Consider the following 69,648-nt stretch of genomic DNA (forward strand, 5'->3'; position numbering starts at 1 on the left):
ATAAATAATTGGATAAATTACCTAAATAAATACTTAACTTTCACATTGTTTTCAAATTTAAATTCAGCTTTTTATTTTTTTAAAATTGATGCATCTAACATTTTATTTCATTTTAAATATAAACATCGTTCAATTCTTTAAGAGCAAAAGGTAAAATCCCTCATTCGGGATTCATGCACCTCAGTCCTAAGATTTCTGTAAAAAAATTAAATTATGGAACCCAGAATCAATGTTCGAACACGAAACCTATAATTGACTATATAGCAGTCTACAATTTAATACTTTTTTTAGAGTAACTCGTGCTTGTTTTTTAATTACGAACCATGCTCGTGGGGCAACCATTGTCCAAGTAATAAAGTAGTGGCCATATTAGCCTACAACGTGGTTGTCAGGTAAGCACGTTTTTCTCAATTTTTTTACATTTTTTTATTTTTATCTCTTTCCTGTTTCTAACTATAGAAATGTTAAATTATGTGGTTGAATATTGTTTGTAATCATTGGAGTCAAATAAATAAAGTTCATCTCTAGCCCTTGATACTACCAATGTACTATATATTAAGACTCTGTAAGGCATTTATGTCGTTGATTAAGAATTAGTCGAAAATCTCTCCATTACTATCACTTCTTAATACTGAAAAAACATAAGCTCAAAATTTGGTTAATCTGGCTATTTTTATTAAAATAGCAAAAAATAGTCCCTTCTATATTTTGATTAATGATAAACTATTTTTTTTCATAAATTTCAATTTAAATAAAAAATAACAATGAAATAATTATGCTAACTTAATTTGATTAAGTAGGGAATGGAAGAAAATAGGACAACTCAATAATGGACTATTTTATTATTTTATTATATGTTAAGGGAAGTGTTTGTTAATCAAGATAAGGGGGATAAAATGTCAGATATTATAAGCATTCTGGATGTTTGGTCTTTTCAATGTGTTTATTAAGCTCATCTGACCATTTCCATAAAAGCCCTTCACGTGACCTCTTATCTCTCCATTTCAAGATAAATTTATTCGATTTTTCCCATCGGATAAATTTATCTGACTCTTTCAAAATAAGACTCAATTACTTATATGTCCCTTGTAAAATAGTTAAAGCCATTAAATGTAATTTTAAATATTTAAATTTATTTAAAAAGCTTATTAATGTAAGTCTTATAATTAATATTATTTAATACATTTTTAAATTATTACTTGATAATTTTTAAAATTTAAATGACATTATTCATTTCATTAATTTTTAAAATTTAAATTTCTCTCCCTATATATATTTTATTAATGAATATAATTCATTTCACGAATTTTTAAATTATTTTATTTAATTTTATATTTTATTATCTATTATAAAAATATGTTTTGGCCATTCTTAATTATTTAGGTAGAATTATTGTAATTCTAATAATAATTATTTTTACTTTTCAACTATTTTTTAATTTATTCTTGAACATGAATTTATAAAATAAAATATTATTTTAAATTTTAATTTTAATTTTGCTGACAATTCATATTAATTCTAAAATACTATTTTAATCATAAATTTAGTAATAGGGATATTTTGGTAAAAAATACTTTTGTCTTGATGCTTATCATATGCATTAACAAACATATAAAAAAAATACAATTATCAGTGGATTCTAATAAATTTAACAAATATTCTGATAGAAATATTGGAATGCTTTTCAGTCTTATCTTGATCATTATATATATTGATCTGAAATGCATTCTAACCTTATCTCGATACCTATTTTCTTGCCCATTTTAACAAACGCCCCATAAGTGTAATAACATATCTCCAGGGCATAAGTTGAGCGGTCAGGCAAGTAATATATCGATGTTAGTCTTATGGATCGTGAGTTCGATCATTGCTCTACATAGTGAGACAAAACGTCACATCTGTGATTTACCTTCTCTAGTGTAATTGATGGCACGAACATCAAGAATTACACAAGAGCAATCGTTCCAAGTGTAATAATATATTAAAAAATCAACGATCAGCATTCATTCAATCATATGTAAGTTTATTATATATATAATATTGGATATTATATACATGCGATAAATAATTTAATTTTAAATTAAAAATTTTACAATTAATTGTAGATATATGCACATATAATATTTATTATTATAACGATGATATAAAGAAACGTTTAATTTTAAATTATTTGCATAGGTATAATTTGGAATACTCAAATTTCAAATTCATTTATCCAAACAATTTAATTTTAATTGTAAAAAATTCAATTATCCAAATATAAGGTTGTGTTCTATTTACTTTTTAATTTTTAGTTTTAAATTTATTTTTAGTTTTTTATTTTGATAGTCTATTTTTAAAAAAATAAAAATGCGTTCTTTTTATCATTTTAAAAAATTATTTGTCAAAATAGAAAATTAGAAAATGCGTTATTTTTTAAATTTTAAAATTATTTTTTAATGTTAGTTTATTTAATAAATCTGATTATTCAGTAAATTAAAAATATTTAATATTAATATATTATTAAAAAATATATACATTTTAAAGTTAATGAATTTTATAATATTTTTTCATTACAATAATAAAATATGAATAAATAAATCTGTTTTGAGTTTAGAGTTTGGTTTGGATGAAAACATTTAAAATATTTTTTTTTTGTTTTGAATTTTTTTATTTTCAAAAATACATTTTAAAAATAATAAAAAGAATGCGTTTTTATTTTAAAAAATTAAAAATTAAAAATAATTTGAAAATAGTAAAGAGAACGTAGCCTAAATGATTTTAAATTTAAGTACTTCAAATGAATCATGTTTAATCTGAAATATTTTTATTTTGATCATATTTGAAATATTTAAATTTTAAACTCATTTACCATTCAGTTTTAAATTAAACATTTTCAAATGAAAAAAAAAATGTCACAAGATGTATTTCCATATGTTGGTTTGAAATGAAAAAAATAATTTCAAAAAATAATATTATTGTAATATAATAATAAATCTTTTATAAACTTACAGATCAGTGATGGTTACACTTTAATTGGATCCGGACGTCCACCTGTATTTATCTACCCCAAAGGAGTCTTTATTTCTTTGCATATTTCTCATTGACGACGCCTCTCTCGCACTCTCCGCCACCGCTGCTGTCGCCATGCAAGCACTCCAATCGTCGATGCTGCGGCCATCGTCTCTTGACCCACTTCGCAAGCCCTCCCCGCACCTCCCTGGAAATGCGAGGCCGCCCGCTGCCAAGAAGCTCTCGCTCATCTCGGCCGCCTCTGCCCAACCCGCCGCCGCCTCGGCCCCCAAACGCGAGAAGGACCCTAAGAAGCGGGTGGTGATTACCGGGATGGGGCTCGTCTCCGTCTTCGGCAACGATGCGGACGCCTACTACGACAAGCTGTTGGCCGGCGAGAGCGGCATCTCCCTCATCGACCGGTTTGACGCGTCCAAGTTCCCCACCCGATTTGCCGGCCAGATCCGAGGGTTCTCCGCGGAAGGCTACATTGACGGGAAGAACGATAGGCGTCTCGACGATTGCCTTCGCTACTGCATTGTTGCCGGGAAGAAGGCGCTCGAAGATGCTGATCTCGGCGGCGATAAGCTTGGGAAGGTCTGTAGAAGTCCCGGTTTTAATGTTCAATTGGTTGTTTAAGTGCTTCAGTATTCGATTTGTTTTTTTTACTCAGTAGGTAAGGTACTTGTGAAATTCGATGAGTTTGTAGTTTCATATGCTGATTTGAATCGGGGATCTATAGTGAATATGGACGGGCAAACGAACATTTGAGCATTTTCTTACTTACCTACTGGATAAGGGATTTTTACCTAGCAAAAAGAGAAAGGAAAAGGGGTTCTGGGTATTTGCTGTTTCATTTTCCTCCTGTATTTTTGCTTTCCAAAGCTAAAGAAATTTGTATTCTCTAATTGGATTTCACTCAGAGGGTCTTCTTTCAGACACACATTTGATTTAACTTACGGTTTTATGTTTTTCATAGGGGATATGATCATTTCACTGTTCAATTGCACCTGCATCCAGAAATGTTTTGTCTATCTCTCAATTACAGACACAAACATATATTATATGAATGGCGTTCCTAGTGCTCGAGACTCCCCATTTTGTGGTGGCAAGGAGAATTTTTTTATCAATCACAATTAAATAACTCCGAAACTATATGAGATCTGGACAGATTGCTTCTAATTGTTTTGAATCATTCTTCTATAGCAGTCTCCTGCATGCATATTCCATGTATGACAGAAGTTGTAGACCAATATATATCATATGAAAGGTTTTCCTAGTGCACGAGACTCCCCACTTTGCGAGGGTGAGGAGAACTTTTTCATCAATTGCAATTGCATAACTCAAACTATATAAGATCTGGACAAATTACATCTAATTGCCTTGAATCTTTGTTCTATAGCGGTCTCTCACATGCACATTCAGTATATGACAGAAGTTAAAGACAAATTTTTGGTTTAAATATATCCTGTTTGGTACGTGAGTTGTATGACCTGTTTTTGCATTCTCTTTGATTAGTAAAACTTGTGAATTTATTGAAATACCTTGAAGGTTGTGTTAAGTGTTAACGATGCAGTGACAGAAGATAATAGAGTAAATTGACTGTGCGTTATTTTAGTTTCTGGTTTTGGATACAGTAAACTTCTAGTTCCACATTGCTTATTCGGTATAGGATTCACTCCTCCATGGCATTTCATCATTTATGTATATATTTATTGAAAATGAAAAAAATAATTTGACTGGGATTTGTCCTGCCATTATGATTGCTAATGTTTGATTACCGCATATCTGAGTAGAAAAGATTAGCTGGATTCAAGCTTAATTACGAAACAGACAATACCTGCATATGAATAATTTTGTCACATTTGAACTCAATTGTGAAAGAGACAGTAGATTTACGGAATGTGGAAGGCAGCTTGCTGTAATAAAAATACCATGCCACCATCCTAACTTGTTTTATGCTTTTTTTTTCACTTTTATGTTCACACACTGTACACACTGCGCTAGAGAAACTTCGGCACGATCTCATTTAGGGTGATATTGAGTTAGTGTTTGAGCTTGAGACTTCTGGTCCAGTAGGTCCGTAAAACTCACTAGGATAAGTGGTATTATTGAACCAGACAAAACAACAAGCAGTGAAACCACAAATAGATAAAGCACCTAAACTATAAGACAAGTAATTGGGGAGCTGAGAATTTTTAAAGAAGCTCCATGAGTAATTGGGTCTTGGAGATGGCCTGGGAATGTGATAAATTTTGAAGTAACGTGGAAATAGAAAAATATGTGACCACAGGTATATAGCTATGGGGATATTTGAGTTCATGAGAAGTGAGCATCTCATGGTAAAGGGTTTTGGGAAAGTATTCTGATATGTAGAGCTGATTTCATAACCTCTTCCAGTCAAAGGTGGGAGAGTTGATAGAGTGGTATTTTGGATGCATAGTTGCTGGCACTGTTGTCTTTAAATCTTCCTTCCTGGGGAAGACAGGGATGCTTATTTAGTATATTATGCTCCTACTGGGGTCAATATGCTGTTCTATGATATATAATAGCAAACGGACGAGCTGCAGTGACAGTACATCAACTGATGGAGCTTATTGTTATGACCCTGGGGGTTATTCTGTAATTTCTACCTCTAATAGACTGTTAGAGCAGTTAGGAGGTTAGAGAGCGGGAGAGGCTGTTTTAACAGCCGAAGGAGATAGTTAGGAGGTTAGAAGAAGCATTGTATAGCTAGAGGTCTTATTAATAAGAAGACCTACGGCACCTAGGGATTTTACCGATTGATTGATGAATAAATCCCTCTCTCTCTTGATCTTTCCAATCTCACTCTTCTATTTCACCTTTTCCCTCCCTTTTCTTCAATCGGAATTACTGAATTGCCAAGTCCCAATTCAAGGACTTGACACTTATTAATTTACTTTCTGAGTTTTTAAGGATCTGGAGATTAGTAGGATGCATTTCTTGGGGTATCTCACAAAAAGAAAGATTTGCTAACGAATCATACACAAAGGCATATACACTAGACAAAGGAGTTTGGACCGTGTGGACAGCCTTTGGAGTGGAAAAATTTGTTTGTTGTGTGCTTTCTGATGTTGACAATTAATAATCTAACACACAGAATGCATATCATTGTGAACTTTTGTTGTCTTTGTAAGTGTAATTTGTCTTATTTATTTTTGTGGGTTGTGATGTGGCAAGATTGGTTTGTTTGGAAAGAACTAGACTTTCACCAAGGATGTGGTGAACTTTATTTATGGTTGGTTTGGGGAAGGGGTTAGCGTGGGGAAGAGGAGAAGAAAAGGTGGATGTTAGTGCCCTTTGATTTTTGTGGATCATTTGGAAAGAAAGTAATAGAAGGAGCTTTGAAGGGATGAGGGAACCTTTATATATATATATATATTAAAGAACTCAATTTTCTCCGTTATGGTTGTTCATCCCGTCACCTTTTGCCTTTTTCTTCATAGGTTAGATAATTTAGTGTATGTGGATTTAACTTCATTCTTTTGCGGTTTTGATCTCTAATTCCTATTTTAGTGCGGAAAATGTAAAACATGTTAGGATTTAAGAGGTAGGTTCTTTAGTTTCACAGGTACCTTATAGGCGAAGGTTTGTGTGCCAAAGTTTGCTTTCCCTTTCTAGGTATCACTGGAACCTTCAAGTGAGCTTTTGAGATACTTTCCCAATATCTAGTCCATTCTTTTTGATTGGTATCTGAACATTGGAATATAGGTCTTTCCCTTGGATAAGCATTACAACTTTCTGGTGGATCATGAGTAGGACATGGTGCAAAGGAATTTTACAGTCTCTTATCATAATATCATGTTAACTTCATTTAGGGCAATATTGGTCACATGGCTTTGTTCCAAACTCGCATGTTGATCAAAATGGGGGAAAAAAAGGTTATGCCCTTTGTTCCAGTGGGAGACATGAATTTACATGTGGAACATGCAAGGGAGAAGTGCTTACTTCATCAGCTGGGTGAGAACTCATGTTGCATACACATCACTCTTTTTTTTTTTCTCATCTTTTTTGTTAGATAAATTAAATGAAATTAAAATGTGACAAAGGGGGTGAATGGGGTTTGGAAGAAAGAAGAAACAGTGCCGATACTAATGAATGAAAAAAAAAGGGGCATATGTACATGCTTTTCTATCTTCCTATTTTTTACCACGCAGTGTTTTTCCAATTGACCCTAGACCTGTGTATACACATCCCTACTTATCATCAAATGACCTTTGATGATTTTCCTCAGCATGATTTATTTCCTGTAGACTTATTTGTTAGCATATACAATAAGTGATTGAAAAATATTTCTCTTTTTTTGGTAAGTAATTGAGGAATATATCAAAGAAAACAAATGAGGAAATATTTGAGAAAAAGTTTGGTTTAATAGGCTGTTTTCCTTGATGCTTTTTTCCTTTTCTGATAAATAAACAAGTATATTGAAAGAGAAAATGATCTTAAAAGAATATGCACAAAATTTCCTAGATACAGTAAAATTAAGGCATCCAAAAATGCACAACAGATGACAAACAAAAATGATAATCCATCCTTGACCAAAAAAATAAATAATATTACACAAAGTTGAACTCTCTCCATTCTCAAATGCTCTCTTCTATCCTTCATACCAAATGTACCACGGAATTCATGAAGGAAAAGTTGACCTCCTGATATCTGGCAGCTAGGTAAGTTCTGCCTCTGAATGTAAAAAGCCTACTAGAGAGGCAAGCATATCCTACTGAATACCTGGAAACTTTGACTCTTCCGCCACCAGACAATAAAGAAGAGGATGATCTATTGACTCTCCTCTATCTTGCACATATAATATCAATGGAAGATCACCTACCACACGCCCTCAAGTTATTGTAGTAAGAATGACATTGAAGGCAGTTACTCTGCATAGAAGGTGACTATGAGAGGAGTGGTTGATCCAGACTGCTTTGCAAGGAAAACTAGATATCCCTTTAGGTGCCATTGAAAGAACAAACAACAAAAGTTCCCATTATGCAGTAGGTGCATGTCCATGTGTCCACCTCATCTAGTCAAAATAAAATGATTCAGCTAGCTGTAAAATATTGATAAGGAGCCCATTTTTCAGTCCTAAAACTTGCTTATAAAGTTTGGAGGTTACCTTATCTAGTAGTGACAAGCATGCAGCCCTCGGTATTATTTGCCAACCTAAAATTTGAACAGAGGCCTGACCAGACCATTTGTCCTACTAGAATCTTGCTTTAGACTCATTCCCTTTTTAAGCTTAACATACTTACTAAAATCCTCGCACCCCCTCATTCTAACCCTTATAAGGAGAAGAGTCTAATCCAAGGACCAAACCTGGCACACTACCATACTGATAAACAATAAATCTTCTCCCAAACCAATCTAGCTTGATATCAAATATCCACAACTAGTTACCAAGTAAAGATTTCTTAAACAGGTCCAATTTATACCTACCTGCCCTCACCCTCTAGGAGGTAAACCTTTCCTGGTGAGGTGATAAACTCACCGGCAATTCCCGTATCCCACTTTGCAAAAAATTAATTTGTAGGCTCTCCAACCTATTAATAATGGATACAAATGCCATAAAAACAAAAAAAGAATATAAGTGGGAAGACTAGAAAGTACACTTTTTAGTGAGAGTTTGGATGCCAAACTTTTCTTAAACTTCTCCACAACCCATATCGAATAGCCTTAGCTTTGAATGAAGTGCCCAAAAAATGAACTTATATATTTAATTGAGAGAGTCCCACTTTATGCCCAAGTCTATAGGCCAAAACATTTTGAGCCCTCCATTGAGGATAATCTCGCTTTTGGGTAAATTGATACATGGTCTTGATACACTTTGAAACATGAAAGAACTCCTAAAATCTCTCAACTCTTAGACATTCTACTAAACAACAGCATGCTATCTTCCAAAAAAAAGTCATGGGGAGATGTGAGACTCACACCAAAATATCCAACCTCTTGCCTACTTCAAAACCTTTCCCCCCTCCAACATTGTTCTAATGTGTAAACCATTTAAGGCTAAGAACTCTATTGCTAAATAAATAAATAGAGGGTCACGTTGCCTCGGGCCTCACAAGCTATGGAAAAAACTTTAAGGAACCCCATTACCAAGTACTGAAAACATCATTCTGAAAATACAGAAACAAATCCAACATCCCCACTTGGGACCAAAGCCCATCTTATCTATAACAATACGTATAAGGAAGGCACTTTGAGGGGTGCACCTTGTACAAAATCATCATAAGGCATACTTCATACAAAAGAATTAGTGGAAACCAGGGTAGCATCGTGAATTCTGGGTAAACAATGCATCTTTCAATGAGCCTCGCATGAAGATTTAATAGAAGAGCACAACTGATTACAATAACTTAGTATTAAAGATAGGTGCATATGTAGGGATGGCAATGGGTACCCTACCTTGATGGGAAGGGTAACAAAAAATACTTCTTTTTTTGGTTGGGTGGGCGGGGAGGTATTTAAAATACCCATTGGGTATGTGTAGGGTGGTGGGGATATCATCCCCTACCCATACCCTACGTTGATATAATTATATATATTATTTATCTAATTATATATTATAATTCATATATTCAAAAAAGCCTAATTCAAATATATTCTCACAAACTTGAAATCTAACCTAATTATGCCTCCTTGTCATTAACAAACCAAGGTGATATTTTTTATTACTTAATTTTATTGGAACAATTTAAAAAATTTCAGTTGTTCCTTTTTTGCTTTTTACTTGCACTAATGTTAGATTCCTTTATTATCAAATTGTTGTGAAATTATTTAAACTATGAATATGAATTTGTTAGAATGATGTACGTCGGGTGTATGGTTACCTATTATCCTATAGGTATGAGATGGAGAATTAAACAAAATACTCTAAGGGTACGGGTAGTGGGTTAGGGGACACGAATAGAGATACTGGTATGGGGACTGGTAGAGGGGCCCCCTATCCATTGCCATCCTGATGCATATGGTGTTAACATGTCAATATACAATTTCAAGGCCACATCATGATCCCCACCAAAACTATAAATTGAAAAAGCCACCTAATATGTAGGTAATAAACATGTAGAATATTGATTGCCTTTTACAAATCAAATAAAGAGGAACCCTTTAGTCCTTGAGGGGGGTGGGGGCAACTTAATTAAGTCAATAAAAAGTGAAATACCTATTATTGTGATTATTTGATTATGTGAAATTTTTTGCTTTTGCTTATGGTGAGTAATGGAGGAGTTTTGCTCTTCAAACTTCTTTTATTTTGTTTTAATTTTCCCCCATCCACCTCTTTTAACTGTTCAAAATTTATTTAGGGTATACCTGATGATAACTACATTCTGGTGCTTATTTAATTCCTTACAGGAAGAAACTCTCTCTCTCAGTTCGTTTCTTTTGTGCTTTTTGCAGATTGACAAGGAAAGGGCTGGTGTGCTTGTTGGAACAGGGATGGGTGGTCTTACAGTATTTTCTGATGGTGTTAAGGCTCTCATAGAGAGAGGTTACAGGAAAATTACCCCATTTTTCATACCTTATGCTATTACAAACATGGGCTCTGCCTTGCTTGCAATTGAACTTGGTTTTATGGGACCAAACTATTCTATATCTACTGCTTGTGCTACCTCCAATTACTGCTTCTATGCTGCTGCCAATCACATCCGTCGAGGTGAGGCTGACATGATGATAGCTGGTGGTACTGAAGCTGCCATTATCCCCATTGGTTTGGGAGGTTTTGTTGCATGTAGAGCTTTGTCTCAGAGAAATGATGACCCAGAAAGTGCTTCTAGGCCATGGGATAAAGATCGAGATGGCTTTGTGATGGGTGAAGGTGCTGGAGTATTGGTAAGTTTGCTTGTCATGTGCTAGGCTTAATTAAAAGAAGAGTCAGTGAGTCATATGATAGATGGTAGACTTTTCCTTTCTCCAGTTTCTGGGATCTAGCAAAAGACACGCACAATGAGCTGTCAGCCAGTCCCATTGTACTGCATGAGAGCATGAATTTCTACATTCTAAAGAGGAAAGGTAAGGAAAAAAAAAAAAAAGCAAATACTGCCAGAACCTGTAATTGGGTTTTGTTTGCATAATGCTGTTGATATTTTCCATCATCTTATTCACATGGGACTAACAATGAGTTTTCCCTTTGAAACCTTTTTTTGTTGACTTCATCAGTTCCTGGATTACTTTTGAATAGTAAGTGCTGTATTCTTGGTTTGGATTTAGCTATTGGAGGCTGCATGGGCAGGGCATATTCTTTCCTTGGTCCATCTCTGCTGTTTTTGACCAAATAAATTATTTCTTGCTCCAGTGGCTTATGTCGTTATGAAGTGAATACTAGGATGTGTATATATGTACATATTTATTTTTAGTAATTGTGACCATGTCCTTGGCAGGTGATGGAGAGCTTGGAACATGCCACAAAACGAGGTGCACCTATTATTGCAGAGTACTTGGGCGGTGCGGTGAATTGTGATGCTTATCACATGACTGATCCAAGAGCTGATGGACTTGGTGTCTCTTCATGCATTGAGAGAAGCCTTGAAGATGCTGGTGTGTCTCCAGAAGAGGTATTCATTTGTTTCCCTCAGGTTAACTTTCTTGTACCCTATTCTGGATTGGCAAGGGCATGGTGATAGGGGGCATTCTGCAAGCATCGTACTTTGCACTAATAATCCAACTTTTATCATAGCATTGTCTTGAAATGGTTTAATGCTTATCCACCATTTATTAGTGACTTTTCTCGTATTATAAAGCTGCTAACCTATGTTTACAAGGGTGGTTGATGTCCATTACACAATCAAACATCAACCTAAGAAATGATGTCGGCAAGAGACAAAAACTAATGAATCAATATTCCCCATCATTTGTTCAGGTCAACTACATAAATGCTCATGCAACTTCTACTCCTGCCGGTGATATAGCTGAGGTAAATGCCATAAAGAAGGTCTTCAAGAACACTTCAGAGATCAAAATGAATTCAACCAAGGTGACTCCTCTCCCCCCCGGCGGGCGCACGCGGGGGTTGTTTTCTTTAGTTGTTACTCGTGAAGCCAAGCTGAAATCACTTGCAGTTTCCTGATGCACATTTCTTTCTTTTTTCTTTCTCATAGTCAATGATAGGTCACTGTCTTGGAGCTGCTGGGGGTCTAGAAGCCATTGCTACAATCAAAGCCATCACCACAGGCTGGGTGCATCCTACCATAAATCAATATGTATGCTCTATTTTCTACTTAATGATTCTCTTTTACTTTCTGCCATCTGTCTGAATTAATTTACATTAGAAATTGATGTTAGCTGCTGTTCTGCCGGTGTTTTAACTTTTTGATACTTTATTTAGCTAGATAACAAGAATATCACAATCTTCAGACTAATTCATAACTGTTTTATGCAAAGTCAGTTAAATGTTACAAGTATGAGTGAACCTTTGGATCGCATGCTTCTTGAATCTCAAATTCTAACGCATGGGAATTGGTTTAAGATGGATCTAAGCATTGGATATGGAAAGATGGACATATCTTGCATGTACAAAGAGGCAATATTTTGTAAATATTTTTAATCCACAAAGTTATTATTTAAGTATGCCATTGAATAGGGCCTAATTACTAGGATGTTGTGGAAAAGGAGTTCCCATCCAGGAAAATAGTAAGCATGGAGCATTTTATAGAGGGAAAAGAAAAATAGAATAATATGACAAAATAGAGTTGACATGGGAAAGGATACTCATAGCCAAGTGGCATTGAATAAGGGGCAATGCGTGAATTTGCCAACATAATAAGCACCTATATGGGTTTTTATAGATTTAGGTGTTTTATTCGAGTACAAGGCTACATATGGACCTTGCACCCTTATCCATGTTTGTAGTGGATTTGGTAAATAAAGGGGAACCAAAGGGTCTATGTAACAGTGCTTCAAGATTATTTATGACTGAGAGCTTCGTGTGGTTATCTGTTCTCTGAGAACTTTACAGGATTGATAGAGTTAGAGCAGGGGAACTTTACAGTGCTTTAAGGTTGTTTTCTCTCCAAAATGTCTTCCCTAAATAGTTTTTGTGTTTCCAAGTAGGCGAGGAAAACAGGAGACATCTTCGGAAATTTATTCCATAGGTGGAGCAACTGCAGCTTTCAAAAAGAAGGAACATATACTTCAATTAATTCTTTGTTTACCAAAATGAAAAACAATAAGAACATGTTTCATGACCCCTTATAAGCTCTGTGGTGTGGAATATAGGCGTCAATTGTTAAGAATAAGTTTCAAACTTATCAAAACAAATTGGGCCTTGGATAATTTCATGCTTAGGCCCCCAAATAATATCTTTCTCAAATTATCAGACATAATGGTGGGGGGATTTTATTCACCATGTGCAGGTCGGGTTTTCATTGGTTGTGCATATTGGTGCAGCCCCTGTTGCTTCTTAAACAGAAAATATTAATAATACCAATCATTCTCAATCTATGTATTCCACAGATGGCCTAGGACTCTGCACTTGTAATGTTAGATGCAGAAGAGTAGGCATCTACTGAAACTCAAACAAGAGTTACTTTTTTCGATGTGCACTAAGTTCTGCTTTGGAATCTTGATCAGGGGGTTGGAAAAAGAAAATAAATTATTGGTACTGAAGGACTAGTTGTTTTTTCCTTAGCTGCATCTTCCTGAAGATGAATGCGTACTTCATTATCTTTTGGCTTTAAGTATTGAGGGGCCACTTATGATTCTTTATTTGTTTGGCCTGATAAATCCAGAACTTAGAGCCTTCTGTCGAGTTTGACACTGTCGCAAGCAGAAAGAAGCAGCATGAAATCAACGTTGGTAAGAGCTGCTGAATTTCTGTCCTGTGTACATTGCAGCACGTTTCATGATTCCTCTAGCTGCATGCATATTGTGGATTTCTAACAACTAACTCTGATCATGATTTTGCAGCCATTTCAAATTCGTTTGGGTTTGGTGGACACAACTCTGTAGTGGCCTTTTCTGCATTCAAACCCTGATCAAGTTTCTGTCTGCATTATTGTGCCCAGAACAGATCCTGCTTCTTCGAGGATTAATACAATTTTTAGAGGCTGTAGTGTCTTATTTATGGAAGTGGAGGCTGCAAATGCTTGCTCTTAAGGATACAATTAGTTGTTTATGTTAATCTTGAGGTGGAACTCTAGCTTTTATTACTCGACTCTTAGTGAATGTGTTTGTATTTGAAGCTGTTGAACCCTCCTATAATGAAATTTTTGCTTTGATTCTTGGAGTTTTTATCATTTCGTTGGCGTGGAAGCCACTGCATCCATTGATGATGGTCCAATGTTGTATTACCTTGCACTCCTGCAATGTCTTCTGCTTACCAAATTGTTATATTTCTCTTTTTGCAATTATTCTTGTAAACATAATTCCTAAGGGTCATCTGTTAGTAAGAGGTTATTTGTATTGCTTGTGAGTTATTATTCATGCAATGAGTTTTATTTGGGGCGTGTTTGTGGCCGGGCAATGAGAATTCAAAAAAGAGTGTGTTTTAATCAAATGCTTCATATAACTTTTTATGATATTTGGCTTAAATTTAAAAACTGTAGCAGTAAATTTTTTTTTTTGCTTGGAGTAGATAACAAATTCAGAATTTCTGAATAGAATTACTCCAATCCATTTTAATTCAAAGATTGCTTTTTAATTATATAAACGTTTTTATCAGCAATATTTTTACTTTTTAGTAATTTTACCTTTTCAATTATTTGCTAAATATATACAATACTAGAAGTGTTCTTTAGATGATTTGCCCAAATGTTAAATTCTTTTTCTTTGAAATTAGTTTTTAGAAAAATAACTTTTAGAGAAATAATCACAAAAAAAAACAAAAATTTTACAATGATATTGATATCAAACAAACTACTCAAAACATTAGTAATTTTGAGTTTTCCCAGGAAAAAAAGTAAATATAATATTGGGACCCACCCAATCAAATTATAATAACTTCTTCAAAGTGGATAAACCCACCGGGCCAATCTCCCGTAGGGAATCGGATTTTGGTTGCCTCTAATTTCAACCCATTCGGGCCACCCGCCCCGTAATTTTCCCGCCAAAATCGGGAGTCCCTCTTTTTCGCCTTCCCGCCACATCCAAACCCTAGATAGACTGAAAAGAAGAAGGCCCATTCTATCCAGTATCTCCTCTCCTCTCTCTCTCTGATCTGTGATTCCATTGCAGAGACGCCGCAAAGAGATGGACATCAGCGAGGAGCTCAGGGCCGCCCACAAGCAAACCTTTCGCAAGTTCTTCGATCAAGATGTAACTTGTTCAAATTCCTCTCTCTCTCTCTCTCTCTCTCTGAGCTTCTTTCTTCGTCTCCTCTCAATGTATATGTCTCTCTCTATACTTATATTTATTTATGGATATATATCATCAGGAATGGAAGGATATTTACACACACGAAATAAAAAATATGATGCACCACAAGCGCCGTCGACTCATCCTCAACATTTCCCATTTCTTCGCCCACGAAGAAGGCCACTTGGCTCGCAGGTCCATTTCTCTTTCTCTTCTCTCACTATATGTATATGCATTATATTTATATAATCAATAATCTGTGAAATCTGATTCTGTGTTTGTGTTGATTTGATCTGATTATCGGTCTATGCATATGGTAGGCTGCTCCAGAATCCAGGTGAGTACATGCAAGCTCTATGCGATGCTGTGACTGAGTTTGCACAGAGCCTTGATCCCAAATACCTGAAGGAAGGAGAGCAGGTACTTGTTGGCTTTGAGGGGCCTTTTGTGTCGCGCCGCGTTACCCCAAGGGATCTTCTCTCCAGCTTCATTGGTTCCATGGTCTGCGTCGAGGGAATTGTCACCAAGTGTACTGTCTCTCCCTTTCCCCTCAGTTTTGACTGTGCTTAAAGCACTTGAAATATTAGGTTTTGTTTGTTAAACTTGATGGTGCTGGCGCTGTTGGATTCATGAAGTGAACTAGATGTTTTTCTATTTTATCTGTTATTATTATGATTATAATTATGGGATTGAAACTTTTTGCTGTGCCATAATGATTAGAAGTTTGAATTATTCACGATCTGTGGCAGCCTTAGTGAATTTATTTTTCCTGTTCCTTCTTTAGTGATGATATGAAAGGGTTCTTTAGCTGGATGCAAAATGAACAAAAGATAATCAGTATACCCAAATTGCAGATATTTGATGCGAATTTGAAAATAATAACTGAACATATAACTATAGCATTTTGAGGTAGTTTCAGACAATCTGCACAATTGATAAAAATTTTTAATAATTGGAAGAGTTTTCTTCACTGGTTAAAAGCATGCAATTTATAGCTAGGGCCTAATTCTAAATTACAACCATCATGGTTATAATTGGGATGCCATTGCTGACTTCTCCTTTTAACTCGTAGGGACTGCTGTCTGTTAGTCTTTAGCTACCTTCTTGTTCAACCTGAAAGGTTGTGACCAGAATATCAACTTTTACAAAAATTGAGGACAGACAGACAAAGACTGAAGACCTTGATTTGAAGTGAAGATTTATATGATGTTCTCTAATAATTTTTACCAGGAAATACATATGGTGGTGAGAATTAGTAACACACCTGAGCGGATCATAGAATTTAAGTACTTTATAAGTACAGAATCAGTAATATATTTTGGAGAAATCAATAATTTAATTCAGCAAAGCAGTTTTGTCTATGTTTCTAGTTAAAATCAAATTTAGTATTCTACGTCAATTCTCATTTAGAACTCAGAGCATATTTAGTGACTTTGAGGTATACCAAGACACTTTTTGCATGCATTCTGATGGCCTAGATCTTTGCATGTGCTATATGATGTACAAGATGTAACCAATTGGCTACATTTCCTCCCTCAGGTTCTCTTGTAAGGCCAAAGGTTGTCAAGAGTGTTCACTTCTGCCCTGAGACAAGCAAATTCACTACTCGTGAATATCGAGATATTACTTCAAACATGGGTTTGCCCACAGGGTCTGTGTATCCAACTCGGGTAATGTATCTTATTTGCTTCGAGTTTCATACATTTTATAGTGAAAATGGTGTTTTTTAGAATAAGTACTTCTCCAGGATGATGAAGGCCACTTGTTGGTGACTGAGTATGGCTTGTGCAAGTACAAAGACCATCAGACTTTATCAATGCAAGAAGTGCCTGAAAATTCTGCTCCTGGCCAGCTTCCACGAACAGTAGATGTCATAGTTGAGGATGACCTGGTGGATTCTTGCAAACCTGGAGATCGTGTGGCAATTGTAGGGATATATAAAGCTATTCCTGGAAAAACCAAGGGCAGCATGAATGGGGTGTTCAGGTTGGTTATCTCACACTTGCTGCAAAATGTTAATTTCTTTTGAGCAGTTATTCATATAACTGAATGGCTTAAAAGTTTGGTGCATTGTTGCATTTTCTAGGACTGTGCTTATAGCTAACAATGTCTCACTGCTCAACAAGGAGGCAAATGCACCAATCTACACTCCTGAAGACATCAACAAGATTAAAAAGGTATCTCTGAGAAATGATACATATGACCTGCTGGCTAACTCACTGGCACCATCGATACACGGGCATTTATGGATAAAGAAAGCAGTGATTTTGTTGTTGCTAGGTGGAACTGAAAAGAACTTAAAGAATGGTACCCATTTACGAGGGTGAGTTATGCTTTTGTCTCTCATCATTGTCCTTGACTTGGTTGGTCTCTCTTTCTGCCATAATTTTCTCAGTTCAGCATCTTGCAATTTTGAGTCCTTATGGTAAATGTCCTGCTTATAGAGACATAAACATGATGATGGTTGGTGATCCTTCAGTCGCAAAGTCTCAACTTTTAAGAGCAATCATGAATATTGCTCCTCTAGCCATATCAACAACTGGTCGGGGTTCATCTGGTGTTGGTTTGACTGCAGCAGTTACTTCTGATCAAGAAACAGGTAATGCTTTTCCATGGGCCTTTTCATGTTGTTGCCACATTCTATTAGTTAGAGTGATTGTAGTTTTCTTGTGATTAGGAGAAAGAAGGTTAGAAGCTGGTGCTATGGTTCTTGCTGATCGAGGTGTCGTTTGTATTGATGAGTTTGATAAGATGAATGATCAAGATCGCGTTGCTATACATGAAGTAATGGAGCAGCAGACAGTAACAATTGCCAAAGCTGGTATCCATGCATCACTGAATGCTCGATGCAGTGTTATAGCAGCTGCAAATCCCATCTATGGAACTGTAAGTTGTTTGTTAGATGCTCACTCGAATTCATAGTTGATTTTTGCTTGCATAGCAGATATACACAAGTAGCTCCACCTAGCTTAACTTGGTTTACTGTTGTGTTGGATGTGTGCACAGTATGACCGGTCATTAACTCCAACCAAGAATATTGGACTCCCAGATTCTTTGCTTTCACGTTTTGATCTATTGTTTATTGTACTGGATCAAATGGATCCTGATATTGACCGCCAAATTTCCGAACACGTTTTGCGTATGCACCGTTTCCGTTCTCCAATAGATGGAGGTAGGTCAACAAAACTTCAGTGGTCGAATGGCCTGTTCCATATCCAATATGTTCTTAAAATGTTCATGAAAGAACTTACCCACAGGTGCTGCTGATGGGAGCTCAAGATATGGAAGAGAAGAAGAAGCTGATGTAGGCTCATCTATTTATGTAAAGTACAACCGGACGCTGCATGGGAGCAGAAATCGAAAGCATGATACCCTTACTATCAAGTTTCTTAAGAAGTATATTCACTATGCAAAACATAGAATTCAGCCAGAGCTGACTGATGAGGTATGTTTTCTCATATCAATTTTCTTTTCCTTTGAATTTCCAATTTGCAGTATTCATTTGAACAAATTTACTGTCAAATTATTTCTTTTGGCACCTAGTCCCTTACCATTCTTGGGCTCTTTTGTGCTTTTTTGTTCATTTTCTAAGAATGGTGATTTACAGGCATCTGATTGCATTGCAACTGCATATGCAGAACTTAGAGATGCCAGTTCAAATGCAAAGGTTAGTGTTCATGATGAGCCAAACATATTATAGATAGAAGTTCCATGGTCCATATCTTAAATATTCCAGCATGACATTTTCTCTTTTTTAGACTGGAGGAGGAACACTTCCAATAACTGCTAGAACCTTAGAAACTATAATACGCTTGTCAACTGCGCATGCCAAACTGAAGTTAAGCAGACAGGTAAGGAATTTTATCACTTCTCAAGTGCTGTTTCATCATTTAATATTATTACTGTACTTGGTAGCCATGTTATTAGTCCTACAAGTTGAATTTGTTATTTCAAGTTCCATCTAAGACCTGATGGGACTTGGGAATGAGATTAAAGACTGCGTTGCCATGGTGTTATTTATATATGTCTTTTCTTTTTTGTGACCTAACTGAGCTCCTGCATTCTATTGGTTCTTGATACCTTTTAATACTTTTTTTTGGTTGCTTAATTTTGCTTGGCAGGTTCTCAAGTCTGATGTTGAGGCAGCTCTTAAAGTTTTAAACTTTGCTATATATCACAAAGAGTTGACTGAAATGGATGAGCGTGAGCAAGAAAGGGAGAGGGAGTTGGAGAGAAAACGCAAAGCTGACCATGATGGTGGCAACAATGATAGAGGAAGGTGAGCATGCAACATTTTTCCTTGGCTAGTGCTAATAATCTACTCTTCTGTTCCCTGTTACTATCTCGTATAGCTTCTGACTGAATATTAATTTTCTTTTTCTTTTCATTCTTTTGCCAATAGGTTGTGTTAAATTAATTCCTATGGATTATAGGCAATGAAAAGTGTTTTGGTCCTTAAGTTTGTTCTGTTATCCTTATGTTGGATAGTGTTCCTATGATGTGAAAACTATAGTATTGGTTGGACGGCTGATGGGGAAGAAAGAAAATATGCCAGTTAGGGCTCTTAGTTTTTATTCTGAAGTCGTTACTAATCTTGGGCAGCTTAACTATGTCCAATGTCATCAGATTTCCCGAATGCCAAGCATACCGGTCATAAGGTGGAAAGTTTTTAAGTGGATCTGATTTGCTAGGCAAGACAGCTTTAGTAGTTCAAACCTGAAATCTTTGATGAAAGTGCCTTTTATCATGATTAGGCAAATTTAGTTGATGTACCACTTTCTGGAATAAGAGGTTTTTTGTAGTTAAAAAAGCTTATGGACATATGAGTTGTGGGTCTTGTAGCTCAAAAGTGAGAATAGTGGTTTTAGTAGTTTGTTAATCCCTTTAGTAGAGAACATTAGGCCTTAGTAGGTTCTTCTCCCAGTCTTGTAGTCACTGTAGCCTTATCCTAGTTGGACAAGATGCCATTTTAACCAGTTTCAAGGTCACTGTAATGTGGGGAAAAATTGTGCAGAGGTCATTGCTACAAGCAATTTATTCAGTTATTATCTTAATGAGGCTTCAAAAAAATTGTGCAGTGCTTGTCGTAGATAAAAACTACTTCCATGATTATATTGCTTTACCATCTTGAGAAATTTACTTCCCCAATTAGTGGATAAACTGAGATTGAAACATTCCAATACTCAGAAATAATAGTGCACAAGCATGAGGTTCTGTGTGCAGACTGCCTGACGCCATATTTTAAGCTTTAGACATTTGGTTCTGCAATGCATGAGTTTGTGTTCTTCTGGATGATAATCATGGTTTCATGATACTGCTGAATGTTTATTTTGCTCCCCTGCAAGTAGGATGGATGCCATGGAAGTGGATGATCCTCCTGCAGCTCAATCCAGTGCCAACATAACCTCAGAAAGGTTTGTGCTATGAAACTTGGGTCTTCAATGTATAATATCCTCAATCTGTTTTCCTTACCAGTAATTTTGGATGCTTGTTACCGTGCAGAATTGAGGCATTTAATACTTTGTTTGGACAACATGTGCGGGAAAACCACTTGGATCGCATATCTATTAATGATATAGAAACTGCTGTAAATAGCCGGTCAGCTGTACCTTACTCGCGGGCAGAGATAATGGCCCTATTAGAGGTAACTTCCTTTTAAAAACTTTCTTGTGCTATTCAATTAGTTGGAAGATATTATCACTCAAAATGCATAATTAGCGTATACTTGGTTACTATTTGATTGTGTTTTTGCATTTGAGGCTAGTTTTCCTTCCATATAGGTTGAGTGAAACTGGTTGCATTGGTTTTCAGGGTCTTCATTCCAACTTGCCTGCTTTATATATAGGTTATCTAATATCAAAGTTGTTCATCTTTGTGCAGAAACTAGGGGACAGTAAAATTATGATACATGAGGATACAGTTTACGTACTCTAAAAAAAAGTATCAAGTGGGAGATCCCCAATCAGTGTTAAACGGTAAGCATCTTTCCCTTCGAGCGTTACATAAAATTTCTTCTGGAGTTGCACTTACTGTGAGTGATATCTTCAACCTGAGAACTACCACTGTAATTTGCTGATAGTATATTGAAGCCGTCAGGGAATGTCATGGGAATGTATTTATTGGAGTATCACAGCAGCAACCTCTAGATGGATTATGGCTGGCTTTCTTTATCTGACTGTAAATTGAGAAGATTGAGGATTGAAATCTTAAGTTGTGTTTTAGTTTAATCAATCTTAACTCCCAAAGCGCTAGGTCTTGGCTCAAAGTAGGCCTTTTTGTGATACCATATATCCATTTAATTACTATTGAAACTTGCCACATCCCAGTTCTCTGTGCGTGTGTGATTGGCAGGGGTGCATTAACCTAATATTCTAATCCAAATTGCTATTTTTACACGTAGTTCGTATATTGTACACTCATCTTCATTGCATTGCATGTTATGAACTTATTCCCTTGCATTCTTGATTCAATGGAGTCTACAATGCAGTGAAGCTGAGCATATATTGATATAATAATGGAATGTACAGATTTCATTTACACAATAATTTTGTATTCTAATGGATGTGGTTGATGAGTGTTATTGGCAGCTGAAATTGGGAGTTAAAGAGCAACCAATTTTTAGTTGGCACCTGAAATTTATGGAGAAATATAGTGCATCCTAGTTGTAGTCATCTCGTGCGAATGAAAGGAGTTTGTTTGGTATTCTTAGATCAAGAAAAGTAGTGTATTTTTTATTTTTTTTTGGATTGATCCTGAGATTAGAACATTTTTTGCTGTTAATTTCTTAAAAAAATACTTATATCATAATCAATTTGTGAAACTGAGATGCAGTTTCAGTATTTGTCTGAAGAATTATCATAAATCTAGATGGTGTTATATTTGTTCTATTATTTACATTTTTGTTTTTGTTTAAAGTTTTGGTCAAAATTTAAAAATATTTTATTTAAATAATTAAAAATTATCATATTTCAAACTCCCAACTTCCCTCATCTAATATAAAAGTGATCTTTTATTATTAAATGTATTTTTTAATTTGCCCATTTATAGCATGGATAAGCATAGCTGAACAAATTCAAATTCAGAATTCGGTTGAGCCCATATGCATGGTTAATTTATTAATTATAACTCATGATGTTTATGCAAATAATGTTCCTGCTTTTCCACCAATAGATTGATTACAGGATAATCCTAAATCCCAATTGGTCTGAGAGGCCAAACTATGTCATATTTGCTCCTTTGTTTATTATTTCATCTTACTCATCTCAAGGAATGATTAGGAGCTGTCGAGATAAATCCACATTTCTTTCCTTTGCTTATATTTAAATATTTCAAAGCAAGATCCCAAGAAAAACCAGAATAAATTGATATTTTTTTTGTTGTTTATTTTTTTTTTGGACATTCAAAAGCAAAATTACGTTAAAAATAAAGATAAATTGTTATTTTTCCTTCCAAGATCAAGAGCCAAATAAGGATGAAATTGAAATTTTTTCTTTTGTTTATTTTACACGTTCCAAAGTAAGATTAAGAGAGTAAGAATGAACTCACATTATTTTTGGTAAGATCAAGAGACAAGCAAGAATGATTTGATATTTTCTTTTTTTGTTTCTCTTTATTCTACATATCTCAAAATAAGATCACGAGATGAGTAAAGATGAATTAATATTTTTTCATTTATTTCTTAACTGGATAGGTTGGTTGTGTATGTATATGTATAAATAAAAAATTAAACAAAGGTTCATTAGGTGAAATTTGATAATTGTAAATTACTTTTTACTTTTTTAGATAAAATTTTGAACAAAATAAGTTTTGATATAATGATAAAATTGTTTGTAAATTAATTGCTATTTAGATATTATAAGTTCAAATTTTATTAACAAAAAAAATATTTAAAAAAATTATTAGTCAAGTTTCATAACACAAAAATAAGGTGTTTGCATGTACAAAAATATAAATATATTTTTCTCATATTTTAGTAAAATCATAAAATAAAATAAGATAAATTGACATTTATTGTCACGGCAAGACAAGAAAAGATAAATTAACATTTTTTTCAAAATTTATTTTTTATTCTACATATCTCAAAACAATATCACAAGGCAAGTAGAGATGAATTGGGTTTGAGGGTAATTTGATAGTTTAATACATGAATTGGTTCACCAGAAGTGTTGGTGCATTAATAATTATAATATCAATGGCTAGAATCCAAGTTAAGCTTACTTGGGCTCAAGCTAAGCTCAAAGTTAAGGACCTTCTAAAACCCTATCATGGGCTCTATAAATATCTACCCCTTAACTCTAATATTTTTACTTTTATATATTACATCCCCTTTCTACGACTTTTTGTTTTTACATTTTCACGGCTACCCCTTGGCCTTTATATGTTTTTTTTTTTAATTTGAGTGTTATAAAGTCTTTTTAAAAATGATCATTAGTAGTTTTCTTTTTTTTTTTTTTCAAATTTGACACAAATTTATCTATTTTGGTATTCATAGTATTTTCTATAAATTTGAAAACAAAAATATAATGTCTTTAACATTATTAATGACATTATATATGGAATGACTTATAAATAAAGTTTGGGATAATGAAAGACAAATGATGATAAACACATTGATTTGAGTGCGATTTTGTTCACTCCCTTTAACGAGGTGACCATCACTCTCACTGTTTTTGTGAGGGTGAAAAGTAACGAAACGGTATTGAGGTAATTTTTAAATGTCGTTCCGTTACTTTTCACCCTCATAAAAATAGTGAGGGTGATGGTCATCCCCGTTAAAGAGAGTGAACAAAATCGCACTCCATTGATTTGCATTAAAACCACACATTCACAAGATTGTCCAATCTATCGTCAACCAATCCATCATTCTCAATGAGTTTCAACCTATGTTTCGATATGATCTTTTCCACGAAGACATTCACTCTAACAACAAGCTCTCTACATTACTTTCTCAAGTCTTGCAAATCTAATCAATCGAGAAGAAATATGATCTTTTCCACGAAGACATTCACTCTAACAACAAGCTCTCTACATTACTTTCTCAAGTCTTGCAAATCTAATCAATCGAGAAGAAAAAATGGTTGCTCTAGTTGAATCTCGAGCAAATAATATTCCTTATCATTGCTAATACTCTCTTTTGTTGCGGCAACTATAGCATTTCACTCAAAGGGGAGTCAAGGGCATGATTTGCTCAAGATTTAATAAGAGCGACGATTTTCTACTTTTCAATCGATTGGATTTGTAAGGTGCGATAAAGCAATATAAAGAACTTGTGAATTCAATGTCTTTGACAAAAAAATTACATCAAATTATAAGTTAAAAGTTTGTCAAGAATGATAACCGAGTCATGAAGAATCTAATAATTTTGTGAATGTTTGAAGACAACACAGATCAATAAATTATCATTACATTCTCTATTTGATCTAAATAATGATGACAGTGCAATTTCTAGCATCATCGGTACCATTTGACAGATACGTTTAAATATTTATATTCACTTAAATAAATGTGTATAATGCTGCCATCGAAAATTAAAGGAAAATAAAGAAGAGCTATCCTTGGCCTTGCCATGATTTGTCGTTCCCCACATATACTTTGTGGCGGGTAATCAACCATGAAAATCGTATAATTCCAAGGCAGGAACAAGCCATGGCCACTTCTCTGTTCCTCAGAACCTCTCTCTTTCACTCGCTCTCTTTCTCCACCAAACCCTCTTCGCCTCCCTTTCCCATCAAATCCCACTCTTCCTACCTCAAAGCAGCCATGGCACGTATCCAACGACTCTCTCATTTTTCTGTTTTTACTTGAAAACATATTTCACTGTTAGAAACCCAGATGGCAGGTTTCAAGAACTAACCTTTTTGGCAGGGTTCTTGTATTTACTGCCTTTTTTTTGTTTGTTTGTTTTTAGACAGAGAGAAGCGAGATTACGGAGAAAGACGAAGTGGGTGTCACTGAAAAGAAGAAAATCTTTGTTGCTGGCGCCACTGGAAACACTGGGAAGAGGATTGTGCAGCAGCTGCTGGCCAAGGGTTTTGCTGTCAAAGCTGGTGTTAGGGACGTTGATAAGGCCAAATCGAGCTTTTCAGATGGCAGCCCTGATCTTCAGATTGTGAGTTTCCGAGGAAATTGGCATCTGATTCTTGTGTTTTTGATTTCCCAATTGGATTTCTGTTTATCTCTCATTCTGTTTTGGTACCATAATTGTATAGTTTTCATAAAATATACGAAAATCATTAAGTATCCTCAAGGTTTGGCCTCAGGTAAGAGGCTGTTGTAGTTACCTCCTCTCCGGCCTAAGCTTCAAACCTTTTTTTTGGGGGGGGGAGGGGGGGGGGGGGAAGAACACATAGATTTCTGTGTGCTTACCTGGTGTACAGGGTTTGTGGGCTATTGCGGCTGAGTTTTCGCCAAGCATATATTTATTTCTTTTTGGTTTGTGTTTTCTGTTCCCCCTTCTAGTAGGATTAAGGTTTGAGAAAACCTCACAATCATGAATCCAAATAACATACCAAAAGAATAAAAGGGGAGTCCAAATTAGATAACCTGCCGTTAGAGATAATGTATGATCTGCGAAGTTTGCTGCCCTCATATAGATTTGGCAGTGTAGACACACTTGATGTTCTAAGATCAAATGGGAAATGCCATGCATCCATTATTCTGGGTGATTACAGCGACTTCAAAAAATTCCATTTTAGGATAAGAGAGGACCATTTCTAACTGTTACGGGATCTTGGTTTGTCTGGGGATGCATATTTTTGCAGGTGAAAGCAGATGTAACTGAAGGTTCAACAAATCTAGCTCACGCTATTGGTGATGATTCTGATGCCGTAATATGTGCAACAGGTTTTCAGCCTTCTTGGGATTTACTGGCTCCGTGGAAGGTTAGTTTATGTGTATTATTTCTCTTGATCTCTTGCCTAATTTTGTTAATGTAGAATCTTATACTTTATGCTTCACAGAGTTAAACCTTAATTATCAAGAATATCACTTCATATTGGGGTTTCTACGGACTTGTTTGCAGTCTGTGGAAGCACAAGTGTGGAACTTAGAGCATCCCAACGTAAGTTGTGGAGTTCTGCCAACTAAACGTCAAATTGGGCGCTTAAAGCTGATATTTTTTACTCAAGACTGCTAGGACTCCTGTTTGTCCTTTTGATGTAATTTCTTAGCGTCTCTTAGTTGCTTCGACACTGGATGCCTATAAAGGATGAGAACTGGTAGTGCTTTGATATAAGAATCCATTCAGAAGTGACAACCATGATATATGATTGAAAATTGGATAAAAAGATTCCATTTCTAGCTTTATTAATATCCCACTTGATCTTCTAGACTAATTTTGGAGGACTAGGAGCTCAAAAACCAATCCAGTGTCATCATTATTGAAGAAGTAGGTTTTCAGCATAAAAAATGGGAGATGAAGGGAGGCAAAAGGGGATGGATTTGGTATTTTAGTTATGGTGATACCACAGCTTACACTGACGTGGATTGCCAAGAGTAATTGGATGGTTTCAGATTGTTGGAACTTACATGTCAGAGATATATGCGAACAGGAACATCTAAAAACCAAAACATTCTTTAAGTTCTACTGTTACCATCAGTTCACTGCAGAATTTTCAGGCAATAATTTCAATTTATATGCTACAAACCAGTTGCAATACAAGGTTCAACCCTGACTTTATTGCATGCTTGCATACATGAATTTCCATCTCTCTAATGTTTGATAGTCCTGCCATTTCAATTCAATCATCTTTTGGGTGTTAAAAATAGCTTCACCATGTAAAATCTTCTGCTGCAGGTTGATAATTTTGGCACGGTAAACCTTGTTGAAGCATGCAGGAAGCGTGGTGTTAATAGATTCATCCTAATTAGTTCCATTTTAGTCAACGGGGCTGCAATGGGGCAGCTGCTCAATCCTGCGTACATATTTCTCAATGTTTTTGGACTCACTTTAGTAGCAAAGCTTCAGGCAGAGCAGTATATCAGGCGATCTGGTATTAACTACACAATTATAAGGCCTGGTGGATTAAGAAATGACCCCCCAAATGGAAATATAGTTATGGAACCAGAGGTAAATTATTGAACAGAGACCTTTTGGTTTTGTAGGAAAGTAGCAAGCAAGTTATGTGCTAATATAGTCTCTCCCTCCCTCTCTCTCTCTCTCTCTCTCTATATATATATATATATATTTATACAGGATACTCTATATGAAGGTTCCATATCTAGAGATCAAGTTGCTGAAGTTGCTGTTGAGGCATTGCTTCATCCAGAAGCGTCTTACAAAGTGGTGGAAATTGTTGCTCGCAAGGAAGCTCCAAAACGTTCATTTGAGGAATTATTTGGCTCTATAAAGCAACGGTGATCTGCGTGTTTGAGTTCAGCATGACAGGGTACATGGAAGGATTATGATTCATTATCATTATCCACCTTTTATATGTATGTAATATTATATATGCAAAAATGCAATTTTGTCTTCTTATGTGGTCGGGCAGAATTCCTATATATTTGTGTAGTCGATGGATGTATTTGAATCCTCATCTTTTTGTTTCTTTTGGATTGAAAGTACATTGCAGGAGGACAAAAACACCAAGTAAACAACCTAGCTTTTGGAATTAGAAGAGAATTCCCCTGTTCACCCTAAATACACATTGGAATATCCAGAACCATGGCTCTGAAATCCTAATCCGGTTTCAATAGGGTTCTTAAACCTTCTATTTAAGAAACCTTATCCTCATGCTAGGTTTCCAGTTGATTTGGACATCATCATGGTTTATTGACAGATCTATAAAATGCTCTGAATTATTTTCATAAATTTGAAATGCCTACTTGTGGTATGGTGTTGATTCTGTGATTCTATTCCATCAGAGTTCTCCTTGCCCTTCGGAAAATGCCATAGTTTGCACATCCAAAATCTTGAGATGGCTTGTTATGTGGAGACTGAATCAATCCTCAATTGAGAATAGCTTATTTTGCTCTATCCATGGTGTCTTTCAAATAGAACTGCTAGCTTTTAGATACTGCTACTACTACTGCTAGTTGTTCTGCATCCCCACTATAAGATATTTACATACTGATGAAATTAGACCTTTCAGTCGTAGTCTCTGGTTCACTTGTTAATAATACTCGGGTATCCCACTGGTCTTGCACCTCTAGAGCAGTCTACTTAATTGGTTGATTCATAGATAAAAGTACCAATCTTAAGATAGAATTAGAAGATTTCCAAATGAAATTTCAAATTCTGGAAACTCAGATGAACAAACTTATGTTTACATGAAAGAACCAGAAACCCCACAAAGAAATTACAGATACCCAAAAAAGAAATACCAAGGATACACCAAAAATAAAAAAGTAATTATAGAAATGTACTTAGAAGAAGTAAGCAATAAGGGAAACCATGGATGCAACTATTGCTGGAGCAGACAAAGCCAACCCTGCACTCTCCATGGAAGGTGATGGTGCAATGCTTCCAGCCTCTTCAAATGTAGCAGCTTCTCCAAATGCAGCAAAAGCCATGAGAGCCACAATGTAGATGCTGGAAACCATGGCCAACTTGCTACCCTCCATTTCTCAGTTGGCTCTCTCAAGTGGTTGTTGAATGGGGAGGAAGAAAAGTTTTCTTTCTTGAGGCTTTGTGTCGAGTTGAATCGAGCTTCTTTGTTGTGCTTGAATTCAGACCCAGAAGGGGGGAGGAACTTATAGTGTGGATGAGGAATCTGCCAGCTACTATGTGTTGCTTTAACTGCAAACAAAATCATTTCAGGGTGGTGGTGTATCAAAACAATGCTGTTTCTCTCTCCACAGTTCATTCACTGTACAGGTTGGGATGAATTATATAAAATAGCAAAGTTATGATTGGGGGAAGGGAGGGCAGCCTTTCCAGGCTAGTTTTATGGGGACTCTTCAAACATTAATCTCCCAGCACATGATGTTTTTAATTTACATATTATTTATTCTGTGTCAACCTGTGTTTTAACTTAAGCGAACAGACAGAAATTGGTATTCATATTTATATGTGGGGTTTATTTTTAAAGAGATTTAAACTCTTAATTATAGAAACAAAATATTCCAATGTTTTACTAATCCGAGTCTTGGGATCGTTCTTTGTAGTGTTTTGATGTTGGAAAAAATGTTGATTGCCTTCTTTGATGGCCATGTGGGTGGGTGGCAGATTGAAAAATTTTGGAGGGATTTAGTAATGAGTTTGTACCAACAACAATTGGTGATGATGTGCCCGGTCCCGTTTGGTAATAGACCATAAAAGCAAGTATTGGATTAGTGGTGAAGATGGACAGACCATGTTAATGTTAATGATGGATTTATCATTCAAAAATTTGAGGGATGGACTACTCTCGAGATTAGAACATGATGTATTATTGATGTATTATTAATAAACTATTAATTTCTTTAAATTAGACCGAAATGAACAACTCCTCATCTCGATTTTTCTCAATCATTGTAATAGCACTGGCCACTGGGCCTTTTTTCACATTATTATCTTTTCGATACAACTGTGTTAACATCCGGGACTCCGTGGCCCAATGGATAAGGCGCTGGTCTACGGAACCAGAGATTCTGGGTTCGATCCCCAGCGGAGTCGACCGACTGAGGCTTCGGTTTTGGTCATTTTTTATCCTTTGTGATTTATAAAAAGGATTTTCTTTCAAAATTAATATCATTTTTTAAATAAAATTTCAAACCACTAATACTCTCAAATTATTTTTCAAAATTTTATTGAACTTCTAATTCTAAGTCTGCTTAAAAAGTCTGGTTCAATTGGACGACTGGGTTGTGATTCTTGAATAGGCAACATTCGGTATAAGTTAATAATTTGAAATTTAATTTGACTTAGGCTTGTATTTTAGGATTAACTTATAAAAACTTATATCAACAATGTTAAATAAAATAAGTAAGGGGTATTAGTATAATTAACTTTAAATACTTATATATATATATATATACTCTTGTATTGTACACTTGGTGAAATACATAGATTATTTTATTTCCATAACATGATATCAGAGCCATAAACCCTAATCCAACCCTAGACCCAGCCACCACTGTCGCTGTCGCCGATCACATGGCCATATCTCAGATCGTGTGGCAAGATCTCGCGCACCCAGATCGTGCTGCCTAGATTCGTCGTCGCCCAGATCACATAGTTGTCGCCCAAATCCGCCGTCACCTAGCTCGCATGGCCCAAATTGTGCCCAAATCTTACGGCCTCTTCTTCTTTAGGCCAGTAGGCCCCAGCTTTCACGGCAGTTTCTTTGATCTCCAGTCGTCGTCGCCTTGCCAGTCCAAATCTGACGTCGATTTTCAGATCAGGCTGCTCTTGCTTAGATCCAACCACTGTTGTTCCAGATTTGTTCTTTTTTCTCTTCGATTGTGTAACCTGCTCCAGATCTGTTGCTCTTTCCACATCATGTCTTCATCACCAGCACACTCTTCATCCACAAACCACTCCACCATGTCCACATCTATAACTATTCCCTATTTTTTGGGCACACCACTTATTACCACGGAGAAATTGAGTGGACAGAATTATTCCGCTTGGTCATCTGCAGTTGAAATTTAGTTTCTTGGACATGGTCTTGAGAATCATTTATCAAAAACTATTTCAATTGTTCCTGAAGTAGATCAACCTCTTTGGTGGAAAATGGATGCATAGTTACTGAGTTTACTATGGTAGACTATTGAGCCGACCTTGATGTCAATATTTTAACCTCTTCAGGAGTGTAGTGCTCTATGGACTCAGGCTCGTGAGTTGTATACAAGTGACATCACTCGTATTTATGATGTGATTGGTGCTTTATTCAATCTACGACAGTTTGATTTGGATATAACCACATATTTGGGTAAGTTCCAAGCTTCTATTACTGATTTTAACGAATTGATGCCATTTGATACAGATATCAAGAAACAAAAGCAACATCATGATCACATGTTTATTATCCTCTGTCTTCATGGAATTCGACCGAAACTCGAATCCGTTAAGACACAGATTCTCGGCAGTGCTTCTTTTTCACTTTTGACAAAGGTATTTGCCAGGTTACTTAGAGCCTCTTATGTTACTGCTAGTCGTGGTGTATCCGTACTTGGAGATCACTCTGCCCTTGTTACGACCCCGACTGATCGTGGTCGTCGTTGGGGTGATGGTTATCATCGGCCCCAGTGCTCCTATTGTAATCGTCTTAGTCATACTAAAGAGACTTGTTATCTCCTACATAGTCGTCCATCTCAGGCAACCAGTACTGCTAACATGGTTGTTGGTATTTCAAAGGATTAGGCTATCACACCTAGTGATTCCTCACCAGTGACTATCTCCTAGGGAGAGTATGCTCAGTTCCTTCAGTTCCGGGTAGCATAACAGGCTACTTCATCTGTCATGTCCCTATCTGACACCAGTAACCTTACTGCCTGTTTTACTAAGTCCTCATCTTTTCTTGGCCCATGAATCTTTGACTCCGGTGCCACTAATCACATGTCTGGTAATCGTTCTCTCTTATCTCATATTCAAACTCTACAGTCTCTACCTCCTATTACATTGGCTTATGGCTCTCAAGCCTCAGTCACGGGTATTGGCACAACATCACCTCTCTCTACTTTACCATTGTCATATGTTTTCCACTTACCATAATGTTCCTTTAATTTGCTGTCAGTCAACTCACTCGTAATCTTAATTGCTTTATAGCTTTTTTGTCTGATTATGTTATTATGCAGGATAAGAGGACCGAACAGACGATTGGCACGGGGCTTGAGTCTCATGGCCTCTATTATCTATCTTCCCCTGCTTCCTCAGTGGCGTGCACGACGACTACTTCCCCACTATAGGTCCATTGTTGGTTGGGGCACCCATCTCTTCCCAATCTTAAGAAGATGGTTCCTAGTCTCTCTCGTATTTCTTCCTTAGAGTGTGAGTCTTGTTAACTTGGGAAACATAGTCGTAGTTCTTTCCCAAGTACAATCAATAAACATGTTAGTTCTCTTTTTTTAGTAGTCCATTCAGATGTATGGGGTCCTAATCGTGTCAGTTCAAAAGACGATTTTTGATATTTTGTAATATTTATTGATGATTTCTCTTACACTACACGGCTATATTTAATGAAAACGCGTTCAGAATTATTTTCAGTATTCACTATATTTTGTGCTGAAATTAAAACTCAATTTAATTTGCCTATCTGTGTTCTTTATAGTGATAATACTCTTAAATATTTGTATCTCCCATTTAAATCTTATATGGCATCTCATGGGATTCTTCACCAAACTTTGTGTCCTGGAACTCCACAATAAAATAGGGTGGCTGAACGCAAGAATCGTCATTTAATTGAGACAGCCCGCACGCTCCTTCTTCATATGCATGTTCCGATTCAATTTTGGGATGATGCTATTTTAACTGCATGTTACTTAATTAACCGCATGCCATCTTCTATCCTTAATGACCAAATTCCTGATTATGTTCTTTTTCCTCGAATTCACTTATATTCTCTTCCCCATCGTATCTTTGGGAGTACTTGCTTTGTTCATCATCTTGCCCCAAGTCGTGATAAGCTATCCGCTCGTTCCATCAAATATGTCTTTCTAGGTTATTCTTGCGTTCAGAAGGGGTATCGTTACTACTCTCCTCAATTAACTCGATATTTTGTTTCAGCAGATGTTACTTTTTTTGAGACATCTTCTTATTTTCGCTCTTCGTTTGAGATCCCCAAGTCAGTGTCTGTTGGCTTACCTTTGCTTGTTTCTTTTCTTGACCTTTCATCATCTCTATCTCCACTGCGCTTTACCTCTCACCTTGATTGCCTTGATCTTTAGGTCTATCAACGACGTCCACAACTTGTGACCCAACCATCACCGTCTGCCGTCGCTAGTCCGAGGGAGCCATCTCCTAACTCATCTTCTGTGCCGATTGGTTCTTTCTCATTTGGTTCGTCGCCTTCGGCTTCTGATCTTGACTTACCTATTGCTTTTCATGAAGGTACTTATCATTGCACCACTTTCCATCCCATTTCACATTTTGTTAGCTATGATTCTTTGTCCCCTGAATATTCTATTTTTGTTTCATCTTTATCTTATGTTTCTCTACCTAAATCTATTCCTGAAGCTCTTTCCCATCCAGGGTGGCGGGCTGCTATGGTTGAAGAAATATCTGCTTTACATTCCACCGGGACTTGGTATTTCTTCCCAAGGGTAAGTCTATTGTTGGTTGTCGTTGGGTTTACGCTGTTAAAGTTGGCCCTGATGGACAGATTGATCGTCTTAAGACTCGGCTTGTTACCAAAGGCTACACTCAGGTTTTTGGTCTTGATTATGGCAATATATTTTCTCATGTTGCTAAGATTTCCTTTGTTCGCATTTTCTTATCCCTTGCTCCTATGTTTCACTGACATTTTCATCAATTGGACATAAAAAATGCCTTCCTTCATGGCGATTTACAGGAAGAGGTGTATATGGAGCAACCTCCTGGTTTTGTTGCTTAGGGGGAGTCTGGGCTGGTGTGTCACCTTCAAAAATCTTTATACGGTTTAAAACAGTCTCCTCAAGCTTAGTTTGGTCGATTCAGTTAAGCTATTCTTGAGTTTGGGTTAACTCGGAGTGATGCTGATCATTCTGTGTTTTATTCTCTCAATTGGCCCGCCACATTCTTCTAGTGGTATATGTTGATAATATAATACTTACAAGGGATGATAATGTTGGTATCACTGAATTGAAGGAACATCTTCACCAATAGTTTTAGACTAAAGATTTGGGTCATTTGAAATATTTTTTGAGCATTGAGGTAGCTCAGTCAAAACAAGGCATCTATATTTCTCAAATGTCTTAGATATGTTAGAGGAGACATGATTACTTAGATGTAAGCCCACAATGCCCCTATGGATCCAAATATATGGCTGTTACCGAGACAGAGGGAGCCTTTCTCTGATCCTGGGTGCTATTGTCGACTAGTTGGGAAACTTAATTACCTCATAGTCACTTGTCCTGATATTTCATTTATTGTAAGTGTGGTAAGTCAGTTCTTGGATTCACCTTGTGACTGCCATTGGAATACAATGATTCGTATTCTTCACATATTAAGATTGCCCCTGGTCGGGGTGTATTGTATCAAAATTATGGGCACAGTCAAATTTTGGGATATACGAATGTTGATTGGGCAAAATCACCTGGTGATAGGTGGTCCATATTTGGATACTGTGCATTTGTGAGTGGAAATTTAGTCTCTTGAAAAAGTAAGAAGCAAACTATTGTCGCCAGATCTAGTGCAAAAACTGAATATAAGGCAATGGTCATAACAACATGTGAGCTAGTTTGGTTGAAACAATTAATTGAAGAGTTAAGAATTACACAGATTAAGTCTATGCAATTAGTTTGTGACAATCAATCTACAATGCATATTGCTTCTAATCTTGTGTTTCACAAGAGAACCAAACATATTGAAATTGATTGTTATTTTGTTAGAGAAAATGTGCTCTCTAAGGAGATAATTACAACATATGTGAATTCCAACAATCAATTGGTCAATTTATTCACTAAATCACTTAAAGATTCTTGTGTAAATTATATTTGTACTAAGCTGGGCATGCTCAATATACATGCTACAGCTTGAGAGGGAGTGTTAAATAAAATAAATAAGGGATATTAGTGTAATTAATTTTAAATATTTATATATATATATATATATACTCTTGTATTGTACACTTGGTAAAATACCTAAATTATTTTATTCCCATAACAAGCAGCAAATTAAAGCCAGACAGCCTGCAGGGTTTTCCTAATTATCTATTGCAGGATGAAGAAATGGTAGTTTACATAAGAGCAAAAAACTGCCAATCTTAAAGCAGAAAACAGAAATTCCTGTGCAGGTAGGTGCCAAGAGTTGGGCAAGATGCGAATATTATTAAAATGTTGTGTTTTTGTACTATTCTTGCAACCCAAAAGGCATAAATGAATTCTGAGTGAGCCTTTCCAAGTACAATGGAGGTGATGACTATCAGAGGCTCAGAGCTTCCATAAAAGCAAGGTGCAGCGAATTGTACAACTAAGCAAGTCCCTGTGATTCAGTCAACTGAGAGGACAATCAAGTCCTATTCCTCCCATCCCAAAGCACTAGTAATGGCTTCCGATCAGACATGATGCATTTTTGCAGCTTCAAGTTCCATACCCAGTGAATTTGGAAAGGCTTTGAATCTCCTGGCCACAATCTTCCTCAGGTGCAGGAATGGCTCTCCTCAAACCACCACCAGCTATAAGAAATTAGTCCGCGGTATGATTCAGGGCATCCACCTGACCACATATATTTTGTCATGAAACCCCTTATTATGTACATAAATGAACAAACAAGAAAAGAGATTGACGTAAAAGACCACCACACACACGTATATATATTCAGATGGAGTCACTTCTGTAACACTATGCAACCTATGAATGGACATGATCAATGAGGGCAAGAGAACACAGAAGATTATTAACTTGCGGACAGAATAGTATTCTTACAAAGAATGTTGGGTTATCACCATTACGAGTCACATTGGATTGATTTTATTAGCCTTCAATTTCTCTAGCTGCTTCCGAAGATACGCCTGTTTTAGTTTCTCCCGTCGAGCTACAGCCTGCTCTTGCCTCCGTAATTTGAGTTCAGACACTTTTTCCCTTGCCCAATTTGCTTCTTCATGAACTTCCCTGAGGGAAACAATAAGCAAAACAATTAAACTAAAGTCAAATTTGCAGCATAGGACATCACTCTGACATACCAAAAGAAAAGATCAAGAAATGGAAAAGAAACAGCAGATAACCAACTCGCAATTATTACTGGAGAAAGAAAAAAAGATAAAAAGATGGCTTATAAAAATCCATGACAGATTGGAATCCTGGTTTCTGTTATCAGACATGCCTGTTCTTCTATAAACATATCTTAATCATTTTCCCCATTTATGGAGCAACTCCCTCCGCCTATTATCTTTCCTCTTTTTTGTTTGAATCACAGAGGGGAGGGTTGCTAGTCAACTGTTGAAAATATAGTTCATGTAACATTGCCAAGGAAAAACCATAGATTACCTCACGTAACGTTGCTTACCAAAAACCATAGATTACCTTACTAAACGTTTATGCTCCTCATTGTCTACTGTTGCAGCTGTACGGCCAAGGCCCATGGGTTGCGTATGAAGCAGCACTGAAGCATCATTGTCACCATCTTCATCTTCTGGAGATTCCATAGTAGAAATATCACGACCCTGAGGCTGCTCTGATTCTTCCTGCATTAGGCTTTTATGGAAAAAATCAACACAATACTTCTCCTTATCCTCCTCATCCGAGAGCTCACCCTTTCTTAACTTCTCATATATCTCAGCCTTTCTCTCTAGTGCTGCATAGCTAGCTGAGCCATCATTGACTGCTTTGAGCTCAAGTCTATCCCTGGAATTGCATCAGAAAGACATGATTAGTTCAAGTGGGCCAGAGAGCCACCTGAATTAGTATGCATAGCAAACAGTAGAAATGACCACAAGAGAAGATCCAGCGAGACAAAAACTTTCCAGCAACACATTATTTAGAAGAAATAAATTTAGAGTGATCAAGTGATCCATAGTAGGTTGAACCATTTGTATAATTTACACACACACACCCCCCCCTCCTTTTTTTTCAGTATGTTTTCTCATAGAGTGAAACAGATATTCTTGATCTTTACATTTATTAAACAAAGATTACTACATAGCAGATGATCTTTATCCTTCTTATTACGCCAAATTCATTCCCCATAAATGTTAATGTACTCTATGGGAGTTGGCCTTGGAGCAGTGTAGTGACCAAGGTCCAGTTACTCAAATCAGACCACAGACAACCTCTCTACAAGCCAGTAAGACCCTCACGACCCCAAGGATATAATAGTAGTTGTAGTTTAATGCATTTACTGCATTGTACTTTACTGTAGCTATTCATATTGTACCTTTCAGTTTACAACCAACTGAAAGATAGAACAGCCTATAAATAGGCTAGATCAGTTAGAGAATAGGGTCGTTGAATGATAAACTGAATTCAAGTCTTCTCTCTCCACAATTCTCTCCCTGAGTTCTCTCTATCTATTCTCCCTCTCAGTTCTTTCTCTCTGATTTCTCTCTATCCTGTCTGAATTCTCCATCTGTTCTTCTGAATTCTCCCTCCCTCAATTTCTACCAATTTCCACTCAAAACCCTAGGTTAAAGCTAGGTTCCTGACATTTGGAATCAGAACCGATTGATTATTGGCTGTGATTCTAGAAATTCTTAGCAGCTGATCAAGGTTTGAATTTTGAAGGTGAAGCAGGCCAACAGTTCTTGGCTGTGATTCTGACAATTCTCGGCTGTTAATGGAGACAGATCCAATTGATTCTCTGAATTCACTGGAGAATGAGGTGAATTCCAATGATTTAGGCGAGTACTGGAAGCAGTTCAGAGGTGAATTCCAATGATTCCAGGCTGATTGATCTCACGGAGGCAGTCTATTAGGAGTCCTTTCTTTAAATTTTTGCTAGTTGTGATCTTCAATTATATGTTTATCATTTCTGCTGTAACCGTAGTGTGCTAGAGATCTAGTAGAATGTGTTAGAATCAGAGTTTGTTATGCGGTTATGGGTGAGGGCCCACCTGTCAGGGGAATCTACCCCTCCAACGGCCTTACAAATATGCCTATGGTGCAATCGGGAAAGGCATGCATGAAAATCAAGAGATTCTGCTTCTCTCATCTACTCGTTCTCTAGTTCTCTCTATGTCTATCTCTCTCTATTCTCTATTCTCTTGATTCTTCCTTACTGTCGACTCCATTCCCAAGTGGAGGACCGAATCTCCCTACCAATCCCCATCGGATTAGTAGGAGGGCGGGGCAGTCACAACCGGGTTGTGACAATTGATCTAGGTGATCCTTAGCAATTAATCTAGAGCAGCCGATCCTAAGTTGCTGACTTGCGATTCTTACTGAAGGTGAGCAGAGGCAAATTTTCAAAGAGTTTGAACTGTGGAGAAGGCAGAAGGCATTTACATGAAGCAATTGGAGAAACAATTGAGTTGTGGAGAAACAATTTAGAATCTAAGAGATTTAAATTAAGTAGAAAGAAAACAGAATATATGGAATTCAAATTTAGTAAAAATGCAAGAGTGGATGATGTTATAATAAAATTAGAAGACCAAATCTTACAAAGAAAAGACCATTTTCGATATTTGGGATCAGTGATTCAAAAAGATGGAGAAATCTACGAGGATGTCGCACATAGAATTAAGGCAGGTTGGCTAAAATGGAGAAATGCATCGGGGGTGTTATGTGATGGTAAAATCCCATTAAAATTGAAAGGAAAATTTTATAGGACAGCTATAAGACCAGTCTTGCTATATGGCTCAGAATGTTGGGCAGTCAAATACCAGCATGAGCAAAAGACGAGTGTAGCGGAGATGAGGATGTTAAGATGGATGTGCGGACATACAAGAAAGGATAAAATTAGAAATGAAATTATTCGTAATAAGGTAGGAGTAGTGCCAATCGAGGAGAAGATGAGAGAGACTAGACTAAGATGGTTTGGTCATGTGAGAAGGAGACTAAGAGACGCTCCTGTGAGGAGAGTTGATGAAATGGAACAATTAGTAACAAAAAGAGGTAGAGGTAGACCCAAGAAGACTTTGGGAGAGACATTAAAATTTGATATGAAATATATGGATCTAAATGAGGATATGACAAAAGACAGAAATACATGGAAATCTAGAATTCATGTAGCCGACCCCACATAGTGGGATAAAGGCTGGATATGTTGTTGTTGTTGTGTAATTGGAGAATATGGCAACCAGAGAATCTGAGCACACCTTGGAAAGAAATGTATAGATAATTGACAGAACATTTACAGAAGGATTTGCTATTATCAATCAAAAGCTGGACAAAATCATGATTATGATAGACAAACAGTATCAGGTTAGTCTTCCAGTTGAATTACTTTCTAGAGAATATTCTGATCCAATTATTCAAAGAAGGGTCCAGGATTTTCAAAAAGTAAATCTAAAGGAACAACCTGATTCCTTAATAAAAGAAGTTTCTGAAGAAGATGCTCAAGATGACTATCTCAGAAGTTTTGATCATAAGATGATTGATTCAGACAATCAATCGTTAGGATTGAATGAAGTTATAATAGAGTTCCTTGAGATTGAGCAATTCGGACCAGAACAATCTTATATCGACTCTAAGGAAACTGATCATAAGGCTAATGAGGTCCTCATACTAGGAATTTTGGACCTTTGGACTCCAGAAAATCATTACAGGAGGTTTAAATCTGGATATGGGGGACATGTTTTAGCCATTGAGGAACCTGTGGAGCATTCTCGTCTCTTCATATACAATCAGAATGCCAAAAAAGGAATAGCAGTTGCAGGAAAAGTCACTGCGACACCATTGGAGGAGAAATTTGTCGAAAATGAACCTTTGGTGCACGCAAGGAAGCAGGAAGCAACAGATGCTTTTAAAGCACTGTTGGAGTCCGTAAGTGTTGAGTCCAATTGGACATGGGAGCAGACAATGCGAGTAATCATCAAGGACAAGAGGTATGGTGCTTTAAGAACTTTTGGTGAGCATAAACAGGAATTCAACGAATACCTGGACCAGAGAAAGAAGCTGGAGACTGAAGAAAGGCGTAATGACTGCATGAAGATCAAAGAAATCACTGGAACTTCTGTTAGGAGGAAAGCAAACAGATTTTTTAGGAGAACTCAGAATACCGATCATTTGGAAAGGGTAAAAGAAAAAGAGGAAAAAGAGAAGAAGTCCAGAAGGAAAAAGAAAAAGGGGAAAAAGAAACGAGAAAGGAACAAGATAAGGTGAAGGATGAACCAGATAGTGAAAACAGGGATTTGATGAAGACACGACAGCGCAGTTGTTGAATTTCTTGGGGATAAGGAATCTTTCAACGAGGGGGGATTGTCACGACTTCAAGGATATAACAGTAAATATAATAGTAGTTGAAGTTCAATGCATTTACTGTGTTGTACTTTACTGTAGCTGTTCATATTGTATCTTTCAGTTTACAACTAACTGAAATGTAGAACAACCTATAAATAGACTAGATCAGTTAGAGAATAGGGTTGTTGAATGATAAACTGAATTCAAGTCCTCTCTCTACAATTCTCTCCCTGAATTCTCTGTCTATTCTCCCTCTCGGTTCTTTCTCCCTGATTTCTCTCTGTTCTGTCTGAATTCTCCTTCTCCTTCTCTCTCTCTCTCTCAACTTCTACCAATTTCCATTCAAAACCTAGGTTAAACCTAGGTTCCTGACACTTACCTAAAACACAGAGGCAGCAAAAGACTTGTATACTTTTTAAAGTTATATCTGTTAAGCATTACTGTACACAACATCTTTAGGCCTACAATTTTTTTTTCTTTTAACAAGTATTCCATGATTTCATGACACAAATGAAGATTCTATTCATCTATCTCCCCACCTTTAATCTGGGTAATGCATTTCCAATCAACTTATTTATATGGATGATAAGTCCCCCAAAAGTTGGAAGTTGCAACCCTTTACAAATTGTTATTCTCAGGTATCTGCTTGCTATCAAGTTCACCATATCTTTTCCACTTAATTTTTCTAAAACTAAACTTCATGACTTGTCTCTTGCCCAACTTAGAGCCTTGGGATCTTGTTTGGTTCTGTTTCCACTGTTTTATAAACCAAAAGTTCTAGAAACTTTCTAAGGCCTTTATTTTCATGTAGTTTTCATTTTCATATGGTAATTATTTTTTAAATTAGTGAGAACAACATTTTGCTTTGACCTAAAATAATGGTGTTGGGATCAATCCATGAAAAAGTTTTCCAGAACCAATTCATCAAATCCATTTTCTTAAGTTTATCTAGTTCAAAATAGAAAACAGTTTCTAGAACTACAACGAGATAGGCTCTTGGGTAAAGCCCCTCTCCACAGGTTCAGAATTAATTCTTGCTCTAGTTTTGCCATCAAAGTAAAATGTCACCAAATACAAATACCACAAGATCATCCCATTTGGATACACTCGGTCAACTATCAACTGCTAGACCCAACATCTAAGCATCAACAGCTAATTCCCCAACAGAATAAATAGGCAAGCCCTTAACCCTGACACACAAATTATTACTATGCGCCACTAATCAGCTACTTATATGCACATAATCATTCTATCAACATTTTATGTACGGGCAATAAATTGTAACTACCATAGTCGATTTTCTTGTTTTATAATTTGACCCGGCAAATAGAAACAAGTTTTCAATTCTGTAGTGGTTCAAGAAGTTACATTTCGGAATGAAGTTGGAAGAGACGGTTTCATAGGTTACTCAAGAGTTGATCAATTAATCTTCTGGTTGCTTATGGACTTGGTAGCTGTCATAAAATGACGATCAATCTTTTCACAGAACTGCTACTTTATCATGATATAAACACGCCTAATATTGTGTGCTACCCTTTCAACTATTATATTGATATTAAGCGCGATACCAACATCATTATGTTGACGTGAGAATCATTAACTGGTGTAATTCCTTATCGTGCATTAATTGGAACTAACATCTGAGGAGATCTTACTAGAAACAATTTTTGGATTGAAGAATAGGCAATTCTCTCGAGCCTTTTGTTAACCTAATTTCTAGATTTTATTCAGAACCTTCCTTGAACCAATTGCCTATACGATGGGCGGTCCCTTAAAAACCCTAATTCTGACGAGGAATAATTGAGAGAACAAAAAGAGAGAGGAAGCGAAGCGGAGGCGTACTTGAAAGCCCGGGCGTCGACGCCGGAGTTCTTGAGAGAGAGGGGATCGCGGGGAGCGATCGTCTTCTTGGCGCGGTGATAGTCGGCGGAGGCGGAGGGCAGTTGGTCCTTGGAGCGCTTGGACTCTTCCTGAGACTTGTAGAGCTGGGCCTTGAGATCGAGGATAGAAGAGGGGCCGACGCCGGCGATGGCGCGGTGCTTCTTGGGCATGATGGACGACTCTGTCAGCCATCCCAACGACTCCACCACCACCCTCTTCTTCTTCTTCTCTCCCTCCTCTTCCCCCATTCTATCTCTCTCTCTCTCTCTCTCTCTCTCTCTAGATGACAGAATTTGAATTGCGTGTGATCGTAATAAGTTATTCCTCTTCACCAAGTTATTGATGAAGATCACAAGGAGCACTACAATTTGGGTTTATATTGAACTTGCAGAAGGAAAAGGAAAAGGAAAAGGAAAAGAATGAATGCTCAGCCCTAGCCCTAGGGTATCCTAACGACGGAAAAATAAAAGAGAAGGTGAATTGAAAAGATGGATTTTTAATTTCATAAAATAAATACAATAATGGAGTAAGACTTTTTTTCTTTTTTATTATTATTCATAAGATATCTCCCACCTTTTCTCTTACAAATTTCTTTTTTCTTTTCTATGAATCGTTGTTGATTTTCAGATTTTTGTCTCAAAAAAAATTAAGAAGGCTTATGATAGAATTTGGTAAACTAATATAATATAATATAAAAATATAATTATTAAATATATGTGAGTCAAGTTCGGATGAAGATTGCTACATCTATCACCCTATTTATATGTATTTTTTTATTTTATTTTTTTATCTATTCCCACGTTGAAGCCCGCAAAAATTGAATCCCTAGTCAATGACAAGTTTTTGATTCAAAACCTGATCTCTTTTGGCAGGCAAGGGCAAGGGCAAGAAGAGAGAATCCACCACTGAAATAAAAATAGGTTTTAACATCAGATTCAAATACAGATACATGCTGAAGGAATCTCGCAGATTCTTCAGGTCACAATGGATGCATTCTAGTGCCAATTCAAAAGACAGACAAAAATGTTCATAAACCACCCACACTTCAAAATAATCTACTCTTCTACTGGACTGGACCAGCTCTGCGCGGCTCAACTAATACCATCTTCCTAATTGCTAAATGCAGCTGCACAGAGGCAGCTGCTAGGCCAGCTTAGTGTCGCTTATTTCCTGTTGCGGCTTCCCAGGACTTCAAAATGTGGTTGACAATTTCTTCCACTCCAACCCCATGTTTCACCTGTCAGTGCATAGCTTCAATTATTACCAATGTGAAATCGCGACAAAATATAGTGAATGTGCAAAATTAAGGGCCAATGTATCCATATTCTTGATTTTATCCATTATTGATGACAGACCAAAGAGAGCTTCTTGCCCCAGACAACACAAGAATCATGAAGTGGAACGTCCTATCACTATGAACGACATAGCATGATTTGTTCTAGACTTGTAGTAAAAACATGCTATTTGCCCAAAAGTTGCATCTGAAACAAGGGAAAACAATGCCTATGAACTTCAAAATTGGAAGTTACATTGACTGTCAACATTGGAGCAAAAAGACGGATATCAAGTTATCAACTACTGAGCAACAAAAGCACTATGCTCAGCGTACCTGAGCAAAAACAAATGGCCCCCCATCCCTCATCCGTAGTGCATCCCGCTCCATCACTGCCAGATCAGCTCCGACTGCTGGTGCAAGGTCAGTCTTGTTTATCACCTACAGTCGAACAACCCACTTGCATCAGATCTTCTGACATTATCTTTATTCTGTGAAATTTGTCAAAAGAACAATAGACATGGTGGTACAATCACATACAAGAAGATCAGCTTGCGTAATCCCTGGGCCTCCTTTTCGAGGTATCTTATCACCACCAGATACGTCAATAATATAGATGATATAGTCAGCTAGTTCCCTGCTGAAGTTGGCAGCCAAATTATCTGCGTACAACCATTTAAATAAATCAGATTTACCTTAACTGAAAACATTTTCAAAGGCAAGGCTTTCCAAGATCATCATGGCAATTATGGACATGACTAACTATAAGAAATCGTCTGCTTCTGCAGAAGCCCAAGTGAGAAAAGGCACAACCTTTTAAACATTACCTCCCCCAGATTCACAGAGAAGTATATCTGCTTTGTACAGGTTAGAGAGCTCCTCGAGAGGGCCAAGATTTATGCTGATGTCCTCACGAATGGCAGCATGTGGACAGCCACCAGTTTCCACAGCACGTATCCTTTCCTCGGGAAGTGCACCATTCTTCACCAAGAATTCACCATCCTCCTTTGTAAATATATCATTCGTCACCTGAAACCACCCCATGAGATTTGCAATTAACTTTTTCGATTTATATCCATCAAGTCAAACTTCAGTACTTCGAGACTGTGACCAAAGGAACAAGTGTAGAAAAGATCTAGGTTATTAGAAAGCCAGTCTAAAATTGTTTCCAAAATCCATAATTGACAACATGCACAACAAAGTGGGTAAATCTTTACTCTGGTATTTAGAAGCTTTTTTCCTGAAACAAGGTCATCTACATGTTGGCAACAGAAATGTATCCTATTCTATAGAGCTTGTCACATATTTGGATGGACAATAAGTAGAAATGTCTCAAAAAATAGCTTACTAATTGGTTTTGATGAGCTCACTTGCAGAAACAGATTTATGGAAGGAAGTACATATACAAACAGCATAAGAGAAGCACTGTTGACTTAATCTTCCATGAGGAAATTCTGTCCATATAATTGAAATATCTTGTAGGAAAGTGATATATTCTTTTGTTTAGCAAATAGAAAATTGACTTCAATGTAGTCTTACTCCCGCGCATAGGGATGGGCTTTCAGCAGAGATGCGGCAGAAGCCTGATTGCTAGCACCAGGTTTGGAACTTTATAGCTCACCAGTATTCTTCTGATTAAGAAGATAATAGTCAATGTTGTAATAGATGGTGACATCTGAATGAGCTGAAAATGCAGTATCTGAACTGCTTATAATAAATGCACTATATCAAAGATTCCCACAAGGTTCAGTGTGCCAAAATAAGCCCAGGACATCTAAACCCTAATTAGGATATGATTGCAGAGTGCTAGAAAAAGAAGTTTTCACAGGACCAGAGCACCAAAAGGCAGTGTTTTACCAATGAAAGTGAAGTTTTTCATTCTTCTTTATATACATCCATATATATCCCTTTTTGTTCCATCATGGAAAAAAAGGAATGGCAATTTCATCTCTAGAGATGTTTGGCATCACCAGGAGATAGAAATGCAGAAATCCACCAAAGTCATATTAATCAGGCGGGTAAGACTAAGGAAAAATCTCTTGAAAAATCAAAATTAACGCACCTAGTCAGATAAGCCATCTTAATATAGTATAAATGTCTAGGGGAAAAAAAAAGTTCTTCAATTGGGCATGCACCAAACCTTGGAGAGGATATAAAGCAAAAGGAAGCATAATTGAAAACATCAAGCTATCTTCTTTCAAATTGAGTGTGAAGAACATAACCATTGAAATGGGAAAGGCAGCTTTAGATAATGAAGAGGTCAAATAGAGCACGATTGTAACACTTGTGAAGGTTAACCTGCAACTTACAAAAGCTGTCCAGAGGAATGCTGTTTCCTTGTTAGACACTTTGGTGTTTATGAATTCATTTACTAAGGTCTTACACAGTCCTGGTATTACTCTGTCAACAACACTGCTAAGGAGCAGCTTTAGAAGTTCCACAACAACTTCAATACACCAAAAGATATATCTGCTTTATCGTTTTGGAAGTTGAGGACATAAGAAGGCTAGTGGTTAAGTTGAGTATAAAGGTAAAAGATTTGTAATTACAAAATAATGACAAATTAAATAAAAAATTCTCAAGTTCAAAGTATTATCAGTTTAGTTTCTTGGATGCATATAATTCATGCAAAATCAAATTCATAAATATTGAATGGATGTACTCATGACACCTACTGCAGCAAGACTGTACTTGTCCCTCAAGGATCGACATAAAGCCAGCATTAGGGCCGTTTTTCTGTGAAGGGAAAAAACAGAAAGATATCCATTAGTAGCAAATAGCAATTCCATACAAAGCAATATATACTGGGAAATGATATAATGCACCCATACATCAGACTATATGAGAATGATGAGCCTACTTGTAGCTACATAATTAGAAGTATTCTGTAGTGCTAAGTTTGGAAAAAGTAATAAAAATGGATGTTGTTATGCACATGCAAAAATGCATATACATAAGCAATATTATGTTATTTTCCTTTTCCTTTCCATAAAAAGTCCTTGTTCCAAACATAGCCTAAATGTAGATCTTTTTACTGTCTTTAATTGCTTATATATTTAAATTTTTCATAAAATTATAAATAGACTTGGATCCAGACAAAGCATAAGAAGATCCAAGCCTATAAACTAAGCAAAAGTATTCGAAGCTCAGAACCCAACTTGTAGCAAATTGACAGCAAAGAACCTGAAATTCACCCAAAATAACACATAAATAAGGATAAGAAGAGGTAGTTTTCCTTAAAATATAACAGAAACCAATTTGAAAATTAATCTCTACTCCAGCCATCCACGAGCTTAAAACTTAATGATCAAAATCTAAAGATTTAGAACCTTACGAAATACCGTGACAGTAAAGAGGGTCCAAAAAACAAAGTGAATATGCCAACAAAACCTGTTCCCCATCACCATCTAGCCCAGATCTAATTTATACTTTCAAACAAGTCCTTATCATCAACTGCACTTCATCATCTAGACCCCAATCTAGTATATAATACTAGCATCAAGGCAGCAAAGCTATGGAAACATGGATCAAGCACAACAAGCGAGCAAAGACATGACACTACAGAGTCAAGCAAAGGAAATGCTAAATAACACATTTGCCCCCAACATTATCTAACACTAACCAAATTCATACCAGCATCAAGGAACTAGCGAAGCATAGGGGAACTGCAGCAAGAACACAACTAGAAGTAGAAATGGATGGGAAAAGGGAAATACCCAGTCCCAACAGGTCCACCAATGCCAATAGTGAAGGCTCGTTCATTGAAGTTCCTGGAGAGAGGCGGAGCTCTTCTGCTGAAGTATCCAGGGGAGTAGATGGGTTCATGCGAGTGTGGCGCGAGTCCATCGTGGCTATGGTACACCCTCCCGTCTTTCCCCACCCACGACGTTGCAGATGAGTCACCCTGACCGTGAGAGTGGCTGCAAACGCTTTCAGCTGAGATTAAACCGAAACATATACAATGGAGCCCTAAATGTGAGCTTCAAGAATGAAGAAACCTTACTCATGGTCATGATGTTGATGGTGGTGATGATCATGATCGTGATCGTGATCGTGATCGTCGTGGTGATGATGGTGGTGGTGATCTTGGGATGCCATTGACGCTGGTCTTCGAGGTTGGAACAGTGAAGTGTTTTGAGAAGCAGATAGAGAAGGGGAGACGAGGAGGCGACGGATAAGGATAGGGGAAATTCTATCTGCAGGCTGCAGCAATGTATTTTGCCCTAGTCATATTTTACTAAAATTTAATGTCACTAAAATAATTTAAGATTAAAATCTTAGCCTTCTTTTACTTTTTAATTTTTAGTTTTAAGTTTTAAATTTATTTTTAATTTTTATTTTAATAATCTATTTTTAAAAAATTAAAAACATATTCTCTTTGTCATTTTAAAAAATGATTTCTCAAAACAGAAAATAAAGAAACGTATTTCTTTTGAAATTTTGAAAATATTTTTTTAATAATATTTTATTTAATAAATTTAATTATTCAATAAATTATAAATATTTAATGATAATATATTATTAAATATATATTTATATTTTAAAGTTAATGAATTTTGTAATATTTTTTCCATTACAATAATAAAATATAAATAAATAAATATGTTTTGAATTTAAAGTTTATTTTTTTATGAAAACACTTAAAATAACTTTTTGTTATTTTGAGTTTTCTTTGTAATTTTTTTGTATTTTTAAAAATAACAAAGAAAACGCATTTTCATTATTTTAAAAAATTAAAAATAATTTAAAAACAGTAAAGTAAAGATAACACAACCTTATTTTTGTTCTTTGTTTACATCCACGTATCTATTCTTCTCTGTTCATTATTGTCGGTAGCTCTAGTCGCCCAGTTACTTCCTTAACAATGACCACAAAAGTTATTGGTTATTAAGGAAGAATAGGGGGAGTAGATAGATGACCATGACGACGACGACGACGAGGAGCAACAGACTAAAGTGAAACACAAACCATTGATCGACGAGTCGAATGGACCTTCCATTGGCCGTAACGAATGTGGCTGCCAAGAATTCGAACAAAAAGTCAAATAACGACAGTTGTGACAGAGATTAGAAACCACGATGTCGATCCTCGCCATCAATATTAATGAATTGCACACGAGCCGCAACATATGCGGTCGCCATTCATGCCGAAGACAATGTGACGAAGATGAAAAATGAATTGAAATAAAGTTATGGAGTAAAAGAACAATTGTTGATGCATCCAAACCTTTGGGTTCAGAAAGCTTATGGTTTGCTTTAATATACAATATATTTTGTGACATTATGTGTGTTTATTTTTTTATTAAATTAAATATTATATAAGCTTTTGATGTTCAATAATTATTGATATATATATGCATATACATTAAATTCATGAAATAGAAAAAAAAAAAAAAGGATAGAGAACTCGGGCATATGGTGCATTTAGTGTGATATATATAGTTTCCATATATATGAAATTAATAGAAGCACAACTTCATTTCAAATAAGATTATTCAAGAATTCAACCCAAAAAAAAAAAAACTAACAAAATTCTCACATTCTAGGATTCAAGAGAAAGCATTTCTCCTTAACCTAGAGTTTGGGAGAAATCCAATTCTCCCAAACCCATGGGTTCAGAGTTCTCTTGCGTTTGAGTCATTGGCGTGATGGATGATTCTCGAATCGCTATGGTGGCAATTATTGATCCTTTCACTTGATAATGTCGTCTTCTCCATGTGGATCCTTGTTATGACCATCGATTTCTTGCCTTATTTTGTTTGATTTTACCGTTGTGATAGGTAATTGCACGATCGTGTTCGTTGGGGTCGGTGAATGTTCTTTTGAGTCACCAACAGCCATTATGGTGGTAATTCTATATCTTCTACTTATTGTTGCATCTTTTTCATGTGGTTGTGTGTGAGTGGTCGTGTGTGCGGGATGGTATTTTTTAAAAATAATAATTATAAAAAATAATAAATGTGATTGTAAAAAACAAATGTAGAATTTTAATAAAAAGTGAATCTGGAAAACAAAAGAATGGCTGTAAATAAAATTTTCCAAGGATAGTGGTAGGGTAGGTGCTAAGATGTGAGGCTAGTTTACCCAAATGCCCCAGGTGGCGGTTGTAAATTACTATTTTCTTCAAGTTAAAAAAAAAAATACTATTTTCTTCAGCCTTTACAGGAAAGATTCACACAAGATTCTCCTTTTTTTTTTTTTTTTTCCCTTAATAAATTCTCAATATTTTGAATTGTGAGTATTATTATTATACCACTATGATGAGACCTGTCACCTCATTTATTATGCGTAAGAAAATAAATAATAATAACTCTCTAAACATAAGTTATGCTATTGAACAAACGATATATTAATATCAATTCGATAAATTGTAAGTTTAATTCTTATTTTGTGTGAAAATCGTGCAAGGGCGGTCAAAATAAATATTAATAGTAATATTAAAAATAATTTTATTTTATTTTTAGATAATAATTATGTATTATATATATTATTTTTAAATATAAAATAAATTTATTGATTAATAAAATATTTATATTTTTAATAATTAATAAAAATATTTTATAATTAAAGAGAAAATATGATAAATAAATATAAATCATTTTCAGTATTTTTGGTTTTTGTAATTTTATTACAAATAATTACAGTAGTCTTGAAAATGATATTTCCTTCATTGGTAAAAAGCTAATAAATCCAAAAAATATAAGCACGATCCATCCAAAGTCTAGCAAAAAAGGCTACACCTAGGCACTTTTGATGGTTATGGAGAACATAAATATAAGAGAAAATTATATGAAAAAATTGTAGAATGTTTTGAATTAATTTACAGATAAAAACCAAACCAACTTGCTCGTGTACGTGGTAAAGTTGATGCATCTGTGATACATCAATTTGGACTGAACGAGAAAGATAACGACGAGACATTGCGAAGTACAGACAATGCCGTAAAACTATCAAACAAGACTTTTATCTACCACGTCACACTAGCGTCACGGCCCATTATTTGATTTCCATCATCATAATCCTATTTACTCGTAGCCTCCTTTAACTTTTGTCATGGAACCAACACCATTTTCACAACCCATACCCATAACCATAAACTAGGAAAGAAAACTGGTTTCTTCTCTTATACTTCTTTCCTTGCACAAATTGAAGAATCCCATGAATAATGCCCAAGTAGAGCACCTTACCAAAAGTTCGATAACCTTACCTCAAGCAAAAGCTAACGGGGTGGAAACGGAGGTGTACCCTCCAACCAAACAAGATGATTAAACCAGCAATAATGGATAACTAATTTTTGAAGATCACCAGAATCAAACAGTCACGTCTTAGGAATCCATATTAAAAGGAAGGAACTTGCGGAACCATAAATAAAGACTTTGTCTCATATCCTAAACTTCTCAAAAAAAGCCCAAACAATATCCAAAATCAACAATATGACAAATGCTGGTCTCCCATCAAAATAACAAAATTCAAAACTTAAGACTTTGCCTTACCCTCTATATAGCTCTTCTTTGATAAATGATCAAAGAGAATTACATAAACAAGTTGGGCCTGGATGCCTTGTATGTGGTTTTCAGTTTCCTGGTTGGTGGCCTGACCTTCCTGAACACCAAGGGGAATTTGATTTTGGAGTTGTGGAATTGCTTGGTGCTCTCCCTCTTGCAAATCTTAGCTGGGATGGTAGCAGTCTTGATAATTTGGATGCAATGGTAACGAACCCTGTGGCGGGAAGCCATCTCAGTGTACATCTGTTCAACAGCACCATTCAGAGTAGTGTCACGATACTCCTTGTACATGTTGTGATAGCCGGTTCTGCTCTGATAACGCAGCCAGATGCCATAATTCTTGATCTTGGTCGGGTTCTTCTCAAAAATCTTCAAGCAAATTAAGCAACAAGTGGAAGAGTCAAATCAAGTAGGATAAAAATCCTTTACGTCTATGAAAGCTGAGGAAGTAATAAGAGATAAAAATCCTTTCCTCAGTTAACAAAAATGTTCACATTGAGCCAACATTTGATATTTTTTTTTTTTTTTTTTTGGGGGGGGAGAACCTAGCTGTTTAAATTGATAACAAAATTGGAAGGCGATAAACCACAAGAGTTGCTGAATTTCATCACTCATCAACGTTAAAGTAATTTATCCCTCAATCTTGCCCACTCTAGAATATTGCCCTGAAGATAGGTGTACCAGAACTGATTGAAAATTAGCGGGAAGTGGTACTAGAGGTTAACCACAAATACAACCACATTCCAAGCAATAATATCACCAGTTATGGCATTGATTAGAAAAACTTGAACGCTGCTCTATGCAAACAGGGTACATGACAAGTAAACTTGTGGCCATGAAAGATATCATGGCTTGCAGATAAAAATTCATCTTTGCCCATATCTCCGGACTGTCACACTGACAAATTATTGCTTAAATATAGATCAATTATTCCCCTAAAACTTGACATGCCTTAAGAATCCAAAATCCAACTTTAATGTGGAAAGTGCACATATTGGCTTAAACCACTAAAGAAAAATGTAGAAAGCATATATCTACAGAACAAAGGACTCGTACTGCTTTTTTCAAATATACTAAAAGATATTAAAATCACCAGAGCTCATAGTCCAAAGTTATCATGAAGGAAGATATACATGAGAGGCTATCCTGCGAAGAAGCCGTAAACTATGTTTAAGTAGACACTAGTAAAAATGAGACAATGAGACATCATACAGGGTTGTGTTAAAGGCCAAGCACATAAACTAAGATGTCACTAACAATCATCAGACACTAGTAAAAATCCATCTCTATATTCTTAATATTTTATTACTATGAATTGTTTGAACAGTCAGGTGGATTGGTCCAACACATGCATATAGCATAAAAGCAAGGACACCACACACCTCACAAGCTTGACAACAAGTCAAGAACAAGGAGCCATTCATCCAAATTAAAACAAAATGGATAAATCCATTATCACCTTCTCAAGGTCTTTATTTCAGGAGCTCCAAAGCCCAAAGTGTTCAAATTTGTTTGCAAATTAGGTTTCTATAACAGTTATTTCAACAATTTGTCAATTTTATTTTCTAATTATGATAGATGGAAATATATTGCTACTTTTTGTTGATATAACAAAATTAGATTGTATCAATAAATTTATGAAGTTGATGGAAGCAGAAGTATTCACTTCCACTAGCACGCTGCTAATGCATAATCATGGGGATTATCCTTTGATATGAGAATTTATATTATATGGAACCATTCATGGCAAGAAACACAATAAATAGAGATTATTACATTTACAAACTCAGACTGAGACTCTTGTCAGCAGAAGATTCAGAGGGGAAACCACTCAAGGCATGGCACAAGACCTAGATTTGACAGAATAAAAGAAAAGATAGGGAAAATAAAGCAGAAGATAAATTATTGTCTAGGAAAACCTAAAACTGCTTCTACAAAAAACCCAAAAATTGATTGTACTAATGCTCGAATCTCATTTTCCAGATTCCAAACACGATTAACGTATAAATAATTATTTTCCAAATAACATGTTATTAGTCATCTCAGACTCAATAGCGAAGGCCAGTGCATCCAGGCATACCTCATTGATAGCAAGCATTTGGCCGTTGCTCTTCTTCACCTTCTTGAGCTTCCTCAGAAAGTACCTTAAAAGAAAAAAAAAATCGATGAAAAAGCCCAATTGAGATCACGGCTGAAAAATTATATACATCTACAGATCACCAACAAATATAAACACCGATAGTAAGATGATACGTACCAAAACTTGGACTTGGCTCGAACCTCGTTGGTAGCCCATAGCTTCATCCGGTAAATCTTCGGATGCTCATCGGTCTCCGAAGGAAGGGCTCTCCCTACAACCTGATATTGATGGAACTGCATACATACAATCCAACACAGAAAGTCAAAAACCGTACCTTTAAGTAACAGATTGTGTAAATACATCTGGATATATGAACGCATTCAGCAAAGAAGAAGAGGTTCTAGAACATACTGACAACCAATAGAACGTTAAAGCCGATGAAGAAAATGAAAACTTACTCTGTATGTCACCATTCTCGAATCGCTCTCTCTCGCCCCTCTCCTCTCCCTCTCTGCGCGCGAGCGTGAGTGGCAATTTGAGGAGCTAGGGTTTTGTTAGGATTATATACGAGCGGAGAGATGTAAACCCTAATGCGTTAATTTACAATTACACCCTTACGTATATGAGAGAACTTATAAGGGATTTTAAGGTTTTGCCCCTGAAGTTTCAAAAATTCTATTTGTATCCATAGAATCCATGCAACATAAATAAAAAAATTGTAAAATTTATGATTTGAGTTTCAGTTTTGATTTTTAAATTTATTTTTAATTTTTTATTTTAATAATTTATTTTTTTAAAAAATGTGTTTTATTTATCATTCTAAATAATTAGTTCTCAAAATAGAAAACTAGAAAACACATTCTAGTTTAATAAATTTGATTATTTAATAAATTAGAAGTATTTAATATTAATATATTATTAAAAAATATATATAATTTAAAGTTAGTGAATTTTATAATATTTTTTTCTATTATAAGAATAAAATATAAATAAATAAATAAATTATTCTCTTTTCCATGTTTTGATTGTTTTGACCGAAAATAATCAAAATAATTTTTTGTTGTTTTGAGTTTTTTTTACAATTTTTTTTTTGTTTTTTAAAATGTATTTTTAAAAATAATAAAATAAACATATTTTTGCTGTTTTAGAAAATTAAAAACTAAAAATAGCATAAAAATAGTAAGCCCTAATTTTCTTATCATTTTAATAACTCGTTTTAAAAGTGCTTTTATTAGATTATGTTTTATGTTATTCTATGAGCGAATTTTCTAATAAAACAAAATAGTAAGTCTTGTGATTCTTTGAAGTTTATTGGGCCTCAATAGCTTGGTGTGCCACTTAAGAATGGGCCTGGGGTCAGGCCCACTCAAGTTCTGACCTGGTTCTCATTGACAATATCGTGGAGGAAAGGAAACCTATTTTATTTTATTTTATTCTATTTTAATTTAAATAAATATAAACCTATTTGACTGGACATTGCATAAATTTTAAATTCGATCAAATTAGTATCTAAATTTGTTAAAAATTAGTCACAATGGTTTGTTACAAACAGTTTTAAGTAAATTAACCATACTCTCTGAACTTTTATTCTTAATCAAATTAGTCTTCGAGTTTTCTCAAATTGATTTGACGAAAAATTAAAATTTGAAAAATGTCCAAGTTTAAAATAAAAAATTAAAGGGTGTTATGATCAATTTATTTGATTTTGTTAAAACTAATTTTGTCAAATAATTTAAAAAATAATGTTAGAAGTTATAACTGATAATGGTGTAATAAGTTATACAACATCTCCTCGTTAGAGAAGGTTAAGAAAATCATATGTTATTATTTTATGTGGCTAACATCCCATGCAATGATGATGTGACAAATGACACATAATTAATGTTGAACGTGTGCATCAGTAGCTGTAGGATTGCTGATATAGATGCTCTTTGACCAAGTTTTTAAGAGATTTGTTTCTCATTTTCTGTTATCTACTGGCTGTTAACGTTAGTAGCTAAAGTTTAGGAAGTTCGTTGCCTTTATTTCTGGATTTTAGTTGCAAACTCATGTATTTAAGCATAGCATAATTCAATAAAATTAGATTGCTCCAGATTTTACAACAAATTGGTATCAGAGCCGTCATATCTTGAGGGACCTTGTGAGTGTAAAAATGCAATATGAGACATCCTTTATGGCTGCAGCACCTCCTGTGTTTGACGGAGAAAACTATCAAATGTGGGTAGTGAGGATGGAAGCCTACTTGGGAGCCAATGATCTTTGGGAAACAGTGGAAGAGGACTATGAAGTTCCACCTTTACCAGAGAATCCAACGATGGCACAGATCAGAAATCACAAAGAAAAGAAGTAGAAGAAATCCAAGGGAAAAGCCTGTCTTTTTATAGCAGTTTCATCAACTATCTTTACTAGGATTATGACTCTCAAGTCAGCAAAGGCAATTTGGGATTTTCTCAAGAAAGAGTATGAGGGAAATGAGAAGATCAAAGGGATGCAAATGCTGAACCTAATTAGAGAGTTTGAGATGCAAAGAATGAAAGACTCAGAAACTGTGAAAGAGTATTCTGATAAGCTTCTTTGCATAGCAAATAAGGTAAGAATACTTGGTGGTGAGTTTCTTGACTCTAGAATAGTTCAAAAGATTCTAGTTACTCTTCCAGAACGTTTTGAATCAACAATTTCTGTTTTGGAGAACTCAAAGGATTTGTCCAGCATTTCTTTGGCAGAATTGTTAAATGCTCTTCAGGCACAAGAGCAGAGAAGACTTATGAGGCAAGAAGGAGTTGTTGAAGGGGCTTTACAGGCCAAATTACAGACCAAGGGCAAGAAGAAGCAGGGAAAGAAAGGAAGTGTTGATCAGCCTTGCAATTCAATCACACCTGGGGGAGCAGACAAATCAAATTATCCTCCATGCCAGCATTGTGGAAAAAAAGGTCATTCTCCTTTTAAGTGTTGGAGGAGACCTGATGTGAAGTGCCATAAGTGCCAGCAATTAGGTCATATTGCTAAGATATGCAAGAACAAAACTCAACAGCAGCAGGCAGGTGCACAAGTAGCAGATCAACAAGAGCAAGAGCAGGAACAATTGTTTGTAGCTACTTGTTTTTCCACTGCCAGTTCTGAAGAAAGTTGGTTGGTGGACAGTGGTTGTACTAATCACATGACAAATGATGAGGAGCTATTTCAGGAACTAAGCAAGTCAACTACCAGTAAAGTCAGAATCGGAAATGGTGAACTCATTACTATTAAAGGGAAGGGAACTGTAGCCATTGAAAGTTGCACAGGTACAAAATTAATTTATGATGTTTTGTATGTACCTGATATTGATCAAAACTTGTTAAGTGTGGGACAATTAGTTGAGAAGGGATTTAAAGTCATCTTTGAAAATAAGCAATGTTTGATCAAGGATGCCAATGACAAGGAAGTTTTCAGAATCAAAATGAGAGGTAAAAGTTTCTCACTTGATCCAATAAAGGAGGAACAAGTAGCTTATCCAGTAATTGTAAACAATACAGAGATCTGGCACAAGAGGCTAGGTCATTTTCATCATACAGCAATCTTGTCTATGCAAAGGAAGCAGTTGGTTCAGGGATTGCCTCATCTTGAAGCTGATGTGCCAAATTGCAAGGTTTGTCAGTTGGGCAAGCAAACAAGATTATCCTTCTCACAGTCAATTTGGAAGGCAACTGAGAAGCTGAAACTCATCCACACTGATCTGGCTGGACCTCAGAGAACTCCTTCACTTAAAGGGAGTAAATATTACATAGTTTTCATTGATGACTTCACTCGAATGTGTTGGATTTATTTTCTCAGGTTTAAGTCAGAAGTTGCAGGAGTTTTTTTTAAATTCAAGCAATGGATTGAGAACCAAAGTGGTTGCAAGATTCAAGTTCTAAGGTCTGACAATGGAAAAGAATATACTTCAGAACAATTTAACTTGTTTTGTGATGAAGCAAGCATTGAGCATCAACTCACTGCACCATACACTCCACAACAAAATGGAGTGAGTGAGAGGAAGAATAGAACAATTGTGGAAATGGTCCGGTGCATGCTTTATGAGAAAGGACTGCCTAAGGAGTATTGGGCAGAGGCTGCAAACACTGCAGTATTTCTGCTAAACAGATTTCCTACCAAAGCTGTAAATGGGAAGACTCCTTTTGAGGCCTGGTATGGTTACAAGCCCTCTTTGCAAAATTTTAAAGTGTTTGGATGCTTGTGCTTTACTCATGTGCCACAGATTAAAAGAGACAAGCTAGATAAGAAAGCTGAGCCTGGCATCTTTGTGGGATATAGCTTAATATCCAAGGCTTACAGAGTTTTCCAACCTCACATGAGGAAAATTCTGATAAGCAGGGATGTGCACTTTATGGAGAATGAGCAATGGAGCTGGAAAGATGCAGAAAAGAAACTGATTGCTGATCCTTTACAAAATCAGGATGAGTTAGTTGATGATCCTCCTATAAGAGGAACTAGATTGCTCTCTGATATTTATCAGAGATGCAACGTTGCAATTCTTGAACCTGCAGGGTATTGGGAAGCTAAAAAAGGATCACAAATGGAGGGCTGCAATGCAGGAAGAGCTCTCCATGATTGAAAAAATCAAACCTGGAAACTTGTTGAAAGGCCTGAACACCGAAAGGTGATTGGAGTCAAGTGGGTGTTTAGAACAAAGCTAAACGCAGATGGCTCAATTAACAAGCACAAAGCAAGGCTAGTGGTAAAAGGGTATGCTCAAGTTTCTGGTGTGGATTTTTTTGATACATTTGCTCCTGTTGCAAGGCTAGACACAATCAGGTTGTTGTTAGCCATTGCAGCACAAAAGGGATGGACAATCTACCAACTTGATGTGAAATCAACATTTCTAAATGGATTTCTAGAGGAAGAAATCTATGTAGATCAACCTGAAGGTTTTGCTGTGAAAGGACATGAGAACAAGGTTTATCTATTGAAGAAGGCTTTGTATGGTTTAAAACAGGCCCCAAGAGCTTGGTACAGAAGGATTGATGAGCATCTATTGGACTTAGGCTTTGTTAAAAGTCTTAGTGAGTCAACTTTGTATATCAAAGGTGATCAAGCTAATTTTATCGTGATCTCTTTATATGTTGATGATCTCCTAGTTACAGGTAACAATACTGAACTTGTACAGCATTTTAAAGAAGACATGATGCAAGTCTTTGAGATGACTGACCTGGGAGAAATGACTTACTTCCTTGGAATGGAGATTAAGCAGGAAAAGAATGAAATTTTCATCTGTCAAAGGAAGTATGCAAAAGAGATCCTAAAGAAATTCAACATGGAAAATTGTAAAAGCATGAGTACTCTAATGTGTCAAAAGGAGAAGTTGTGTAAGGATGATGGAGCTGAACAAGCAGATGAAACTCTTTACAGAAGTTTAATTGGCTGCTTAATGTATCTCACAGCAACAAGACTAGATATCTTGTATGCTGTAAGTGTACTATCAAGGTTCTTGAATTGTGCAAGTGAAAGTCATTTTAAAGCAGCAAAAAGGGTTCTAAGGTATGTCAAGGGGACCTTAAGTTATGGTATCAAGTTCAGTACATGTCAGAGTTTCAAGCTGCAAGGTTACTCGGATAGTGATTGGGCAGGGTCTTTAGATGACATGAAAAGTACCACAGGCTACTGTTTCAGCTTTGGATCAGGTGTATTCTCTTGGTGTTCAAAAAAACAAGAAATTGTTGCACAATCAACAGCTGAAGCAGAGTTTATAGCAGCCACAACAGCTGTTAATCAGGCCTTATGGCTAAAAAAAATTCTAATTGATTTGCACTTGGAGCAAGGGATGAAAACAGAGGTGATGGTGGACAACCAGGCAGCCATAGCCATCTCTAACAATCCAGTTTTTCATGGAAAAACAAAGCATTTCAGTATAAAATTGTTCTTTCTCAGAGATGTTCAAAATGATGGTACAGTGTGTTTGAAGTATTGCAAGACTGAAAACCAGCTTGCAGATATCTTTACTAAAGCTCTTTCTAGAAGCAGGTTTGAGTTTTTAAGAGAGAAACTTGGAATCTTCACCCACTGATGCAAGGAGGAGTGTTGAACGTGTGCATCAGTAGCTGTAGGATTGCTAATATAGATGCTCTTTGACCAAGTTTTTAGGAGATTTGTTTCTCATTTTCTGTTATCTACTGGCTGTTAACATTAGTAGCTAAAGTTTAGGAAGTTCGTTGCCTTTATTTCTGGATTTTAGTTGCAAACTCATGTATTTAAGCAGAGCATAATTCAATAAAATTAGATTGCTCCAGATTTTACAACAATTAATAACATCGTAATTGTCGACGTGTGAATTTGATCGACCGTGATTCGTTTGTTTGCTCTAAGAAATGGACACAAAAGGGGATAAGAGAAGACACACTAGGAAAATCTTTGCAGTTCAGTCAGCGTTCTGGTCGTCGATACCTGCAATCACTTTGATACTCAAATAAGTATGAGAGTAAAGAGCAATAGTATATCAGTAGGCTAACAGGGAAAGCATACATTGGCTTTGAAGAGAGCCTGCTCATATAAGAGGAGATGTCATCTCCATTTGTATCGTGCTTTTGTAGGTGATGAGACTGAATATCGGTGCCAGCGGGGGTTCCCAGGTGACAGCATGGTGTTGACGGGACTCTCATTAATGTGAATGTAGGCGGGCACGTAGATACCTAGTAAAGGCTACAATGATGTTGCTGCAGGTTGGTATAGGGTCAGGATGGGACTGGAATAGGTCAAGAGATGGCCCGAGAGAAAGGGGCCAGATTGGGGGAGGATAGTCTAGCTAGAATGATGCCTAGCCTGCGACTGTTCTTTGGTTATTTCGTGGCCCTCTTGCATATACAAGCTGAATGGTCGACTTGTGAGCTAATCGCGTCACTAGGAGCTCGCTTGGTTCCGTGGTCTGCGAGCTTAATGCGTTGCTGGTAGCTTGCATGATTCTGCACTATGAGCCCGAAGTAGGCGACGTGCAACCTAGCTCTGACGACCTTGACCTTGGGCCTATATGGGTTTCAGGAGATTGGACTGACTCGCTGGATTGAGTTCAACCCATTTCATGCGAGCAGAAAATACATATAACAGTAATCAATTATGAGTTCAGACATTACTCTAACTAAAATTTAAAAAATGTATCATCAATTTATCCTTAAAAATATTTCTTCATAAAAATGATTATATAATGAAAGATTAATTTTCATATAAACGAGTATTATTACAACTAATAGATTTACATTGATGCCAAACACTCACTTCATGCACGTTTTTGTTTCTTTTTTTCTTTTTATCTCACATCAAACATAATATCCTCTTATGTCATATTTTATATATATATATATATATATGTTACTTAGAATATTTTGAGTTATACAATAAATATTATTTTATAACTTTCTAGTAAAATATTCTTTTAATTTAATTCAAGAATAAAACTAAATATTAGACAATGATTTTAGCACATTAAATATTGGCCAAAAAAAGCCACAAACTAAACAAAACATTTAGATTACCTTTGCATTGGTTTCACAAATCACTGTCATAATATTAGAGTTACAAATAAGTTGGGTAAAGCTTTGCTAAGTTCAACGAACTTTACGCTTCTCTGCTAAAGATTTTGCAAGATTCATGCTCAAACTCGATCTCTCGTGTTAAATTTTTTTGTTAGGTTCAAATTTTATTTAAATTTAAATTACTTATATTAAACAAGTTAAGCAAGTCTTTTTATAAGTCACAAATGAGCTATGAGTGAAATTGTTCAAGAATTCAGATGTTGGAACACTTTATTAAGATTCAAACTATACTCATTTAGTATTAAAAACTAGAGGCATTAGTACGTTTCTCTTTGCAGACTTTAATTTCATATTATTGTTTTGTAAATATAGGCTGCATGAATGAATGGTCAAAGCTGCATGCATTAAAGAGTGGAGTAGTCTCCAACTCTTGGGAAGACAAAGGCCGGGCACTGGCTGGAAACTGAAACCGCAGGACCTCAGCTGAGATGAGCTGATAATCCGTAGCAATTGCTGACAGTCGCCGAGTTTCGGCCAATCAGACGCTTCGCTCTGACAAGAGAGTTCACCTTTCCCACACAGTCGTCGTCAGTGACCTTCGCCGCTGGAGGGACAAAGTTTGGAATCCATGGCTCCTCTAAATTTAGTTAATTGTTAGTATTCGATTAATTAAAATTAGATACATTATTATTATATGAATTTGGAAAAATTGTAGCTTTTATATAATCACATGCATTTGGCCACTTAAACAAACTCAATTCCAAGGGCCTGATTCCATTCGGTGGTACATGACAGGAGGAAGGTGAAGGATGGAAGGAAGGAAGGAAAAAGCTGAATCATTTTAAAATGCAGTGAGTAGGGTTTGATTGTAATCTTTTGAAGAACACAGTGATTGCTCTTTTGGAGGCTGGCACATGGGATGATAAATGATAGCCCAATCAATGGTCCCAACACAGGCACAGTACAGAGCAACCCACCAGTTGCTGCCAAAACTTGCCAGGACATGGCCACCCAAAACTCCCTTTGCAAAACCCACCATAACCACAATCAAACAAAAACCACCATCATCAACAACATCAAATTAATCCTAATTTCCCTTTCTTTTTCTTTCTTTCTTTCTTTTGGGGAGGAGGGGGATTTGAGCAAGTGATCTTTGATGATGCGTTTCAGATTTTAAATTCGTGCTATACATTGTTTAACAATAATAATTGAGGTTAGTCTGTCTATCGTATTATTTACAAGTTCAAGACCGAAATAATTACTAACAAATATTTTTAAATTTAACCCAATGTTTTTGTTTCTTCCACAAAAGAATCCTAAGCCATCTGATCAAACAAATCTCTTTGAACTGGAAAAAGAGAAACACTAACGAATGGAACAGCACACCCCCCCCCCCCCAAAGTCTGCACAATTTCTTTTTCTTTTTTTTTGGTTTTTCAAGTGGCAAATATGAATAACGCACAACAAATTGAATAAAGATCAATGAGGATAAATATGGACAGAATGGTAATTTTGTCACGAGAGCGTGGGATACGCTGCGCACCGCTGGGAGAGGAAAACTCTGCAATCGTCCTTGGGGCAAATCGTCGGCACGTAAGCGATCTCATCGCAGCCGTCCGTCCGCTGGCGCCCGAAGTCAAGCACCGATGCGAACATGGCGATGAAGAGGACGAGGTGATTGATGGCGTATCTCTGGCCCACGCACTGGTGGGCCCCTGCTCCGAATACTAGAAAGTTCTTCTTGTAGAGCCGGTCCTCTTGCCTCTCCTCCATGAACCGGTCCGGGTCGAACCGGAACGGCTCGACGAACCCCTGGAATGAGGACTCGTAGACGGAGGGGAATACGATTGCGCCTTTGGGGACAGTGTAGCTCTCTGTCAGCGGGAAGTCCTCGCCGGCGATGTGCGGGACGAGCGTCGCCGGCGCGCGGATTCTGAGGACCTCGCGTGCCACCGCCTCGGTGTATTTCATCTCCCGGAGCTGCTCGGGCCCGATTGGCGTGTTGGACTCCGGGGACCAGATTCCGGCGACCTCGCGGCGGACCTTGGCGAGGACATCCGGATGAGCGTCGAGGAGCGTGATCGCCCACAGGAGGGAGGATGTGGAGGCGTCCTGAGCCGCGAAGAGGAAGTCGAAGAGGTGGCAGCCAATCTCGTCGCTGGTGGTGTGCGGCGGTCGCGGCGACCCGGCCGCCTCAGCGGCATCCTCCTCCCGCACCATCTCCTGCATCCAGAAATCGATCAGGCACGTCGGTTCGTGCCCCTGCTTCATCTTCCTCTTGCTCTCCACGGCGCAAACTGCTAGGGTTTCGACGAGCCTCTTCACTCCGACCCTCGCCTCTCGGAATGCGAATCCTGGCAGGTCGATCGGAAGCTTCATCAGCCCCACATTGAACAAGTTGTAATCGAAATTGAACCTCTTCCGCGCTTCAGAGCTCAAATACGGGCCGACAAACACCGTCTGCGAGGTCTCCAGATTCATGTCGCGACAGAGCAGCCGCAGACTGATCGGCTTGCCGGCCGATTCCGCCGACAGCCTCTGCCACCGAATCAAATGCTCCAGTATAATCCGCTGCTGAATCGAGGTATAAGTCGCCAGCGCCTTGGGAGTAAAATTTGGCGCTATACGGCGGCGAAGATCCTTATGATCTTGGCCGAACATGTAGATGAGGTTGTGCTCACCGAACAGCTTTTTTCCAAACGGATGGCCGATGAGGTGAAAAGCATCGGGCCGGACATTCGCGAACACCTTGTGAGAAAGGTCGCTGGAGCGGATGAACACAATAAACCTCCCGATTACGTAGTTCGCGGAGATGCCAAGAGGCGAGGACTTCGCCGTCGCCGCCTGTTCGTCCCAAAACCGGGTCGGGTCGCGGACCAGGGATACGGCGTTGCCGATGAACGGCAACACAAGCGCGGGGCCCGGAATCGAGCCTTTCTTCTTCAAGTACAGTACCTGCTCGACAAACACCAGCAACGCCGCTAAAGAGAGAAGGTACGGTATGGAGGATGACAGAATGGACCATAGGGAATCCATTGATTGCCCCTCAACTCAATCTCTCCGCTTGAAAACGTGCTGTGTGGGGGATTTATGGGTGTGACAAAGGCGGAAAATGCAGGATGAAACAGAGGGGGAATGGAATACGAAAGATCATGCAAAAGCAGACAACCCTGACTCTACCAGGAAGGTAGGAGGAAGGGAGAGAGAATGGGGGATTGTTCTTCTTCTCCGTCTTCGTCGTCGTCTTCTTTGGTGGTAAATGGGGAGGCGGCGGCGGAGGCGGAGGAGGAGGAGGAGGAAAGAAAGAAGAAGCGGCGGCGTAAGTGGTGGGGCTCAGCTCCAGCTGGGCATGGAAGGCGGTTCGACGAGCAGACCAGGACAATCAGCTATCCCTCCTCTCTATATATACAGAGATAAGTACAACTTCAAAGTCTTGTTAGAACAAATCAGTTGTTGATATATATATATATATATAGTTACACAAGTCTTGTTACAATTATAACTTATTTTTGGCTGGTAAATGAATGATTATCACAACCAGTTCTTAATATTTTTTGTGATTATATCATCAATCAAAGGATATATATATATATAGTTACAAATAAGATGGTATGGTCCCTCTTTGGATTGCAGTGTTAGTTACACTTGTTTAAAATACAACTTAATATTATTAGCTATTATCACTTCTTTTTTTTTTTTTCATTTTATCCCTACAATATGAAATAAAATTAGACTGCCCTTTTTGTACTTTTATAAGTCATGGTAGTATTGGGTGCATAATATTTTTTCATCTTGTTTAAAGTTAAAAAAAGTGATATTTGTATAACTCGAAAACACGATTTTTTTTTTTTTTTTATGAAAGAATAATCTTATCATTATGGTATTTTTACTTATATTATTACAATTTTGTATATAAAAAAATATTATGAAATAAATTTGGTATCATACCCATACTTCCATGTTGGCACGCCATTGGCATTGTCAAAGATTCGGGCTTTGAAGAGAGAAAATTGATCACATGTTATTAGGAAGATTACATTCTTCTTTGGTCAAAAGTCACCAATTTTCTTATGGGACATTATAGTTTCTAAGATAGTTTTGAAAGCTATCTGCGTTTGAACGAAGAAGAAGAAGATGAAGAGATTATATAATGTATAAAATAATTCTTTCTTTTCTTATTTATTTGGTTGAGACCACATCCACAGGTCACCAAGATGTACCTTTATTCAGATTAGGACTGGTCCATCCATCATCCATAGCCTTCAGGTGAAATTCTTGAATTTTTAGTATAATAGATATTCTTAAAAAAAAAAAAAAATCCTATTTGTATAGTTTATCTCTAGTAAATATTTTGTAAAATAAATAGAAAAAGATAAAGACTCAATTTGTTTTTAATGTAAATTATATCTTGTCAAATGTTTATGACCAAAGTATTAAGGAAACTAAAATTTATGTAGTGAAATAATCAATCTCACCATATAAAGATTTAGAGTTTGAGGTTCTGATGAGCTATTGGAATTATCAATTAGGGGCCATCCATCTACTGGACTGACACCTAGGGTCCATGTGCTTAATTAGGGTTTTAACATTAAGATGATTGGTTGTAATTACTAATTATATATATATATGTATATGTGTGTGTGTGTGTGTGTGTGTTTTATTCCTGGGTTGGGGTGGCAAGGTCAAGTCGTAGGGGCAGCAGCACAGTGCCACTGATGGCCACATGTGAGAGATTGTGTTTTATTCATTTTGTAAAATAAAAGAAAAAAAAAAAAAACAATCACTTATGTGATAAGCAGGTGATCTTCCAACTACTATGACAACACCTAATCACAAAAGAAAGAGTTAGCCAATAGCAGATAATTAATTTATTTATTATGTGTGGTAGTTTATGGGTAATAGCATGTCCATTTGATTAATTTATTCAGTACATATTGAAAGGTAAAATTTCATTTATGGTTAATAGAAATCAGTTGAAAGTTGCTGGTTGCCCACAGAATTGAATGTTGGAATCTTCTTGGAGGCAGGCTCTAAGCTATGAAATAAGCCATTAGTTAATTTTTTTTTTTTCTCTTCATAAGATATTAGTGGGAAGGCGAAATGAAATACCCAGGAGGCAAAAGTGGCGGCTATATAAATAAAATGACTTTTTATAAGATTAAAAGAATAGTAATTTACATCTTATAGTAATTCTAATGACAAAATCAATGACAACAGCAACAATGACAAGAGCATACTGTGGATATGCTTGAGATTTTAAGTTCAAAATCTTTTAAAGGTGTTATATAAAAATTAAATTTTCAAGAATAATAGGTAGGACATTTATATATATATATTATTAGATGTAGACTATTTAATATAATTGATGAGACCATATTTATTAAAGATGTGAACTATTTAATATGTCCAAGTCCTCTTCATTGTTGCGTCCTTTTCCAATGTCCCTCGTAAAAACGATGGATGGTGTCCCCTTGGGCATGGGCATGGAACGACGACATCTCTTTGGATTGGAGGTCCACAAAGTAAAATCCGTATGTCTTCTTCTTCTTCTTTTTCTAGTCCTTCAATTTTGAAACATTACTACTCTTTTTAAAAACGTGCCAAAAGGATTGGGAGTGGTCAACATTAATGTTTTTTTTTTTTTTTATTCTTTTTTGGTAAATTTTAATGATAGATGGTTTATTTTAAATAAATTATTATTAAATGGGCCGTGGTTGAGATTTCTTCAAAATAGCCGCCTTTCATTTTAAACGAGCATCCCTGTGGTGTCATAGTTGATGGATAGATGCCTTTTTGCCTTTGGAAATTGTGTTCTAACTGTCAACTCATTTTTTTTTAATTTTTATAATTAAATATGCTTTATTATATGACTTATTACATTCAAACATTGAATTGCGACTGAAATTGAATAACCCCCCCCCCCCCCCCCCCCTACCCTAAAAAATAAAAAATAAAAACTAATGTTTTATTCATGAAGAAATGTTGGTTGAACCGGCATTATATATAATAATATGTCACGTTGAATATTTAATTTCATCATTGGTTTCTTTTATCTAAAAATGTTAGTCAACTAGCCATTAATCTAGAATTGTCACATTGGAGGTCACAATTTGACATCTACATTAATAGCTTCATAATTCATAATACCAAGCGGTCAACAAACAGTACGAAAAATTTAAAAAAAAAAAAAAAACTAAAAGGTTGTTGAGGAGAATTTTTTGTTTTAATTTTCAAAATAAAAAATGCTGTTTGATTGATTGCTTTAATCTTCAGATATCCCCTTTTTTTTTTTAGAAAAATTGAAAAAGTGCCTTACCAAATAATACAATCTCTCTCTCTCTGTCTCTCTCTACCACTGCCTTTAAAGAAAAGAAAGCTTATCTACTTGTGTTTTAAGAAATAATATAATAATACAATAGGAAACAAAGACCATTTCATCAAAGAATGATTGTCTTATTAATTTACTTTCTTGTTTGGTACTTAAATAAGAATTAATCCCCAACCCAAGTCCTATATATATATATATATATGATTGGTTCCCACATGATTTCATGCTCACAACTTTATTAGGTTAAAAGCATAATCAACCTCTTATCTTTTATCACGTAACCATTTAATCCTCTTAACTTAAACAAGAACTTATTAGGTCTCTCAATTTTTAATTTTGAACCTATTAGATACTTCAACTACTAATTTTATAACAACTACATACCTTAGTGCAACAAATATTTGTGCGTGAGTTACACGTGCGGTCTGATGTGGGCCTAACATTGGTCAAGCCAATGGGAGCATGATGAAGAAGAAAGGAAGAAGAAGATGATGATGGTGTTGTGGCGATCGCTAGCGACGAGATGAGAGGAAGAAAAAGATGAAGGTGTTGCATGCACTTCAATTGCATGTGTAACACATATGCTGATCCAAGTATTTATTTGATTTAAAATAAAAAATTGAGGGAAAGATTATGCCTTTAGCCACTTTATTACCATTATTTTAACTTTTTTCATAATCTATATACAGGCAATAAAACTTATTGCACCAATAAAGTTACAAAATAATTTCCCTTTCTCTTGGGAACACACACTTGACTTGGGTTGAGTTGTTCAAGGGATGGATGGTGTCATCACTGGCCTCACCCAACCCAATATAAAGATGATGATTCGTATAAGAACCAACTCCAGAATAATCTTACTAATTAATTATTTTGAATAATGAACTTTCAAGAGACCAAGTTGGATTAGGAAAGTGTCAATGATTGCTTCTTGTACGAAATTCTTAATCCTTCTTCATTCAACTTCAATTTGATAACGTGGTTTTCCTGATTTATTTATTTTTTCCAACCTTGCTCAAAATTAATACACTAACATTTAACCATAACCAAACAAACAGGTGTGCTAACTGCTAACGTCATCCAAAAATAACTATTAATAGTACGTAAATATATGATATTAAAAGAAAAACTCATTTAAGTTATTTTGTCTTTATTTGATATATCTAACATTCCTAAAAAAATCTCTAAATTCATTGATTGAAGTGCCATGTTCCACAATGACCTCAGCTAACCAACATTCTTTTCCTAAAAAAGAGTAAAATTAGGTCCTCAAAAAAACCAGATCAAACATGGATAAAAGATATCAACTTCTTCTAAGGCTAATTATGAGGGTCCTTTGCTAAGAAATGTTATTTAAGACTATAACTTCTATTGTAATTCATAGAACTAAACATTACATCTACTACTCATTTAACGATTATGAATTTGAATTATTCACAAACAAAATGAATTTAAGATTCAAACCCTAAACTCAAAAAATTTATAAGATCTTTCATAATGCTGCTAGACTATTACGTATTATGGTGGACTAACCAACTTTTTTCTTGTATCAAATCTTAATAAAAGATTTGGTTAAGTAGTTGCCTTTCTCTAATAGCTAATGTCCATCAAAATTTTTAGTTTGTTAAGATGCCGTATCATATAGTCTTTACCAACTCATCTTTTCCACTACCAATTTTGAGCAAAAAGTCAACATCAAGCACTAATACAAGATTAAGGTCATTGATGAAAATAGTTCTCTCATATGGCAATCCTCTTCTTGCACGTGTAGGTACTAAAAATGCATTGATTGCCAATCGGATCCTAAAAGAAATTTGATCCAGGGGAATCAATTCAACTATAAAATCAGCATTGAACAAGCATCAAATATATCATTTGACATGTAATTATCATGACTCAATCCATTAGAGAAATTTTAGGTATATTATACAATCCAATGATTTCAAAATTACTCCCAGCTAACATTTTTAAGTGAAGATCTATATATATTGTTACAAGGATATCGAAGCCAATTTAAAATCACTACAAAGTGAGTATAAGTCAAGAGGGTGTTGAAATTGACTTCACTTAAAATTGATAAATGAAAAAATTGACTTAATGAGTACACGGAGACTTTGATATTCCTTCATCACTAATCTATTAAAGAAGTTCTTTTAAGTAAATTCCTTCATCTTATGAACCCAAAATTTATCATCAGTTAACACTTTAGGGGAAGGAATAATAATGTAAGGTTTCTTTTTTGTGGGTGACCATCTATAACAATGCATTTGATACGTTCATAGTGCCATTACAAAGAGTGAGTCCATATAGTTGACCGATTATATGTACATATTGTAATGACAATAACAATAAACAAAGAGTCCATATAGCAGAACTCGGAATCTGGACCACCTTATCTAATTTATCCTTTGTTTATGGTCTTTTTGGGTGCTTTTTTATCCTGCTTCCATGACATAATGGACAGGAAACTTAATTTTTCTATCAAAGCAAACAAAGGAAAAGGACACTTTGAACTTGAAATACAACAATAGCAGCAATTGAAATTTACCACATGTTGCTATCGCATAATTGTATTCCATGTAATGCTTCCCAATTTTGTTTTTTTCTTGCAGTCTTTACTTGTATCATGATTATCAATCCTTGGTGTCTCCTTGCCTCTATTTTCTTCTTCTTCTAAGCATATGTGTGTAACTAAACCTATTGTCTCCTCCAATAAAGACAAGACCGTGCTTTGGTTGTTTGTTCGATGTTTTATTGGATGGACGAAACCTATTGTCCACTCCATATATGGCTTACTACCAAAATCTCCTAGAACAATTCGTAGATTTTGTACCAAGGTTTTGCGTTGATGGACCAACACCAGCCATGATCACATCAATCTTCTGCCATGGC

The 69,648-nt window shown here is 36.2% G+C and overlaps 7 protein-coding genes and 1 non-coding gene across 12 annotated transcripts; 4 read left to right on the top strand and 4 right to left on the bottom strand.

Annotated features, from left to right (window-relative positions):
* Positions 1 to 3,059: 3,059 nt before the first annotated feature.
* On the top strand, positions 3,060 to 14,238 carry LOC127792887 (3-oxoacyl-[acyl-carrier-protein] synthase I, chloroplastic). Its single transcript, XM_052323530.1, has 7 exons — positions 3,060 to 3,588; positions 10,411 to 10,842; positions 11,391 to 11,564; positions 11,870 to 11,983; positions 12,108 to 12,209; positions 13,737 to 13,803; positions 13,915 to 14,238. The coding sequence occupies exons 1-7, from the start codon at positions 3,127 to 3,129 to the stop codon at positions 13,980 to 13,982; spliced, it is 1,419 nt and encodes a 472-aa protein (XP_052179490.1). The 5' UTR covers positions 3,060 to 3,126; the 3' UTR covers positions 13,983 to 14,238.
* Positions 14,239 to 15,080: 842 nt separating this feature from the next.
* Positions 15,081 to 21,809, top strand: LOC127792787 (DNA replication licensing factor MCM3 homolog 2). Of its 3 annotated transcripts, XM_052323373.1 has the most exons (17): positions 15,081 to 15,261; positions 15,380 to 15,495; positions 15,621 to 15,829; positions 16,840 to 16,970; positions 17,048 to 17,286; positions 17,387 to 17,623; positions 17,745 to 17,899; positions 17,978 to 18,186; positions 18,307 to 18,472; positions 18,558 to 18,745; positions 18,908 to 18,967; positions 19,059 to 19,151; positions 19,422 to 19,579; positions 20,646 to 20,714; positions 20,803 to 20,944; positions 21,181 to 21,275; positions 21,380 to 21,809. In XM_052323373.1, the coding sequence occupies exons 1-16, from the start codon at positions 15,196 to 15,198 to the stop codon at positions 21,232 to 21,234; spliced, it is 2,292 nt and encodes a 763-aa protein (XP_052179333.1). In that variant the 5' UTR covers positions 15,081 to 15,195; the 3' UTR covers positions 21,235 to 21,275; positions 21,380 to 21,809. The 3 variants fall into 3 exon arrangements, with proteins under 3 accessions (XP_052179333.1, XP_052179332.1, XP_052179334.1); XM_052323372.1 differs by having other exon boundaries at positions 21,181 to 21,809; XM_052323374.1 differs by having other exon boundaries at positions 20,649 to 20,714; positions 21,181 to 21,805.
* A 3,081-nt stretch (positions 21,810 to 24,890) lies between these two features.
* Positions 24,891 to 27,886, top strand: LOC127792783 (uncharacterized protein At2g34460, chloroplastic). 2 transcript variants are annotated; one of them, XM_052323362.1, is made up of 5 exons: positions 24,891 to 25,066; positions 25,212 to 25,408; positions 26,061 to 26,180; positions 27,095 to 27,367; positions 27,510 to 27,886. In XM_052323362.1, the coding sequence occupies exons 1-5, from the start codon at positions 24,946 to 24,948 to the stop codon at positions 27,645 to 27,647; spliced, it is 849 nt and encodes a 282-aa protein (XP_052179322.1). In that variant the 5' UTR covers positions 24,891 to 24,945; the 3' UTR covers positions 27,648 to 27,886. The 2 variants fall into 2 exon arrangements, with proteins under 2 accessions (XP_052179322.1, XP_052179321.1); XM_052323361.1 differs by having other exon boundaries at positions 24,898 to 25,066; positions 27,494 to 27,886.
* Positions 27,887 to 29,820: 1,934 nt separating this feature from the next.
* Positions 29,821 to 29,893, top strand: TRNAR-ACG (transfer RNA arginine (anticodon ACG)). The gene has a single exon. It is a non-coding gene; the product is annotated as a tRNA-Arg (tRNA).
* Positions 29,894 to 35,145: 5,252 nt separating this feature from the next.
* LOC127792989 (uncharacterized protein At4g18257-like) lies at positions 35,146 to 42,525 on the bottom strand. Of its 2 annotated transcripts, none has more exons than XM_052323710.1 (4): positions 42,034 to 42,525; positions 36,379 to 36,699; positions 35,802 to 35,967; positions 35,146 to 35,571 (listed from the first exon to the last, which is right to left on the bottom strand). In XM_052323710.1, the coding sequence occupies exons 1-3, from the start codon at positions 42,318 to 42,320 to the stop codon at positions 35,811 to 35,813; spliced, it is 765 nt and encodes a 254-aa protein (XP_052179670.1). In that variant the 5' UTR covers positions 42,321 to 42,525; the 3' UTR covers positions 35,146 to 35,571; positions 35,802 to 35,810. The 2 variants fall into 2 exon arrangements, with proteins under 2 accessions (XP_052179670.1, XP_052179669.1); XM_052323709.1 differs by having other exon boundaries at positions 35,782 to 35,967; positions 42,034 to 42,523.
* A 430-nt stretch (positions 42,526 to 42,955) lies between these two features.
* On the bottom strand, positions 42,956 to 47,556 carry LOC127792988 (urease accessory protein G). The gene is made up of 7 exons (XM_052323708.1): positions 47,349 to 47,556; positions 47,062 to 47,265; positions 46,021 to 46,081; positions 44,173 to 44,374; positions 43,886 to 44,007; positions 43,682 to 43,786; positions 42,956 to 43,309 (listed from the first exon to the last, which is right to left on the bottom strand). Exons 1-7 carry the CDS (start codon positions 47,441 to 47,443, stop codon positions 43,226 to 43,228), a joined length of 873 nt encoding a protein of 290 aa, XP_052179668.1. The 5' UTR covers positions 47,444 to 47,556; the 3' UTR covers positions 42,956 to 43,225.
* Positions 47,557 to 50,621: 3,065 nt separating this feature from the next.
* Positions 50,622 to 53,526, bottom strand: LOC127793243 (60S ribosomal protein L18a). The gene is made up of 4 exons (XM_052324074.1): positions 53,388 to 53,526; positions 53,107 to 53,222; positions 52,930 to 52,993; positions 50,622 to 51,218 (listed from the first exon to the last, which is right to left on the bottom strand). The coding sequence occupies exons 1-4, from the start codon at positions 53,400 to 53,402 to the stop codon at positions 50,877 to 50,879; spliced, it is 537 nt and encodes a 178-aa protein (XP_052180034.1). The 5' UTR covers positions 53,403 to 53,526; the 3' UTR covers positions 50,622 to 50,876.
* An 8,160-nt stretch (positions 53,527 to 61,686) lies between these two features.
* On the bottom strand, positions 61,687 to 63,866 carry LOC127793255 (cytochrome P450 710A11-like). The gene has a single exon (XM_052324092.1). It carries the CDS (start codon positions 63,462 to 63,464, stop codon positions 61,944 to 61,946), a length of 1,521 nt encoding a protein of 506 aa, XP_052180052.1. The 5' UTR covers positions 63,465 to 63,866; the 3' UTR covers positions 61,687 to 61,943.
* Between the last annotated feature and the right edge of the window lie 5,782 nt (positions 63,867 to 69,648).

The sequence above is a fragment of the Diospyros lotus genome, unplaced genomic scaffold (genome assembly GCF_014633365.1).
Source record: "Diospyros lotus cultivar Yz01 unplaced genomic scaffold, ASM1463336v1 superscaf1, whole genome shotgun sequence".
NCBI classification, from domain to species: domain Eukaryota; kingdom Viridiplantae; phylum Streptophyta; class Magnoliopsida; order Ericales; family Ebenaceae; genus Diospyros; species Diospyros lotus.

Bases quoted from the DNA above. Each gene is read 5' to 3' on its own strand.
- LOC127792887 (XM_052323530.1), top strand. From the start codon at position 3,127: ATGCAAGCACTCCAATCGTCGATGCTGCGGCCATCGTCTCTTGACCCA. The intron at 10,843-11,390 runs GTAAGTTTGCTT...TGTCCTTGGCAG, and splicing joins GTGAAGGTGCTGGAGTATTG to GTGATGGAGAGCTTGGAACA. The intron at 12,210-13,736 runs GTATGCTCTATT...TGATAAATCCAG, and splicing joins ATCCTACCATAAATCAATAT to AACTTAGAGCCTTCTGTCGA.
- LOC127792787 (XM_052323372.1), top strand. From the start codon at position 15,196: ATGGACATCAGCGAGGAGCTCAGGGCCGCCCACAAGCAAACCTTTCGC. The intron at 16,971-17,047 runs GTAATGTATCTT...GTACTTCTCCAG, and splicing joins GGTCTGTGTATCCAACTCGG to GATGATGAAGGCCACTTGTT. The intron at 17,900-17,977 runs GTAATGCTTTTC...TCTTGTGATTAG, and splicing joins TACTTCTGATCAAGAAACAG to GAGAAAGAAGGTTAGAAGCT.
- LOC127792783 (XM_052323361.1), top strand. From the start codon at position 24,946: ATGGCCACTTCTCTGTTCCTCAGAACCTCTCTCTTTCACTCGCTCTCT. The intron at 25,067-25,211 runs GTATCCAACGAC...GTTTTTAGACAG, and splicing joins CCTCAAAGCAGCCATGGCAC to AGAGAAGCGAGATTACGGAG. The intron at 26,181-27,094 runs GTTAGTTTATGT...CTTCTGCTGCAG, and splicing joins ATTTACTGGCTCCGTGGAAG to GTTGATAATTTTGGCACGGT.
- LOC127792989 (XM_052323710.1), bottom strand. From the start codon at position 42,320: ATGGGGGAAGAGGAGGGAGAGAAGAAGAAGAAGAGGGTGGTGGTGGAG. The intron at 36,700-42,033 runs GTACGCCTCCGC...ATGCAATTCCAG, and splicing joins GTCGACGCCCGGGCTTTCAA to GGATAGACTTGAGCTCAAAG. The intron at 35,968-36,378 runs GTAATCTATGGT...TGTTTCCCTCAG, and splicing joins GAGCATAAACGTTTAGTAAG to GGAAGTTCATGAAGAAGCAA.
- LOC127792988 (XM_052323708.1), bottom strand. From the start codon at position 47,443: ATGGCATCCCAAGATCACCACCACCATCATCACCACGACGATCACGAT. The intron at 43,787-43,885 runs GTATGTGATTGT...GTTCGACTGTAG, and splicing joins TTACGCAAGCTGATCTTCTT to GTGATAAACAAGACTGACCT. The intron at 43,310-43,681 runs GTACGCTGAGCA...ATGCACTGACAG, and splicing joins GGCCATTTGTTTTTGCTCAG to GTGAAACATGGGGTTGGAGT.
- LOC127793243 (XM_052324074.1), bottom strand. The intron at 52,994-53,106 runs GTACGTATCATC...TTTTCTTTTAAG, and splicing joins CGAGCCAAGTCCAAGTTTTG to GTACTTTCTGAGGAAGCTCA. The intron at 51,219-52,929 runs GTATGCCTGGAT...ATTTGCTTGAAG, and splicing joins AAATGCTTGCTATCAATGAG to ATTTTTGAGAAGAACCCGAC.
- LOC127793255 (XM_052324092.1), bottom strand. From the start codon at position 63,464: ATGGATTCCCTATGGTCCATTCTGTCATCCTCCATACCGTACCTTCTC.